This window comes from Pristiophorus japonicus, unplaced genomic scaffold (assembly GCF_044704955.1).
Source record: "Pristiophorus japonicus isolate sPriJap1 unplaced genomic scaffold, sPriJap1.hap1 HAP1_SCAFFOLD_42, whole genome shotgun sequence".
NCBI lineage: Eukaryota > Metazoa > Chordata > Chondrichthyes > Pristiophoridae > Pristiophorus > Pristiophorus japonicus.
The window spans coordinates 5,725,406-5,797,494 of NW_027254090.1; the positions used below are offsets into that span (position 1 = coordinate 5,725,406).

General features: G+C 46.7%; 4 non-coding genes across 4 annotated transcripts; 1 reads left to right on the plus strand and 3 right to left on the minus strand.

The window, feature by feature from the left end:
* Positions 1-15,480: 15,480 nt before the first annotated feature.
* Positions 15,481-15,553, minus strand: trnav-uac (transfer RNA valine (anticodon UAC)). Its single transcript has one exon. It is a non-coding gene; the product is annotated as a tRNA-Val (tRNA).
* Positions 15,554-33,924: 18,371 nt separating this feature from the next.
* On the plus strand, positions 33,925-33,997 carry trnak-cuu (transfer RNA lysine (anticodon CUU)). Its single transcript has one exon. It is a non-coding gene; the product is annotated as a tRNA-Lys (tRNA).
* A 439-nt stretch (positions 33,998-34,436) lies between these two features.
* Positions 34,437-34,519, minus strand: trnal-cag (transfer RNA leucine (anticodon CAG)). The gene has a single exon. It is a non-coding gene; the product is annotated as a tRNA-Leu (tRNA).
* A 23,168-nt stretch (positions 34,520-57,687) lies between these two features.
* Positions 57,688-57,761, minus strand: trnan-guu (transfer RNA asparagine (anticodon GUU)). The gene has a single exon. It is a non-coding gene; the product is annotated as a tRNA-Asn (tRNA).
* Positions 57,762-72,089: the final 14,328 nt, after the last annotated feature.

Consider the following 72,089-nt stretch of genomic DNA (forward strand, 5'->3'; position numbering starts at 1 on the left):
CTCTCCCTTTTTAGAATGTCCTGCACCCGCTCCGAGACATCCTTGACCCTTGCACCAGGGAGGCAACATACCATCCTGGAGTCTCGGTTGCGGCCGCAGAAACGCCTATCTATTCCCCTCACCATCGAATCCCCTATCACTATCGCTCTCCCACTCTTTTTCCTGCCCTCCTGTGCAACAGAGCCAGCCACGGTGCCATGAACTTGGCTGCTGCTGCCCTCCCCTGATGAGTCATCCCCCTCAACAGTACCCAAAGCAGTGTATCTGTTTTGCAGGGGGATGACCACAGTGGACTACTGCACTACCTTCCTTGTACTACTCTTCCTGCTGGTCTTCCATTCCCTAGCTGGCTGTGGACCCTTCTCCTGCGGTAAGACCAACTCGCTACACGTGATACTCACGTCATTCTCAGCATCGTGGATGCTCCAGAGCGAATCCACCCTCAGCTCCAACACCGCAACGTGGTCCGTCAGGAGCTTGAGGTGGATACACTTCCCACACACGTAATCGTCAGGGACACTGGAGTCGTCCCTGAGTTCCCACATGGTACAGGAGGAGCATAACACCCGACCGAGCTCTCCTGCCATGACTTAACCCTTAGATACACTTAAATTGGCAACAACAATGTTAAAAGTTACTCACTGATATAGAAGAGAAAAAAGAAAAGAGAAAAACTATTCACCAATCACTCACCCTCTTGGCTGTGACGTCACCTTTTGATTTCTTTCTACTTCTTTTTTGCCTTCTCTCCCCGCTGCAGCTGCACAGGTACGCCTCTCGGACTGCCGCCGCCTCTCGCTGCCGCTGGGCCTTTATAGGCCTCACCAACCATGCACTCCCGCCTCTCGGACTGCCGCCGCCTCTCGCTGCCGCTGGGCCTTTATAGGCCTCACCAACCACGCACTCCCGCCTCTCGGACTGCCGCCGCCTCTCGCTGCCCCTGGGTCTTTATAGGCCTCAGCAACCACGCAACCCGCCTCTCGGATTGCCGCCGCCTCTCGCTGCCGCTGGGCCTTTTATAGGCCTCACCAACCACGCACTCCCGCCTCTCGGACTGCCGCCGCCTCTCGCTGCCACTGGGCCTTTTATAGGCCTCACCAACCACGCACTCCCGCCTCTCGGTTTGGTTAGCCCAATGTCTATGCAGATTAAAGTTGCCCATGATAACTTCTGTACCTTTCCGCATCCATAATTTCTTGCTTGATGCTGTCCCCAAACTCACTACTACTGTTTGGTTGTCTGTGCACAACTCGCATGAGTGTTTTCTGCCCTATGGTATTCCGCAGCTCTATCCATACAGATTCCACACCATCCAAGCGAATGTCCTTCCTTACGATTGCGTTAATTTCCTCTTTAACCAGCAACGTTACCCGACCTCCCTTTCCTTTCTGTCTATCCTTCTTGAATGTTGAATACCTCTGGATGTTGAGTTCCCAGCCTTGGTGACCTGGAGCCATGTCTCTGTAATCCCAATTATATCATATTTGTTAATTGCTGTTGATGCAGTTAATTCGTCCCTCTTATTACGAATACTCCTCGCATTGAGGCACAGAGCCATCAGGCTTGTCTTTTTAACATCCTTTCTCCCTTAGAATTTTGCTGTAATGTGGTCCTTTTTGATTTTTGCCTTGTGTTTCTCTGCCCTCCACTTTTATTTTTCTTCTTTCTATCTTTTGCTTCCGCACCCATTTTACTTCCTTCTATCTCCCTGCATAGGTTCCCATCCCCCTGCCATATTAGTTTAACCCCTCCTTAACAGCACTAGCAAACACTCCCCGAGACATTGGTTCCGGTTCTGACCAGGTGCAGACCGTCCGTTTTGTACTGGTCCCACCTCCCCCAGAACCGGTTCCCATGTCCCAGGAATTTGAATCCCTCCCCCCTGCACTACTCATCAAGCCACATTGTTACCTGAGCTGTCCTGCAATTCCTACTCCGACTAGCACGTTGCACTGGTAGCAATCCTGAGATTACTACCTTTGAGAGCCTACTTTTTAATTTAACTCCTAGCTCCCTAAACTCAGTTTGTAGGACCTCATCCCGTTTTTTCCTATATCGTTGGTACCTATATGTACCACGACACCTGGCTGTTCACCCTTCCCCTCCAGAATACACTGCAACCGCTCCGAGACATCCTTGATTTTGCACCAGGGAGGCAACATACCATTCTGGAGTCTCGATTGCAGCCGCAGAAACATCTATCTTTTCCCCTTACAATAGAATCCCCTATCACTAGAGCTCTCCCACTCTTTTTCCTGCCCTCCTGTACAGCAGAGCCACCCATGGTGACATGGACTTGGCTGCTGCTGCCTTCCCCTGATGAGTCATCTCCTCCAACAGTACCCAAGATGGTGTATCTGTTTTGCAGGGGGATGACCGCAGGGGACTCCTGCACTACCTTCCATCCACTGCTCTTCCTGATGGTCACCCATTCCCTATCTGCCTGAGTAACCTTTACCCGCGGAGTGACCAACTCACTAAACGTGCTATTCACGACATCCTCAGCATCGCGGATGCTCCAGAGTGACACCATGCGCAGCTCCAGTGCCGCAATGCGGCCTGTTAGGTGCTGCAGCTGGATACACTTCCTGCACATGTAGTCATCAGGAACACTGGAAGCGCCCCTGACTTCCCACATAGCACAGGAGGAGCATGACATGTGTCCGAGCTCCCCTGCCATGACTTAACCATTAGATTACTTAATTTGGCAACATGCCAAAGGTTTCTTGCTGCTAAGAACAAGAAGAAAGACAAAGAAACAGAAAACTACTCAACACTCAACCAGCCAATCACTTACCCTCTTGGCTGTGACGTCACCCTTTGATTACTTGTGACTTCTTTCTTACTTTTGAGCCTGCACCAGCTGTAGCTCGCTGCTCGCTGCTCCTCCAGCCGCTGCTCCTCTGACTGCCGCCAATCCCCGGACTCCCGCTGGGCCTTTATAGGCCGCTGCTCACACCTCCTCCGGTCACTGCTCCTCCGACTTTTGGAAAAACATAATTCAGTCAGGCAGAGTCTGTATGGATTTATGAAAGGGAAGTCACGTTTGACAAATTTGCTGGAATTCTTTGAGGATGTAATGAACAGGGTGGATAAAGGGGAACCAGGGGATGTAGTGTATTTGGACTTCCAGAAGGCATTTTGAAAAGGTGCCACATAAAAGATTACTGCACAAGATAAAAGTTCACGGGGTTGGGGGTAATATATTAGCATGGATAGAGGATTGGCTAACTAACAGAAAACAGAAAGTCGGGATAAATGGTTCATTCTCTGGTTGGTAAACAGTAACTAGTGGGGTGCTGCAGGGATCAGTGCTGGGACCCCAACTCTATATAATCTATATTAACGACTGGAAAAAGGGACCGAGTGTAACGTAGTCAAAGATTGGAGGAAAAGCAATGTGTGAGGAGGACACAACAAATCTGCAAAACAACATAGCCAGGCTTAGTGAATGGGCAAAAATTTGGCAGATGGAGTATAATGTTGGAAAGTGCAAGGTTATGCACTTTGGCAGAAAAAATCAAAGACAAGTTATTATTTAAATGGAGAAAAATTGCACAGTGCTGCAGTAACAGCGGGACCTGCGGGTACTTGTGCATGAAACACAAAAGGTTAGTATGCAGGTACAGCAATTGATCAGAAGGCCAATGGAATCTTGGCCTTTATTGCAAAGGGGATAGAGTAAAAAAGCAGAGAAGTCTTGTTGCAGTTATAAAGGAGATTGGTAAGGCAAGACCTGGAATACTGCGTGCAGTTTTGGTTTCCATATTTAATACTGCTTTACTTGCTTTGGAGATGTAGAATTTACCAATATTTCGCAAAGATTCCTTGTATCTGTTCCCCTGCAGAGGAGAAGAATCCCTTTCTGGACTTTTAAAATGGAAGGACAAACTTCGGGACACAAATGAGTTTAAAGAGGAAGACGAGGCCTGCAGGGGATAAAAGGGGATGCATACATGGAGCCCCCACAGTGTTTTAACTCATAAGAAAGAGAATTTAATTTGTACCTAAATTAAAAGAAGCCTGAGATCCCCTAAACATCTCTGGGAAGCAGCATATCAATTTTAAGATTCTACAACATTTTGGCTGCGAAAAAAGTGTTACCGAATACATGACATGGGGCTAACCTCTGTGAAGCAAATTCGTGTATTAAGGATCCCAGACTGTCTGGGGGAACTATGCAACACCAATTCACCCCCTAATAGATAATCAAATTACCAACCATTATCGAAATGACACAACTCAATCAAATTACTGCTGAACAAGCCCGACAAATTCTGACAAAGAACAGAGCTCAAAACTAATGAGCAGCTCCCTTGAAACAAAGAGCTGGGCCAGATTTGGTGGGAGATAAGGAAGCCTTGTTGGGATATATCTATTCCCAGTTTTACAAGGAAAAGAACACAAGCAGCCGGAGGTGGGGAGTGAAGAAATGGAGTCGTGGAGAAAAGTGTAACAAATCATCAAGGACCGACCGAGCATGCAAAGAGCACGAGGCCCACGAAACGGAAGGTTGTCAGCAACCAAATTGACAATCCGGGCCACCACAACCAGCGAAACGACCAACCGAAACCAACTTAGCAAAAACCGAAGAATCAATATTCATTTCCACTCTACAATCTACTTCTAAACAACCAACGGGTGAGAAATTACCAAAAAGGACTAACTAAAACTATTCCTAACCAAAAAAGTGGGTACTTACTCCATACATCCAAAACGCAACTTGCTGCATCACCCCAACTGAAGACTACGCAGTCTGAAGTCCTCTCCTCCGTCCGGGATACGGCTCGCCTAGAAGGCCAAGTGCAGTGAACCCCGAAACCGCGATTCACCGGCAACTGTCAAAAGCGATTGGTGAGCATAGCTCCTGAACCCCCAGAGCTATAACTTAGTTAGTCAGGGGAATTGAGAGAGCGGGAGGCTGGGATAACTTGTGTAAATGTATCTGCATTCTCCTCTTTACCCCATTTAGAGTTTAAGCTGTATTCTTTTCCCATAGGTTGTATGTTGACAATTTATTCAACGTGTTGTACCCCTTAGTGTCTATTGCTATTACTATTCTGTGTGTGTTATTAAAGATATGCCTTTTACTTCCTTTTAAACACAATAAAGCCATACCTGCTTCCTATCTTGAAACCGATTGTTTGCCCAAGTCTGTCACAGCCCCTTTATAATTCAAGTGTCTAGAACCAAGGGTGTGGGAGCGATTCATTTAAGGGCAGAAGGTAAAGCTGACCCTCCGAAAACCACCCCTTACTTAATGGTGACCATCAAGGGCCTCTGGGGCAAGGGACGTGAAAAGAGAGAGAGTGGTTTCATGAAAAGAAGCAAAAAGGAAAAGGAAATTTCCTCTTATGTGTTTAAGAGGGTAAATGTGGCTAAGGAGTGGGTACTCGATCTATTGCATGCTGAGCGTCCAGAAGATGCTGCAGCTCAATGGACCGAGAGCAAGGACCATAAAAAGTCAATAGAGAAGGCGATTTGGCTAATTTGCCTTCAGCGACAGATCCGGCTTCTAGATGAGGAGAATGAGAAATTAAAGGGAGTATTGAGGCAGGCAGAAGAGAGGTCCAGTGCAAGGGACACAGTCGGGGAAAGGCTGTGGACTGAGGTGGGACAGTGAAAGGAAAGTAGAGAGCTCACTAAAGAAAGGCACAAAACCCAACTGGACCTTTTACAGTGTCAGATGATTGAAGCCAAGAATAGCGAACTTGCATTGCGGGAATAGAATTCCTGCATCGCCAAGCAAGTTAAAGATTATGGGGAGAGGGTGAAAGACATTCAGGTCGCCTATAAGGTAGCCAGTACCAGGGAATTTGAGGCTAGTTACCATGGCCCCCGCCAGCAGCTAATCCAAGGCTTGAACCTTGCTCTATCCCGGGCTAAAGACATGGTGTGCCTGATAAACCCGGGTTTAGCCCAGGAATACCTGGTAGAGCAAGGAGAAATCCCGCAGTCACCGCCTGCAGCTCCCGGGAACAGCCCAGAGCAGCGGGGGTGTCAAGCAGAGTGCAGGGCAGGAAACGATTGCGAACTACCAACACCGGCGACCCCGAGTTTTAAATCGGTTTGGTAGCAGGGGGAAGCAGGCGAGCCAATACAAGGAGGGCTGGAACCAGGGCCAATGCACTCAGTCCGGCAGCAGACGTTTGGCCCAGCTGGTGCAAATGGGGCAGCAGGTCCCCTAGTAAGCAATTTCATAGCCCCCATGACACCCAAAACCTGAGGGCTATGATAGGCCACCTAAGTAAGCTCACCCAACAGGGGGATCCCTCGGTACACTTCCTGGAAGTGGAACACACAGGGGATATTAACGGGTGCAATTATTCAGAGCAGGCTAAGCTGTTGCTCATCTCACGAGACACCAAGCTGTGCCATTCCCTCTCTGCAGACAGCAGAAAGGGGCGAAGCACGTACCCTCCGGTTAAGGAGGAGGTTCTGGAGGCCATGGGTATGAACGACGGGAGTCCTTTCTCCCGAGTGGAGGAGACAGTGCAGCTCCATGGGGAGACTCCACAGGCTTTCGCCGACAGGTTGTGGCCGGTCTACGAAAGGGCCTGTAGTGGTGTTCTTGACCGGGCCCACCTGGCCCCGAACGAGCTGGCTCACTGGCTCCGCAGCCTGGTGGCAAACAGCTTACCTGGAACAAAGGCAAAAGCCCAGGTCTGGTTCGATCCAAGAGATCCCAGAACCACCGAGAGAGAGTGGTCAGACAGTTGACCCTGGCTTACCGGAACGGGAAAGTCCATCAGATTAAACCCAGCCAAGGCAAGAGAGAGTGGCATCAGGAAGGTGGGAATCCTCCCCACAAAGGGGGTGAATGTTTTGGGTGTGGGAAAAGTGGGCACTGGAGGAAGGACTGTAGGAACCCATGGAAAGAGACTCAGGGAAAGGCCACTTCAGACCCAGCCCGTAAGGCCGGGGCAGGAACACCCGACTCATATGAGACACTCGTAGCCACCCTACAGACACTTATAAATGGACTGGGAGCAGTAGCTACCGCAACCGGTACAGTAGCCGGTACGGTAAATCCCTCTGCTCCAACCCACCCATGTGTATGACTTGAGCCAGCGCAGCCTGTGTACCTGTGTTCCCTGGAGTACGATGCCTGGAAGAGACCGTGCGTTACAATGGAGGTGGAGAATGTGAACGGGACCTACCTGCTAGATACTGGTGCTTCCTGCACCCTTGTACATGCAGATAACCCAGCTACCTCACCTCTATCGAACGGGGTCCCGTACAGTCTAGTGGGGTTCACAGGCAACGAGCAAACTGGTTCGTTTCCCATCCCGCTCACCATTCAGTTGGGGACACTCAAAACCAAATGGAAGTGTGTCCTGATGAAATGGGAGCAGGAGGGAAAATGTATCCTGGGGGCTGATTTTATCATTAGCCACTAGATCCTTTTGGATCTGAGGAACCACTGTCGATGGGGAGCCATAGAGACAGACAGGGAAGGTGAGCTGGCGGTGATCCCAGAAAAAGAGGCCAAGGGAACGTTGTGTACCGTGAAGCCAAAGGAGGGTTATGACTTGGAATTACTGGTCAGTAACACCCCAGTGGAGTACCAGGCATATGTACGGGCACACCTTGCAGCATTCGCCACCCACAAACATGACTGTGGCAGGGTAACGGGGTTGGAAGTTAGTATAGAAGGGGACCCCATGACCCAACCACAAAAGCAATATAACTTCCCCAGGGAGGCAGAGGTAGTCCTGACAACGGCGCTGGGATCACTGGTAGAGCAAGCGGTGTTAAGACCGATAGCAACCCATGTGAACTCTCCACTGTGGCCGGTTAAGAAATGAGACAACTCATGGAGGGCCACCGTGGACTATCGAGTGCTAAATAAGAATATCCCTGCCTGTGTACACATTGTAGCAGCCGTAGCGGACCTCAGAGGGAGTATTCCAGCATCCGCGACCACTTTCGCGGTGTTGGACATTTCAAATGGGTTCTGGTCCATTCCTTTAAAACGGGAGGACCAGTACAAGTTCGCCTTTACCTTTAAGGGCCAACAATACACGTGGAACTGTCTTCCCCAGGGCTTCCACAACAGCCCCAGCATTTTTCACCAATGCATGGCGAACTGTTTAAAGGGCTTTAGCAGACACCAGCAGTTGGTGCAGTATGTGGATGACCTGCTCCTGTTCACCGATCAGGGGGAGGAGCATGGCCCACTGCTGGCTGAGCTGCTGGAGCTGCTAAAAGAAGAAGGGTTTAAAGTAAACCCGAATAAGGCACAGATCGGCCAGAAGGAAGTCAAATTCCTGGGGCTGACTGTGCACGCTGGGGAACGGGCCACAGACAAGGCTAGAAGGGAGGCAGTACAGGAGTTACCAGCCCCAACACAGTGACAGGGGTAAGATCCTTTCTAGGGCTCACCGGGTACTGCAGAGACTTCATTGAGGATTATGTAGCCACCGCAGCCCCTCTGCTCAGGCTCCTACACAAGGGGGTAGAGTGGGACTGGGATGAGGGTTTGCGAGGCAGCATTTAATCAGCTCAAGAAGGACTTGCAGACCGCGCCAGCCTTAGGAGCGATAGATGTAGGAAAGGAGTTTTTCCTGGAGGTGGCAGCCAGCGGGGACAGTTTGAGCTCAGTGCTGCTTCAAGAGCGGCACGGCCAGCTGAGACCGGTGGTTTACTCCTCCTTGATCCTCACAGATGTGGAGAAGGGGTACTCCAACTGTGAGAGACACCTCCAAGCCACACATTGGGCAGTGAAAAGATCCTTGATCTTCACGGGAGGGTCTCCTCTTACACTCCTAACTCACCACACACCTACTCAGATGCTCCTAGATGGGATGATTAAGGACGGGACGATGAGCAGTGCCCGCATTGCTCGCTGGACCCTGCTCCTCTCCCAGATGGACCTCAGAGTAGAAGACCCCCCATGAGCCAAGGCTCGCAGCCAACCTAATCTACCCAGGGAAAGCCCACAGGTGCGCCGTAGAAGGGGTATGGGAGGTGAACATTTGCCTTCGGGCTGGGTTACACCCTACAGGCAAGGACATCTACGTGGACGGGTGCAGCATGGTATCTGCTGGCAAACGACTCACTGAGTGCGGAGCCTATGACCCAAGGTCAGGTATTGCCCTGGCAATCAATCTCCCCAGCACCATGAGCGCCCAGCATGCTGAACTGTCCGCCGTAATGTACGTGGTGACCCACCTCGAGGAATTCCCTACCCCGTACACGATTTGCTCGGAGAGTATGTTCACCTGCAATTCGTGTACAGAGTACCTGGCTATATGGTCCCGTCGCGGATTCACGTCCGCTGACGGGAGACCCCTGGCAATCAAGCCCCTGCTGGAGAAAATCATGACAGCGGTGGGGGAAGAAGGAAAGGTCTACATACATAAGGTGAAGGCCCATTCAAAAACCTAACCCCGTGCAGAGGGAAACCAACAGGCTGACAAACTGGCCAAAGGAGGTGCCCGCACGGGAAAGTTCTGGGATCCCTATGACACCGGCCGCATAGCAGCGGTCAAGAATAAGAACAGGGCAGCAGAGAGTACAGGGATAGCTTTGGCCCCGGACTTAAAAACAGTTCAGGCACAGGACCCGGTCCTGAAAGCTGTCCTGAACGCGCTAGCTAGAGGAGAGAGAGTAGAAGGTCCGTACGGCACAGCAGCCATTACCGTTAAGGAAGGCATGCTGTTTAAAGAGGGACAATGGGTCGTGCCACAGCAGCACCAGAGGGAATTCATAAAACTGGCCCATGAGGGTCCAGGAGCGGGCCACCCCGAGCCTGAGACCACCTGGCAACGGGTGGAACAGGCAGGATGGTGGCCGGGACTCAGGGTGGATGTCCGTGGGTTCTGTGCGAACTGCCTGGTGTGTCTGCGAACAGCCCTGACCCCCAGAAAAGGAAGGTGTCCCTAGGACACGTCAGGAGGGTAGAGGGACCATGGCAGTCAATCCAAATTGACTACATCGGGCCCCTACCCACCGCCCAGGGTGGCTACAAATACTGCCTAGTCCTGGTGGACGTGTTCTGAAAATGGGTTGAAGCCTTCAACTGCCGAACAGCCACCGCACTAGGGACAGCGAAGATTCTAGTGAGGGAAGTATTCTCCCGGTGGGGACTCCCACAGTATGTGGATTCGGACCAGTGGAGCCATTTCACCGGGCAGTTATTGCAGGCAACCCTTAACGTGCTCGGCATTGAGGGGAAATGGCACATTGCCCACAATCTACAGTCATCGGGTAATGTGGAGCTTTTAAAGTACACCATTAAAGAAAGGCTGCGCAAGGAGACAGGAGACTCACCCCAAAAGTGGGTGGAGGTCTTACAGTTGGTCCTAATGGGGATCAGAGCCAGCCAGTCAAAGAGCACGGGGTATTCCCCATGCGAGCTCATGACTGGCCAGATCATGCGGATCCCCACCCATGTCCTAGCCCCGGTGCTCACAGAAGGTCAGCTCAGAGAGGTGAACTGGGACTGGTTTGTCAAAAACCTGTTTGAACACCTCAAACAGATTCACTGGCAGGCTGCTAGTAACATGGGCAGACAGCATCAGAGTAACCGATTGCTGCTGGAACCCAGCAAACACCACGAATGGGAGATAGGAGGCCAGGTCATGGTGAGGAACCATGCTCGGGTCGGGGTTTGTGAAGCATTATATATGGGGCCATACAGCATTGTCGACAAGGCAAGCCCGATGGTCAATGCCATAAAGCTGCCCCGCTGTACTAAGTGGTTCCAATCAACCAGTGCAAGCTCTACAACCCAGGGTCAGCCAAGCACAGAGGGCAGCCGGGAGGGGTGAACCGTCCTCAGGACAGGGACCCTCCGTTGGCCGTCCCCGATTGTGGAGGGCCCACAGGGAATGTGGCAGGTTCAGAAACCGTGCCTATAGGGACGGTGAATTGCAGTACTGGAGGGGCTATCCCACCCATCGTTTCGGATTCGGACGCACCCCCAGTAACCCAAGTCCTGAGAAGGACCCTCCGTACACCACGGCCAAAGATACCGTGGTCACCGGCATCTGAGCCTCAGCGATTCTACCCTAGGAGAAGGGCAGCCTGACAGGAAAGGCCGAAGGTCAGAAGTACAGAGGCCACTCAGAGTAGGGACCCCCAGCCAGCCGCCTCCAGCGGTGAGGGTCTCACAGGAGCAGTAGCATCGAGCTGTCCCAGAGACAAGGGTCTCCAGCTCACCGGCTGCGGGGAAACCCTAGCATCCAGGCGGCTATCAGACCGCACCAGGCATGGGCCTGACAGGGACTAACCAGGCCACCCGGAGACGGGTGGCGGCTGTACATAGCTCTAATTTTTAGTCTAAGGTAGCTGACTGCACCATTTTACATTTTAAGGTTTAGTTTAGAATTGAGGGTAATGTTGCAGTAATGTTTAGGTGATTGTTTTGAGTTTGTCTTTTGTGTCAGCCAGCCTGAGAGCAGTTCTCAAGGGCAGGATCCAGACATTACCAGGTGATGGACAAACCTCAGGAGACCAATTGATGTTGTTTAATTTTAATCTATGTTCTTCCTTCTGTAATGTGGTTGTACGTTGACTACATGCTGGTGAATATAATGTCATTGAAATGAAATGTAACTGTGCTGAAATGCAATTGTAGGGATGGAACCCCCTCCAAGCTGGGAGGGTGTAAACGTCAAAAGTTTGTACATGTTAAGGGAAAAGTGTGTATCTGTGGTGATGTTGCATAAGTGTAATGCATATTTGGTATTAGTTTAGTTAATTTACGGGGAAGGTTCTTTCTTGGAAGCGAGGAACTTTGCTCACCTGTAAGATGATACCATAAATGACATGGTATCATAGGGGGGAATGTAGAATTTACCAATATCTCGCAAAGATTCCTGGTACCTTTCCCCTGCAGAGGAGAAGAATTCCTTTCTGGGCTTTTAAAATTAGTTTAATGGGGCAGACGACGCCTGCAGGGGATAAAAGGGAATGCATTCATCGAGACCCCCCCCCCGCCCCACAGTGTTTGGACTCATAGGAAAGAGAATTCAAAATGGACCTAAATTTCAGAAGCCTGAGATCCCCCAAACATCTATGGAAAGGAGCAGATCAATTTTAAGATTCTACAACATTTTGGCTGAGAAAAAGAGTTACCGAGTACAGAAGGTGGGGCTAAACTCTGTGAAGCAAATTCATGTATTAAGGATCCCAGACTGTCTGGGGGGAACTATTCACCCCATAAGAGATAATCGAATTACCCAATCAAGCACAATGGAAATCATGGTCAGGAAACTGGACAATCCTCAAACAATGCAAAACCAGTGATAGCACATTCTCACACCCTAATCGAGTTACTGCCGACAAAGGAGACATTTGAAAATCAATGGACAGAACAGTTTAAACAGAGCCCAAGAGATTTGATGGGAGATAACAAAGCCTTTTTTTGTGGATATATCTATCCCCCAGTTTTACAAGGAAAAACTAACAGAACACAGACTGGAACTCGCACTGACTCGAACAAGGACATAGACTGGAACACAGACACAGACACAAGCAGCCTGCTTCCTCTGCAGTGAAGAAATGGAAGAGCGAAGGAAACTACCAGAACTCATCAAGAACTGACCGAGCACGAGGCCCACGAAACAGAAGGTTGTCAGCAACCAAATTGACAATCACTCTACAATCTATTTCTGAACGACCCAACGGGGGAGAAATTACCAAAAGGGACTAACTAAAACTATCCTAACCAAAGAAAGTGGGTACTTACCCCATACATCCAAAACGCAACTTAGCATATCAACGGACGCACCCCAACCGAAGACTACGCAGTCCGAAGTCCTCTCCTCTGTCCGGGGTACGGCTCGCCGAGAAGGCCAAGTGCAGCGAACCCCGAAACCGCGAATCACCGGCAACTGTCTAAAGGGATTGGTGAGCATAGCTCCTGAACCCTCAGAGCTATAACTTAGTTAGTTAGGGGAATTGGGAGGTGGGAGGCTGGGATAACTTGTGTAAATGTATCTGCATTCTCCTCTTTACTCCATTTAGAGTTTAAGCTGTATTCTTTTCCCCACAGGCTGTAATTTCACAATTTATTCAATGTGTTGTACCCCTCAGTGTGTATTGGTCTGAGTGTGTTATTAAAGGTGTGCCTTTTACTTCTTTATAAACACAATAAAGCCATTCCTTCTTCCTACCTTGAAACCGATTGTCTGTCTTAGTCTGTCACAGTCCCTTCATTATTCCAGGGTCTACAACCAAGGGTCAGCGAGCGATTCGGAACCACTCATATAAGGTCAGAATGGAAAGCTGACCCCCTGAAAACCACCCCTTACACTGCCGGCCACAACTCCTTCATAAGCGATCTTATTCCTCTCACTACTTCTTTACCCATGGATTCCTCGTGAGGTTGTGGTGACCTGAAATTTCTAAAATCTTAATTTAAAACTAGAACTCTTCAACATTCTTAAACTCATATCGTGCTATTATATACATCTGCCACCCGTCTCCGACTGGCCAAGTTAATCCCTGTTCTTCTCCTTCCCTTAATCAGCCTCTGGTTTGCCTGTGTGGCCGGCGGTAAGGCGGTCTGTACCGCAGGACCCAGAGTGCTCTGACTGGAGGTGTGCCTGAGTCCCACATTATCGGGGGAATGGCCCCTCCGGGGCAACAACACACTTCCCCTTTAGGTGTGGCTGCTCAGTTCATTTCATTAACTGAGGGTTCTGCACAGCCGGGGACTGTAGGCTGGGGACTCTCAGTTAGTGGCTGGTCCACCACGACCTCTCCTGTGAGTCCCTCACCGCCGAAGGCTGCCGGCTGGGGATCCCTGACCGTAGACTGATCCCTGATCTTGGGTATTCTCTGACGGATGGCCTACCTCCCGGGGCGGACCCACTGAAACTGGGGCACTGGTGACCACATGGGCAATGAACTCAGCACTTTAGCGAAAGTGTTCAGGACAGAACTCGCCCCTGAGCATGTATGAGGAAAAAGCTCCAGAAAATATTCTCGGCCAGGGAGCTTTCGCTTGTGAGGCGAACGTGTTAAGCGCGACACTGCGGAAACATCTCCACTTTCAGCACCAGGTCAGACAGAAATGTGAAGCGAGCAGTTGGACTGCAGAATCCCACTTTTAAGGAGTTGGTCGTGGTGTCAAACAAAGAGTTTCACTAAATGATTAAAAATAAGAAATGTCAAAGTCGAACATGCATCTCCAGAGGAGACTGCGATCTGAACACAGCACTTTAAACCACTCCGCCACCCTAAGTATTCAATGCTCGATTTGGCCACCTGCAGATTGATTTTGAACTTTTGTGTCCTGACACATGAAATAAATGAGGGCAGCAGGCGTATCTCTGCCTGACACCGGGGAAACATTGAGATAGATCTTGGCGCAAGGGTCTGGTTATTGCCAAACAGCAAAGAAAATATTTTCTGGAAGAACAATGTTGAAAATAATTACAACCCCAACATGACTAGAACACACAACCTTTCGATTTGGAGGCAGGCATGCTACCATTGCCTGACAAGGTCCACACATGAAGTCTGAGATGTTCGGCGATATGAAGGTTTCACAATGCAAGGGGCTTTAAAATCCCCGCCCATTCCCACCAGGTATCAGAAGCAGCGCTCACCTACCAGTCACCGTATGTTTTTTTCATAAAATTTGTATTGTTTTCACGGGAAAGCATCATTAAAAAAACCCTCACCTTCTTTTGCACAATGAAAGAAATGCTAACTGAGGGAGAGTCGATACTTCAATCATTTGTCCTATGCTTTGGGGAATGGGCAGGGAAGTGGACCTGAGTCCATGATTGCATCGGCCATGATCGTATTAAATGTCGGAGCAGGATCCAGGGGCGTATGGTCGACTACTGCTCCTATTTCTTAACTTCTTATCTTCTTATGCAAGTTGACCCATTTTACTCACTGTATTTTAGGAGTCTGGTTCAAAATCTTCATTGCTGATGACACCAGGAATCTGGGGCAACTTTTGTCAAATTTAACAGCACCGGTTATTCCTACCATGCACAGAAAATAGAATCAGTAGTGAAGATAAAATCCTACGGTGCTCATTTTCAGATTCAATGCAGTAGGATTTCAAATAAAGTAAAAGAATTTTACAGTGAAAAGATTTAGAAGTGTTACTTGTATTTGTGTCTTTAATTAAACTTTGTGGCGTCTGATTCCCGTTCATGCCATTGCTGAAGAAGAAAGGAAGGTTTGACGTTGACCAGACTGCACTGCCCCTGATATTCGTGGGCTCATCCTTTATATTCAGTAGTTTCTCGCCCTTTGATGGGCTGCAGTGTAGCGGATATCACGTTGGCATCACACGCGAAAGGTCCCCAGTGGATCCGATTTCTCTCACTGAAAGTTATCTATTTATTGGTTAAATAAAGAGCAATTCATGAATAAGGGAACCCTTTTGCCAGGAGAATAAATAGCAAATAAAAACAGCAAATTCTGCAAATCTCAGGAAATCAGGCAGCATTTGCCAGGAGACTCAACTCGCCTCCGATTGTTCCCATTTGGCAAGTTTAAACAAAATGTTTCTGCCTGGGATCGAACCAGGGACCTTTTGCGTGTAAAGCAAACATGATAACCACTACACTACAGAAACCACTGGTACAGCAACCCCAACAGAGGGGAGCTGACCAATGAGCTCCCTCTGCGCTGATCGGGAATGAGGAGGCTCACCTGAAACAACTTCTGTCCCACACTGCAAGTTCTCAATCCTTCTCCTCCACTGCCCTTTACAGAAATGTCACGGATCACCCAGCCACCGTGTTCACTTCCACATCCTCACAGTGGGGCCACAGAGGCTCCTACCGTCTCCCCGCGATCAGCGAACTCGCCCTGTTTACTAAATTAAACCCAGAACACGTGCCCGGCAAAGGGCAGGAGAAGCCAGATAGTCTGTAAGCTCGGTCTATCGCAGAAAGTATTGGTATTCATGGTGATTACAGCAATTATTAATCGTCTCACAGACCTCAATTATTTTTATGCGATGAATTGATCGAGTATCGTTACCAGGTCAGTGCGGCAGATCTTAACCCCTCGACCACCAGGGAACAGTTATGATAGATGTTGATATATTTATATATATTTATATAAGAACCTGAATATCAACGGCTAGCTACCGTGACCTCATGGCGAACAGCAGTGCATCTAACTTTGAGTGAAGTAAATTGTTCCACAATGAAACCCATTTCATCTTTTGTTCCCTTTTAAACACTAGAAACTGAGACAGGGGGAACAAATAGAGAAATAAAAGCACAGGGATCGAGACAAGACGAAGAGAGAAGGGGAAAGATACTGCCCCCACCCAGAACTAATGCAGAAACCCCTCTGCTGCGCTCGGGGTGGCCACCCACAGCCTGGATACACTAACGGGAGAACACCAGCGGCAGGTCGGGGCCATAAAAGGAACGGCGAGCGGCCCTGGGAGCAGCTTGGAGGTCCCGGGAGACGACTCCTGGGATCAGCGTGAGCTGGTGCAGGAGGGCGGCGGCAGCGAAGAGTGATGTCATCAAGGTCCAGGTCAGTGATTGGAGCGTGGGCAGATACAGCAGGAGCGGCGAGATCGGGGCGAAGGAGCGGCGAGAGACTGTGGAGGGATGTGATCGGGGCCCAGAACAGGCATGAGTTCAGGGCCAGGGGCCCAGCGGCAGCACGGGCCAGCCCACACTGCGAGATGTTTGCACACTGGGTCCGTGCAGCAGAGCTGGTCTCCAGTCGTCTTGTTTAACCCTTGCCACTGGACGAATACCTCGCTCTGTCAAGCCCGTGTGATGGCTGGGGTGCAACGGCCATCGCACGTTTAAAAAATCCACGCACAGGCATCTTCCACCCTTCAACATACATTTCAGGACCTGGAATATTGAAACACCTGTGAACTCATCCTTTTTTGGCGAGGAAGCAAGTCATCCTTTTTGGAGGGACTGCCTATGATGATGATGAACTGGATTTGCTGCAGTCCGCGGGCAGCAGGTGATGAAAGCGGGCGTGAGAGGGTGAGTGACAGGTGGGCACTGCTTCTGATGCTGTCTGACCCACGGTGGGAGCGGCCGGGGATTTTAAAGCCCTTTCATTGCACCAATGCTGGGTAAATGAAACTGTGTTTCAGGAACCTTCATGTTTCCAAACATGGACAATTTGCACTGGAGACCTCGTGGTGCAACGGTAGTGTGTCTGACTCCTCATCAGAAGGCTGTGTATTCAAATCATGTCGGGATCATTGTTCTTCAAAAGTTGCAAACTTCTTTGCTGTTTGGCTATAACCTGCTCCAATGTTTGTCTCACTGTTTCCCTGGTGTCAGGCACAGATATGCCAGATGCCCTCATTTACTTCATGTAACAAGACACAAAAGTTCAAAATTTAAATGAACTTCCAGTCTGGATGGCCGAGCCGTCGAAGGTGCTGCGTTCAGTTTGCAGTCTGCTCTTAAAGCGCGGTTTCAAATCCCTTTTCTTATTTTTAGTCATTAAGCAAAACTCATTTGCTTGGCACCACGACCAGCTCCTTAAAAGTGGGATCAGCAGTTCACCTGCTCGCTTAACATTTCCGTCTGACCGGGTGCTGAAAGTGGAGATGTTTCCGCAGTGTAGCGGTTAACACGTTCGCCTCACATGCGAAAGCTCACCGGGTGGGATTACAAGTCTACCATAATAGAGTCTCCCGACAGGACCAATACCCGCTGCCCAGAGCAGAGGACCTATTTGCCACGTTGGCTGGAGGAAAACTTTTCTCGAAACTTGATCTTACATTTGCGTATATGACGCAAGAACTGACCGAAGAGTCTCAGCTACTCACCACCATCAACACACATCGAGGCCTTTTTACGTACAATCAATGCCCATTCGGCATCAGGTCGGCAGCTGCTATATTCCAGCGCAACATGGAGAGTCTGCTCAAGTCCATCCTGGGGACGGTTGTGTTTCAAGATGACATACTCATCACGGGCAGGGACACCGACTCCCATCTCCGCAATTTGCAGGAAGTACTAAGTCGATTGGATCGAGTAGGCCTAAGAGTTAAGAAATCCATGTGTCTGTTTCTCGCGCCTGAGGTTGAATTTTTGGGCAGAAGGATTGCCGCTGATGGAATCGGCCCAACAGAATCAAAAACCGAAGCAATTCGTCTGGCACCCAGGCCCTGGAATATCTCGGAACTGCCTGCCTTTCTCGGGCTATTCAATTACTTTGGGAACTTTATACAGAACTTGAGCACGCTGCTGGAGCCTCTCCACATGCTACTCAGAAAGGGGTGTGATTGGTTTTGGGGGGACGCCCAAGAACGCGCCTTCAATAACTCAATCTTCTATGTTACAACAGTGTTTTAGCCTTTTTTGACCCAGGTAAAAAGTTAGTTCTTACATGTGATGCGTCAGCGTACAGGATCGGGTGCGTTTTACAGCATGTCAATGATGCGGGTAAATTACAACCCATTGCTTGTGCCTCCACGTCACTTTCGCGGGCGGCGTGCGGGTATGATATGGTTGAGAAGGAGGAGCTCGCGTGCGTGTACGATGTCAAAAAGATGCACCAATACCTTTTCGTGGCCAAGTTCGGGTTAGAAACCAACCACAAACCCCTCACGTCCCTGCTATCTGAGTGCAAGGCAATAAAGATCAAAGCCTCGGCACGCATTCAGCGGTGGGCACTCATGCTGGTGTCTTACGACTATACAATAAGGCACAGACCAGGCACAGACAACTGTGCCGACGCGCTTAGCAGGCTACCCCTGGCGACGACAGAAGGTTCGGACGAACAGGACTGTGAGATGGTCATGGCAATCAGTTCCTTTGAATCCACAGGTTCGCCCATGATGTCGCACCAAATCAGAGCCTGGACGAAAGATGCGTTTTAACTGGTGACAGGCGATGACTGCCCCGAGGAGATCAAACCTTTCCATAGGCGCAGGCATGAACTATCACTACAGGCAGACCTCCTGATGTGGGGCAGCCGAGTAGTTATGCCCTTGCGAGGCTGCGAGGCGTTTATCCGGGAGCTCCACCGCGAGCACCCGGGGATCGTCATAATGAAGGTCATAGCCAGATCCCACGTCTGGTGGCCTAGCACTGACGCGGACTTGGAGCTCTGCATCCGTCGGTGCACCATTTGTGCCCAACTCAGTAATGCCCCCAGGGAGGCCCCCCTAAGCCTCTGGCCCTGGCTCACAAAAACCGTGGTCGCAGGTGCATGTAGACTATGCGGGCCCATTCATGGGCAAAATGTTCCTCGTAGCCGTTGATGCATTTTCAAAATGGATCGAGTTCACCATTATAAACTCGAGCACTACCTCCACCACTGTGGAGAGCCTGAGAACCATGTTTGCAATGCATGGAATTCCTGACATATTGGTCAGTGATAATGGTCCGTGCTTCACTAGCGCAGAATTTCAAGAATTTATAGTTGACCACGGCATAAATCACGTTAAGACGGCACCGTTAAAGCCGGCCTCCAATGGCCAGGCGGAGCAAGCAGTGCAGATCATTAAACAAGGCATGCTCAGAATCCAAGGTCCCACGCTGCAGAGCCGCCTGTCGCGACTGCTGCTGGCATACAGATCTCGTCCCGATTCGTTGACTGGGGTTCCCCCCGCGCAACTATTGACGAAATGAACCTTAAAGACCAGGCTCTCGTTAATCCTCCCAGACATGCATGATATTGTTGAGGCTAAGCGCCGGAAGCTAACTGAGTACCATGACCTAAATTTGAGGGGGAGGTGGAATGAGATAGGGGACAAAGTGCTTGTGCTAAACTATGGCAGGTGTCCCAAATGACGTACAGGGACAGTAACAGGCAAGGAAGGAAACAGGCTACTGGTTGTACAAATGGACAATCGCCAAACCTGTCGGAGGCATGTAGACCAAGTAAAAAGTAGATTCACCAACAATACTGCAGGACGAGAGGCAGACTACAGTATGGAACTCACACCACACCTGGTGGACAGACAGAGGGAACAACCTGAGGAAAGGGCAGTCTCAACAGACAGCCCAGGCGAGATACCAGCAATCACACTGAAAGAAAAACAGGCACCAAGGCAAACAACTGAACCACAACTAAGACGCTCCACGCGAGAGCGTAGACCACCTGAGAGTCTGAATCTATAAAGACAATAAGACCTTGGGGGAGTTTGATGTCATGTATCTCACACTACTGTATATAACTATATCTTACCATGCTATACATGACTGTAACTAGATATGACCTGTAACCACAAGCATACGTTACCACCAGGGGTGCACTTGCAGGAGACACTGCATACCTGTTCTACACAGGTATATAAAGGTAGGTCTCAGGCAAGTGTGGCACTTGAGAGCTGTGAAATAAAGGTGCAGGTCCAGAGTGACCTTGACTTCAGCATGTGCCTCGTCTGAGTCTGTACTGCAGGGTCAGGACTTAACACTTACAAGCGAAATCTCAGCGGGTGGTAATATTTTCTGGAGCTTTCTCCTCATGCATGCTCAGGGGCGAGTTTGTTCTCCTGTGAAAGGTTATAAGATCATAAACATGTAAGGATTCGGAGCCGGAGTAGGCCTTTCGGCCCCTCGAGTCTGGTCCACCTTTCAAGAGGATTCTGTCAGTTCCTCGACAGCAAGTTTAAACATCTGGGGCGGAGCCAACAGGCGCCTGGCTGCAATCAGCGACAAAAAGGTGCATTTGGCAGAAGCCCGGCTAGGTCAATCGGTCGAGCATGAGAATCTTAATCTTGGATTCAGGGGTGCGAGCCCCACGTTAATTGTTAAATCATGTCCCATTTTACACACTGTGCTTTAGGGTTCTGATTCAAAATGTTCATTGCTGGTAACATCAACAGGAGACTGGGGGAAAAGTGCGACTGACTTTAGAGCAAGGGTCTGGTTATTGTGAAACAGCAAATGAAATATCAATTCTGGAAGAATGACATCGAAAAGAAATGTGACCCCGACACCCAGAAAGAAGTGTTAAGGCAGAAGATTAAATGCTGCATTCCTCTGTGCAAAAAATTCCTTTCACAAACATTTCTCTGACCAAAACTGCACAAAACAAAAATGTTCCTTTCAAATTCATTAAACTCCCGAATTTCCACGCCCTCCGAATCTCCTGAATCAGATGCATCTTGTTTTGCCGACTCAATCCATGTCCCTTTGCAATGTTCTGCTTCCACCAACACTATGAAATGTGCCACTAACTTATAGAATCATGGAATGGTTACAGCACGGAAGGCCATTCGGCCCGTCGAGCCCGTGCCGACTCTCAGCGTGTCCCACTCCCCCGCTCTTTCCCCTGAGGCCTGCAATTGTTTTTCCTTCAGACACTTTTCCAACTCCTGTTTGAAAGATAAGATTAAGTCTGCCTCCAGTAAATTCCAGATCCTAACCACTCGCTGCTAAATAGCCAGCTCCTGTTCCTATTTGTAAAGTCTGGGAAACACTGGATCAATTCCTACCACACTCACAGCCTTCCTAAATATAGCACCGTCTTTCTATTCTCGTAAAACCAGCTCCTGAAGTATAGTCCAGCTGTGTAGGTTAAAGCTCTGATTATGTTCCTAACATTACTTCAAATGCAGTGTTTCCGTAGTGTAGTGGTTGTCACATTTGCCTCACACGCGAAAAGATCCTGGTTCAAAATTGGGTGGAAACATTTTGAAAACTTGCTCAATTAAATATTGGAAAAAATGGATTGATTCATATTCGTGGTTCAATATTAACAAAACACAATGTCCCACAACCTTGTAAAATTTTCTGATATCACTGTACAGTTCTGTATACACTCAAACTCTACACTTGAACTGAATGCTCATAAAAGTATTGGAGTGGGAACTCACTGGATAAGAGCACAGCTGGTAATGTTTGCGGAATATGTTTGTGCAGTCAAAACGCGCAATGACAAACTGGAACCGTGCAGCACCGAATCCTCAGGGAAAACACAGTTAAAAACTTCGCTTCTGGGTGGGCTTGAACAACCAACTTTTAGGTTAATCGCCCAACGCGCTAAACCATTGCGTCACAGAGACTGACGCAAGTGCTCACTGCACGACATCCAAAACCAGGTTGTCAGTCAGTTAAACCTTCAGATTGCTCCGACCAGGATGGAACTTGTCCACTCTCAGTTGTACTTTTCCCAAATAAAGGGTGGACATTCAGTGTGGATGTATGGAAGCAGTCTGGTCCCGCACACTGCAGACACTTCCATGTCACTGCCAACCAGCTCTCTCACAACCGGTGTAATCTACCTTCCAGCCTTCCGGTGCCTTGTCTGTGACGAAGTATTCTGATTGTCCCGAAGACGGTATTCGGTTTTAATTCCTTTTCTGCTCCCGACTGCAGATATTCCTGTGAATAAACGCGAACAAAGTGCTTACAGGGTCAGTTCGATTGACCGTTTCTTTGCTTGGTGAAATTTCAAAGATTGAAAGCGACGCACATCAACCCCAGAAAATGCTGGAAACACTCAGCAGGTCGGGCAGTATCTGTGGAGGTGGGGAAGTGGGAATAATCGATTGGTTTGTTTGCGGCTTTGATCTGCTGCTGGGAAGTGAGGCAGCGCTGCAGGATGCTTTTTTTCGAGTTGTAAGCATAGGTTTCCGTCGTGTAACGGTTATCACGTTCGCCACACATGTGAAATATCCTCGGTTTGAGCACGGACAGAAACATTGTTTTGGAGAATATTTTTCTGTGGAATACATTTTTTAAAAGTAGCCCCAGGTTCCTTGTATCATGAGCGATCGGCATTTTAACTCACTCTCCTAAAATACAGTGTGTGTAAAATCAGATAGGGGATAAAACTTCATCAATGATTAAAGTTCCTTAACTCATTAAAGTTCAGTTCTTGAAGTTTCCATCAATTCATTTCATAAACATAATTGAAATGTGTGAGAGAATTAATAATGGGCTTTAATCGTTAAGGACCCCATTACTTTATGTTATAGACCCAGGTTACACACTCTCTTGCTTCTGAAAGAGTTGAGGTCCATATGGGGGTGATTTGGGCACATCTTTCCCCACATTACAAGTGTGTCAGGAAATCAACCACACAAAGCCCTTTCATTAACCACAGGGGTTCCCGCAATTGTCTGGTCTCAAAGCGGTTTTAGTCCTTGTCAATATCTCTTGTCCATTTCCCGATGTTTCCCGATTCTGTCGGACTCCCTGGCTCTCTTCAATCTGTGTGTGGCCACCTACAGATTGGATTTCAATGAATACCTGTGTTTGTGTTTTCAATAACAACAGAAAATGTTTCTTATATATTTCTTATGTTCTCTCCAAATCCTCGATATCCTTCCTAAATTGTGGTGCCCAGAACTGTAAACAGGATCCAACTGAGGCCTAAGCAGGGATTTATAAAGCTTTGGTGTAAGTACACCGGTGTAATCTATTTCACGTTATAACGCCAAGGGTCCTGTATTCTTTATTAGTAACCTTATCAACTTGTCTACCCACCGTCAAATATTGCTGTGTGTAAATCTCTCGGTCACTCTGTTTCTGCATCCCCTTTAAAACAACACCATTTAGTTGAAGTTTCCAAAGATGACCACCGTGTGTTTCCCAGACCTTACACAGAGGGACATAGGAACAGGAGGAGGCCATTTAGCCCCTCGAGCCTGTTGCACTATTCAGTGAGATCATGGCTGATCTGATCTTGGCCTCAGCTCCACTTCCCTACCATCTCCGCCGAACCCTTGACTCCCATATCGTTCAAAAATCTGTCTACCTCCACCTTAAATATATTCAATGACCGAGCCTTCACAGCTCTCAGGGGTAGAAATACAAAGATTCACGCCCCTCTGAGGGAAGAAATTCCTCCTCATCCCCATTTTAAATGGGCAACCCCTTATTCTGAAACTATGTCCCCTCGTTCTAGATTCCCCCACGAGGGGAACATCCTCTCTGCATCTACCCTGTCTAGCCCCTCAGAATCTTACACCTTTCAAAGATATCATCTCTCACTCTGCTAATCTCCAATAGGTAGATCCCAACCTGTTCAACCATTCTTCATAAGACAACCTTGTGAACCTTCTGTGAAATGCCCCCAATGTAAGTTTATCCCTCCTGAAATGAGGAGAGCAAAACTGTACGCAGTACTCCAGGTGTGGTTTCACCTGTGCTCTGTACAGTTGTAGCAGGTCTTCCGTACTTTTATATTCCATCCCCCTTGAAATAAAGGCCAACTTTCCATTTGCCTTCCTAATTACTACTGTATCTGCATGCTAACTTTTTGTGATCAGGAAGGCCAATGGTATCTTGGCCTTTATTGCAAAGGGGATGGAGTATAAAAGCAGGGAAGTCCTGCGACAGCTGTATTACGTATTGGTGAGGCCACACCTGGAATACTGCATGCAGTTTTGTTTTCCATATTTACGAAAGGCTATACTTGCTTTGGAGGCAGTTCAGAGAAGGTTCACTAGTTTGATTCTGGAGATGAGGGGGTTGACTTATAAGGAAAGGTTGAGTAGGTTGGGCCTCTACTCATTGGAATTCAGAAGAATGAGAGGTGATCTTATCGAAATGTGTAAGATTATGAGGGGGCTTGAGAAGGTGGATGCAGAGAGGATGTTTCCACTGATGGGGAGACTTGAACTAGAGGGCATGATCTTAGAATAAGGGGCCACCCATTTAAAATGAGATGAGAAGAAATTTCTTCTCTCAGAGGGTTGTAAAACTGTGGAATTCCCTGCCTCAGTGAGCTGTGGAAGCTGGGACATTGAATAAATTTAAGAGAGAAATTGACAGCTTTTTAAATGATAAGGGGATAAGGGGTTATGGGGAGCGGGCAGGGAAGTGGAGCTGAGTCCATGATCGGATAAGCCATGATCTTATTGAATGGCGGAGCAGGCTCGAGGGGCCGTATGGCCTACTCCTGCTCCTATTTCTTATGTTCTTCTGTAAAAGGACTCCCAGATCCCTCTGCTCCACAGCATTTTGTAATCTCTCCCCATTTAAGTAATTATTAGCTTTTTTTGTTTTACCGACCAAAGTGAATAACCTCATATTTCCCACATTATACTGCAGCTGCCAATTTTTTCCTCACTCACTGACCCTATCTATATCGCTTTGCAGATTGTTTGCGTACTCCTCACAACTCGCTTTCACACCATATCTTTGTATCAGCAGCAAATTTGTCCACATTACAAACATGCAGAGCCCAGAAGAAATTATTTTGCACCCTGGCGATGTTTTCCCATTGCCTTTGAAGGCGTATATCGCAGATTACCCAGAATGAAACCGTACATTTAAGATTTATACTATGAGGGAAAATTGCATCTTATTTTATTAGTTCGAGGTGTTTCATTAATTGATTTGAAATGCTGTATTTGTTTGAGGTGCTGTGGAAAAATGGATCCTAACTCATTGCTGACTCTAAGTTAGAACAAATGAGTGTTCGACAGTAAAATGAGCACTGCACTTTAATTGAGAATTACATATCCAGAGTTATAGTAGGCAGCCGCATACCGCAGTGAAGTAGAGCAGACCCTAGAGACTCAGCTAACATTTGGAAAGTAATCACTGAAGAGTGCAAAACATTCATCAGAACAATGTACAATGTGTACAATGCGTCTGATTGTGTTTGAAGGAACACGGCCATTGGAGAGAGAGCATCGTTTCCAATTACATTATAAAATAAGTCTGATCAACATTTTCCAGTTTTGGGACGTTTAGCTTCAATTTCGGAATTTTGCATGTAAACATATTCTATATCATGAGGGACTCAAATCAGCGGCCGTAATGTGTTTGTTCAAACAACTGAAACTAATTTCAACTCTGTTGCATCTTGACTGTCCCAGTGGGGAGCACACAGGATATAATTGAAAGGCTCCGGGAATATTTCAGAGTTTAATTCAGAGAGATTGCCTAAAGCACGAAGAGGCAGCATCGCTTAACACAGAAAATGCCTGATACGTCCTTACTACACAGTATAAATACACACGAGGCCCATGCTTGAGAGAAGGTCAGTCTGTGACCTGTCCTTTATTCCTTCACACTCAAGTGATGAAGGTGGGTGGAGCTTCCCCTTTTATACCTGAAGGTACAGGTTAGGAGTATCTCCCACCTAGTGGTCAGTGTTCTCACGGTGTACAACTTCGGTCAGTTTATACATGGGTTACAATGCTGGTTGAATACATGACATCACCTCCTACCCCAAAGTCTTATTGGGATCACAGGTTGAGTCTCTCTGGTGGTTTACGCTCCCTTGTAGAGCGCCTGAGTTGGGGCTCCAGTTGTTGGGCGCTGGCCTGATTGTCTGCTGTTTGCAGTGCTCAGGCCTGTCCGGACTGCCCACAGTGACTGGGCTCTCCTCCCTTTGGTTCCGGTGTTCGGTCACCTGTGGTGGAGTGAACTCTATATCGTTCTCTTCCTCTGCTTCTTCTATGGGGTTGGTGAACCTCCTTTTTGTTTGATCCACATGTTTGCGGCAGATTTGTCCATTGGTAAGTTCAACTACCAGAAACCAATTTCCCTCTTTGGAAACCACAGTGCCTGCGAGCCATTTGGGCCCTGCAGCCAAGTTGAGGACAAAAACAGGATCATTTACATCAATACATCATGCCCTCGCATTCCTGTCATGGTAGTAATATTGTGACTGGCGCCTGCTCTCGACAATTTCTTTAATGGTGGGGTGTATAAGGGATAATCGGGTTTTGAGCATCCTTTTCATTAGTAGCTCTGCGGGTGGAACCCCTGTGAGCGAGTGTGGTCGGGATCTATCGGCCAACAGGAGGCGTGATAAGCAGGTTTGTAGGGAACCCCCTTGGAATCTGAGCATCCCCTGTTTGATTATCTGAACTGCTCGTTCTGCCTGGCTGTTTGAGGACGGCTTGAACGGTGCCGTTCAAACACGGTAAATTCGATTGCCTGCCATGAAGTGCTGGAATTCAGTGCTTGTGAAGCACAGGCCATTGTCACTGACCAAGATGTCCGCTAGACTGTGGGCGGCGAACATTGCCTGTAGACTTTCTACCGTGGCAGAGGATGTGCTTGAATTTAAAATGTCACACTCGATCCATTTGTAGTAGGCGTCCACTACAACCAAAAGCATTTTCCCCATGAAAGGACCTGCGTAGTCCACATGGATGCGTGACCAAGGCTTGGCCAGGGGCTAAGGGGGGCTTCCCTGGGCGCATGGCCCAGCTGGGCACATGTGTTGCACCTGCGAACACAAAGTTCCAGATCTGCGTCTATTCCTGGCCACCAAACGTGTGACCTGGCAATTGCCTTCATCGTGACAATGCCCCGGTTCCCATTGTGGAGTTCTCTGATGAACACCTCTCTGCCCATCTGGGGCATGACTACGCGGTTTCCCCACAGTAGGCAATCGGCTTGAATCGAGAGTTCATCCCTGCCCCTGTGAAATGGTTTAAATTCCTCAGGGCATGCCCTGTACGTGGCTGCCAAGTCCCCATTCAGGACACATTTCTTGACTAGAGACAATAGCGGGTCTCTATTTGTCCAGACTTTAAACGACGGGCTGTCACTGGTGAGCCTTCGCTTCCGAAAGCTTCAACAGCCATGACCATCTCAGCACCATGCTCGGTAGCCCCCTCAGTGGTGGCTAGTGGGAGCCTGCTGAGTGCATTGGCGCAGTTTTCAGTGCCCGGTCTTTGCCAAATTGTGTAGTCATAGGCAGCTAACGTTGGTGCCCACCTCTGTATGCGGGCCGATGCGTTTGCATTTATGGCCTTGTTGTCGGCCAAAAGGGACGTTAGGGGTTTGTGATCTGTCTCCAGCTCAAATTTTCTGCCAAACAGGTACTGGTGCATTTTATTTACCACATATACACATGCGAGCGCCTCCTTTTCTACCATCCCGTAGCCCCTTTCTGCCTGGGACAGACTTCTGGAGGCACAAGCTACCGGCTGTAACTGACCCTTGGCATTGACATGCTTCAACACACACCCGACACCATAGGACGACAGATCGCACGTTAACACAAGTTTCTTACATGGGTCATATGGCGTTAACAGATTGTTGGAACATAACAAATTGCGTGCTCTATTAAAAGCCCTTTCCTGGCTGTCCCCCCAGACCCATTCACGACCTTTGCATAGGAGCACGTGCAGCGGCTCCAGCAGCGTGCTCAATTTGGGAAGAAATTTGCCAAAATAATTCAGGAGCCCCAGGAACGAACGCAGTTCCGTCGTGTTACGGGGTCTGGGTGCTCTCTGGATCGCTTCCGTCTTGGATGCAGTTGGGCTGATCCCGTCTGCTGCTACCCTCATCCCCAGGAATTCTACCTCTGGAGCTAGGAAGACGCACTTCGCAGTTTTAAGGCGCAGACCTACTCGGTCCAGTCTGCGTAGCACCTCCTCCTGGTTGTGGAGGTGTTCTTCAGTATTGTAACCCGTAATGAGGATGTCGTCCTGAAAAACCATCGTCCCTGGAATCGACTTGAGGAGGATTTCCATATTTCGTTGGAAGATCGCTGCGGCCGAGCAAATCCCGAACTGACATCTGTTGTGCTCAAACAGCCCCTTGTGTGTCGTGATGGTGGTCAGCTTCTTCAACTCACTCGCCAGCTCCTGGGTCATGTAAGCTGAGGTCAGGTCCAATTTTGAAAAATGTTTGCCACCGGATAGCGTCGCAAAGAGGTCCTCCGCTCTCGGTAGTGGGCACTGGTCTTGGAGTGACACCCGATTGATGGTGGCCTTGTAATCGCCACATATCCTGACCGACCCATCCGCCTTCTGCACCGGCACAATCGGGCTCGCCCAGTCACTGAATTCGACTGGCGAGATGATGCCTTCCCTCAGGAGGCAGTCCAATTCGCCTTCTATCCTTTTCCGCATCACGTACGGCACCGCTCTGGCCTTGTGGTGTACTGGTCTGGCGTCCAGGTTTATGTCAATCACTACCTTGGCCCCCATGAAAGTGCCAATGCCGGGTTGAAATAATGAGTCAAATTTGTCCAGGAACTGTGAGCATGATACTCGCTCCACAGAGGAAATTGCATTGACATCGCCCCATTTCCAGTTCATGACAGCAAGCCAACTCCTCCCCAGTAGTCCGGGACCGTCCCCCGGGACAATCCAGAGTGGCAACCTGTTCTCTGAATCTTTGTGGCTCACGACTTCCGTGGCGCTGCCTTGCACCGGAATGATCTCCTTGGTGTAAGTCCGTAGCTGTGCGTCAATCGGCGATAATTTTGGCCTCCTGGCCTTGGATGCCCACAACTTTTTGAACTGTTTGATACCCATCAGGGACTGGCTGGCACTCGTGTCTAACTCCATTGATACTGGGATGCCATTGAGGAGCACTTTCATCAATATTGGTGGCGTCCTGGTGTATGAATTGTATACGTGCTCCACATGAACTCGCTGAACTTCAGCTTCCAGCGATTTCCTCCAGTGTCCATTTCTGCAATTTCTGTAGGCATTTTGCTCATCTCTGCAAACTCCGGCTGAATGTATGCCTCCACGCCTCCAGCATGAGTTTCGGTTTGAAACAAAAGGTCCCTTGCCAGTCGATCGTCCCTGACTGCCCCTGTTATTGTTCTTGAGTGCACCATTAACAGGTGTTGATGGCCCCATTACTGGCCGTATTGTCCCTTGCAATGGCGTGAATCACTGTTTAGCTTGCCATTGTCTCTGTCGAACTCCCCCTCTGGTATCGACTACATGTTGGGGCATGCCTGACTGCCCTTGTCTGCCTGGAGAACTGTGTGCTGCTTTAACAATGTTGAATCTCTGTCCCAACCATTCCTTAACACAGTACCTCTCGTCTGTTCTGCTAGTGGCCATGCTCGCGTGGTTTAAATCCCAGTTTCTTGTCGCCATTGATAGGTCCTTACTTCACAGTATAAATGCACACAAGGCCTATGCTTGAGAGAAGGTCAGTCTGTGACCTGTCCTTTATTCCATAGCACTCAAGTGATGAAGGTGGGTGGAGCTTCCCCTTTTATACCTGAAGGTCTAGGTTAGGAGTGTCTCCCACCTAGTGGTCAGTGTTCTCACGGTGTGCAAATTAGGTCAGTTTATACATGGGTTACAATGCTGGTTGAATACATGACAATGCCTGCGACATTTTCCATCATTGATAAAATATTCTAAGTGATCCTTGCAGTCACTGCTCTTCCTGGTCAGTAATTATAGTCATTGACGTTGTGTAACTCTGTGTGTGATCCATATTTGGCCTTGTTCTGTATCTGACAATGTAGTGATGACCATTAAATGATAGGGGCAGTGACATAATTTCAATAAATCGGAAGTCCACATTAGCCAAATTCCCACTGCTCATTTATGCCGTTCCTTTAACAGAAACCGTAACTCTGTACTCTGCAGACACGCAAATGATGAAGTTATTGCTGTTGTTGGAACACTTTGTATACTTGCACCTGCCCTCGGCACTAAAAGCTCTCTAAAGTTTGTTCCTTACTGGGATTCGCTGTCACAATAGAGTTGTGAGAACTGAGAGGCACTGGGCAGACTGCAATATCTGACCGGACTGAATCTGTATTACTGGGACTATCTGTCATTGTACAACTGTATTGAGTGTCGTTCATTGACTGGGGTCGAATATCTGACCATAGAGGCCATGTAATTACTGGAATTCTTTGAGGATACAACGAGCATGGTGGATAGAGGTGTACCGATGGATGTGGTGTATTTAGATTTCCAAAAGGCATTCGATAACGTGCCACACAAAAGGTTACTGCAGAAGATAAAGGTACGCGGAGTCAGAGGAAATGTATTAGCATGATAGAGAATTGGCTGGCGAACAGAAAGCAGAGAGTCAGGATAAATGGGTCCTTTTCCGGTTGGAAATCAGTGGTTAGTGGTGTGCCACAGGGATCAGTGCTGGGACCACAACTGTTTACAATATAAATAGATGACCTGGAAGAGGGGACAGAGTGTAGTGCAACAAAATATGCAGATGACACTAAGATTAGTGGGAAAGCGGGTTGTGTAGAGGACTCAGAGAGGCTGCAACGAGATTTGGACAGGTTAAGCGAATGGGCTAAGTTTTGGCAGATGGAATACAAAGTTGGAAAGTGTGAGGTCATCCACCTTGGGGAAAAAAAACAGTAAAAGGGAATATTATTTGAATGGGGAGAAATTACAACATGCTGTGGTGCAGAGGGACCTGGGGGTCCTTGTGCATGAATCCCAAAAGGTTAGTTTGCAGGTGCAGCAGGTAATCAGGAAGGCGAATGGAATGTTGGCCTTCATTGCGAGAGGGATGGAGTACAAAAGCAGGGAGGTCTTGCTGCAACTGTATAAGGTATTAGTAAGGCCGCACCTGGAGCACTGCGTGCAGTTTTGGTCACCTTACTTAAGGAAGGATATACTAGCTTTGGAGGGGGTACAGAGACGATTCACTAGGCTGATTCCAGAAATGAGGGGGTTACCTTATGATGATAGATTGAGTAGACTGGGTCTTTACTCCTTGGAGTTCAGAAGGATGAGGGGTTATCTTATAGAAACATTTAAAATCATGAAAGGGATAGACAAGATAGAGGCAGAGAGGTTGTTTCCATTGGTGGGGGAGACTAGAACGAGGGGGCACGGCCTCAAAATAAGGAGGAGCCAATTTAAAACCAAGTTGAGAAAGAATTTCTTCTCCCAGAGGGTTGTGAATCTGTGGAATTCTCTGCCCAAGGAAGCAGTTGAGGCTGGCTCATTGAATGATTTCAAGTCAAAGATAGATAGATTTTTAACCAATAAGGGAATTAAGGGTTACGGGGAGAGGGCGGGTAAGTGGAGCTGAGTCCACGACCAGATCAGCCATGATCTTATTGAATGGCGGAGCAGGCTCGAGGGACTAGATGGCCTACTCCTGTTCCTAATTCTTATGTTCTTATGTTCTTATGTTCTTATAACACGGCAATGAGAATTGTACAGTGTACTGCAAGTGTGGTCCAAATAAAAATTTGATACCAGTTCAACAGAACTTCAATACTTTTCAACACTATCCGTCTTGAATTAACCCTTGGTGCTCCATTTTCTTTTTATGGATGTATAACCCGCATCACGACCTTTACTGTTTATTTGTATTTCTACTCTGAGATCCCTTTGCTTCTTGACCTCACTTAGATTCTTATTCTCACGTAGTATTTGACCTTATCTTTCTTACCAAAGTACATGACCTCACTCTGTCTGTGTTGGATTGAATTTGCCAATTCAATGTCCAGTCTACAAGGTTATTAATGTCTTGTTGTAGTTTGTTGCAGTCCTCCTCAATAATGTCTATCAGCCCCACCCCAATTTGGCCTCATCTGAAAGTGTAGAAATTGTTTTTTTGATTCCAAAGTCTAAATGGACAATTTAAATTGTGAACAGCATTGGTCCCACACTGATCCTCATGGGAGCCCACTTTACACCTTCTGCACTCAGAATAACAGTCCTTTACTTCTGCTTTCTGTCTTGGGGTCAGCTCGCTATACATTCCACGACTTGTCTCCTAACACCGCAAGCTCTGACCTTATTCATTATTCTAATATGTGGTACCTCATCAAAGACTTTTTGGAAATTTAAGTATATTATATCGACCACATTACCCTGGTCTACTCTCCCTGTTACTTCTTCAATGAAATCAAAGAAGTTGGTCAAGCAAGACTTTTGCTTTTGAATCCACGCTGATTATACATAATTATATTTTTGGTTTATAGATATTCTTCTATTCTCTACTTTAGAAGGGATTCCATTATTTTCCTACCACCGAAGTTCCACTGACTGGTCTATAGTTCCCCGGACATGTTCTATCTTCCATCTCAAATATAAGTATTACGTTAGCTATCCGCCATTCCTCTGACACTACACATTTTTCAAACAAATCATTAAATATTTGTAATAGTTCTCCTGCTATCTCTTCGCTGAATTATTTTAAAGTGTATGGATGTAATCCATCCAGACCAGGGGTTTAATCCTCCTTTCATTTGGTTTTTCATTTAATATTTCTCCTCTTTACTTATTGCAGTTATATAATTTCCCATACATTATTCCACCATCATGTCCATCTGCCCTGTGTCCCTGGTAAATACAGAGGCAAAGTAATTATTTCATATTTTATGTCATTTTTCCATCGCTTCATGTGATTTAATATTGTCCATCGATATGTGGCCCTATTCCCATCCGACATTCTTTTTTAAATGAATGTGCCTGTAGAAAGTTAGATGAGCGATTATGTTATCGGCCACCTAATAGTGGGAAGGATAAAGAGGTGTAAATTTAGATAAAATGCAGAAAGATTCAAGGTCTGTCGTGATAATGTGGGACTTCAACGTAAACTGGGAAAATAACCATGCAAAGGGAAAATGCAGGGGAGGATTTCCTGAAATCTGTATTAGAACTTTCTCCATCAGTATGTTTCCAGCACGATGGGGAAGAAAGCAGTTCTGGATCTCGGAAATGGATTAAGTAGAGCATGTTTCTGTGGAGGAGCATTGAGGAAACAGTGATCACAATATCATTAGGTTTAGAGTAGTTATAGAAAAGGAGAAGGTATAATCATGTGTTAAAATACCCAACTGTAGGAGGACTAATTTTTTGAGTTGAAAGGGATCCGGCCCAGGTAGATTGAAACCAAAGATTTCTCGGTAAAACAGTAAATGCACATTGGGAGACTTTCAAAAAGGAGATAGATCGGGTAACGACTCGACACGTTCTCATGCAGGGTGCAGAAATAGCATGATAGCTAGCTGCAGCTCGGTGGATGAATGAAGACCAACTAAAACACAAAAACGGAAGCTTGTGATAAACTTCAGGCTCATATTTCAGCAGAGAACCAAGCAGAATACAGGATGTACAGAGAATGACTATCAAAGGAGGAGGAAGTAGAATCAGCAGAAAAACAGGATATTCGCCCATAGTACTTATCTGAGGAAGGACACACTTGCCTTGCAGGTGGTGCAACAGAGGTTCAACAGATTGATTCCTGGGATGAGAGGGCTGTCCTATGATGAGAGATTGTGTAGAATATGTCGATTCTCTCTTGCGTTTCGAAGAATCGGAGGTGATCTCGTTGAAACGGACAATATTCTGAAGCGGATTGACAGGACAGATGTTGAGAAGCCTGGCTAGCTCAGTCGGTAGAGCATGAGACTCTTAATCTCAGGGTCGTGGGTTTGAGCCCCATGTTCGTCAATTGCAGTTCCTTAAAATTTATGTTGCTTTCACGGGAAAACATCATTAATTAACACATTATCTTCTTTTGCACAATGAAAGAAATACGAACTGAGGGAGAGTTGATAATTTAATCATCTGTTCTGTGCTCTGCATAAGAACACAAGAACCAGGAGCAGGAGTCGGCCATTTGGCCCATCGAGCCTGCCTTCTTTTGCACTGAAACAAATTATAACCGTGAGTTTAAATTAGCAGTGCGAGATATTTACAGGGCACCTTTCAATGCTTCACAAACCCATTCCTTTCGCTACAGCCACCCGGGATCGTTTCCCGGTTTGGGAAGGATATTTGATATCACCGCTTGCAATTGAAGTGGAGTAATTTTATTACGTCAGATGGATGTCCCAAAGCACTTCAGAGTGGTGTCAAAACAAATGAGTTTGCAATTTAAAACACTGAATATCAGGAGTGGGATTTGAACCCACGCCTCCAGAGGAGACTGCGACCTGAACGCAGCGCCTTAGACAGCTCGGCCATCCTGACTGTGTGATGCTTTATTTACAAGTTATTACTCAGGAGAGTTTCGGACCGGGCGCTTGTTCAGTGTTGCTGGAAGGCCCAGTGATCGGGATATCCTCTCCCCCGGGGTTTTCCTGAGCCTCTGATCGGTGCACGGGGAGGTTTGGCATGGGGAGGTTTGGCCCGGGTTGGAGGTAGCTTACATCCCAGGGATGGACAATAACACTCTGAGCTCTGGAACTGGGGAAGAGCGAATTATTCATGAGCTGTTTGTGAGTTTCAAATGCAACTTAGATCTGATGGTATTAACCGATAGTGTTGTTTCACAGAATGAAAGAAATGCGAACAGGGACAATCGAAATTTCAATAACTGAACTTTAATAATGAGTGAAACTTTAACCCTTGATGAAGTTTTATCCCCGATCTGATTTTACACATTCTGTATTTGAGTAGATTAGTTTTAAAATGTTAATTGCTCATGCGACAATGTACCCTGGACTGCTTTTGTTCAATTTTATTGCAGACAAGTTTTTGCTTCACAAATAATGTTTCCGCCCAGGCTCGCAACAGAGACCTTTCGCGTGTGAGGCAAACATGATAACCGCTACACTACGGAAACTGCTGCTTAGCTCAGTGCCCAGATTGCAGTGTTCAGCAACAAGCTGAAATGCTCAATCCCTCTCTCTGCAAAAAGTTCCTTTCACAAACATTTCTCTGACCGGAACTGCACCAAACAACAATGTTCTCCTTTCAAAGTCATTAAACTCCCCAATTTCCACATCTGCAATGTTAAGGACAAGGACTGAAAGCGCTTTGCGATCAGAAAATTGCCGGAAACCCCTGTGGCCAATGACAGGACTTTTGATGGTTGATTTCCGTACACACCTTGTGTTATGTATTTAACCTTTGGCCACCTGTATCACACCACCACCAGAGGGCCTACCTGTTGGAGTCCCAAGGATTCCCAGCATCCATTTGTATATATAAGCACACTGGAGTCTTATTAAAGGAGCTAATGTCATACTTACTCATTGTTCACAGTACTCAGATTCATTCTTTATTATGAGCATATCAATTGGCGACGAGACAACGAACAACCACTCAAAAATGCAAGTAACAGTTGGTATAACTTGATAACAGCACAGCTGGCAATGGTTGCGGAATATATTCGTGCAGCCAAAACGCACACTGACAACTTGGAACTGTACGGCACCGAATCCTCAGGGAAAAACAATTAAAGGCTTTGTTCCTGAATGGGCTACGATCCACCAACATTGCAGTTAATAGCTGAACGCCCTAATCCATTGCACCACAGAGACTGATATAGCATATATTGCAAGACATCCCTGTGATATCTTCACAGAGCACAGCACACACAGCTTCCGAACATGCAGGCTGCTCTCTCGGAACTCTCCGGAAAGAGCCTGTTCTGTTTCATGGATTAACTATACAGTTGCAGTACACAATACGTCCACATCCACAGTGTGGAGCTACAAGCATTACATGCTGACAGACATTACAATCCCAAATTAGGGTGTCAGTCAGTTAAAGCTTCAGATTGCTCTGACCGGGATGGAACTTGTCCACTCTCAGTTGTACTTTTCCCAAATAAAGGGTGGGACATTCATTGTGGCTGTGTGGAAGCAGTCTGGTCCCGCACACTGCAGACACTTCCATGTCACCGCCAACCAGCTCTCCCAGAACCGGTGTGATCTACCTTCCAGCCTTCCGGTGCCTTGTCTGTGACGAAGTATTCTGACTGTCCCGAAGCCGGTATCCTTTGTCATCAATAAGGTTTTCAGTTGATTCGGTAATTTTTACCTGCTGGACAGTCGAGGCACAAATTGTAGAGTGGAACACTTGCGTGGACCCCGGTTTTCTCGTGGTTGATTTTCCTGGTTAGGTCCGTCGGTCGCGGTGGTCCGGTTGATGCCTGTTACCAAGTCAGTTGGTATTGATGTTCCACTGATTGGTTTTTTGAAGTTCTTTTCTCCGATGTCGTGATGTATCTTCCTGTGTTTTCTTGCCGTGTGCTCTCGATCTTGATCTAGTTGTTCCAAAGTAATCGTCAGAAAAATAGGTTGCTCTTGGTACGATAGGCCCCTAGTTATACTCTGAGAGGCTGCTTAATCTTCGTGCCAAATATAACGTTTCTTTTGTTTAAGTTTTGCTGCCCATTGATTTAAGTGTTCTTCTTTGTATAAGTTTTGGCGGACTAGCTAACTGAGACTTGATTAAATGTTTTAATCTGGTGTTGATAGACTTTGGGAGGGCGATACTCCTTCTTTATGAACTGATGAACTCTTGTCCATTGAAATAGCACTGCTTTGGCTTCGGGAAGTCTGGGATGAGCCAGATATTTCTATACATGTTGAAAAGGTGTTGGAATAAGGATGTGATATTTGGGTCCTGTGGGTAAGGTGGATATTGTTTCTTCCGTGGTCGATTGTTTAAATGCTAATGTTTTCTTGGAGCCTGACTATGGTTAAAGAGCTCCCCCAGACAAAATGATTAGCTACAATATCCAAACTCTAAATCCCACCCCTCTGTCACTGCAGCATTTCCCCACAGGCCCAAACGTGCCTTTTAAAATCCCAAACTTGGTTAAGACTTGTAGATTTCTTCCATATGCTTTTTAGGATCCCAAACTTTATGTTTACTCATCCCAAATCGAATTTCCTTTTCACTTGGGGGTTTCCACGAATTTTGGAATCTACATAGGCAGTCCCTCGGAATCGAGGAAGACTTGCTTCCACTCCGAAAATAAGTTCTTTGGTGGCTGAACAGTCCAATACTAGAGCCACAGACCCAATCACAGGTGGGACAGATAGTCCTTGAGGGAAGGGATGGGTGGGACAGGTTTGCCGAACGCTCTTTCTGCTGTCGACACTTGATTTCTGCATGCACTCGGCGATAAGACTCGAGGTGCTCAGCGCCCTCTCGGATGCACTTCCTTCACTTCGGGTGGTCTTGGGTCAGGGACTCCTGAGTGTCAGTGGGGATGTTGCACTTTTTCAGGGAGGCTTTGATTGTGTCCTTGTAGAGTTTCTGCTGCCCACCTTTGGCTCGTTTGCCATGACGGAGCTCCGAGTAGAGCACTTGCTTTGGTAGTCTCTTGTCTGGCATGAGGACAATGTGGCCTGCCCAGTGGAGCTGATCGAGTGTGGTCAGTGCTTCAAAGCTGGGGATGTTAGCCTGAATAAGGTCGTAGATGTTGGTGCGTCTGTCCTCCCAGGGGATTTGTTGCATCTTCGGAGACATCGTTGGTGATATTTCTTCAGCAACTTGATGTGTCAACTGTACATGGTCCATGTCTCTGAGCCTTACAGGAGGGCCGGTATTACTACAGCCCTGCAGACCATGAGCCTGGTGGCAGTTTTGAGGGCCTGGTCTTCAAACACTCTTTTCCTCAAGCGGCCGAAGGCTGCACTGGCGCATGGAGGCCGTGTTGAATCTCGTCGTCTATGCCTGCTCTTGTTGATAGGAGGCTCCCGAGATATGGGAAGTGGTCCATGGTGTCCAGGGCCGCGCCGTGGATCTTGATGACTGGGGGGTAGTGCTGTGCGGTGAGGACAGGCTGGTGGAGGACCTTTGTCTTACGGATGTTTAACGTAAGGCCCATGCTTTCATAGGCCTCAGTAAATACATCGACAAAGTCCTGGAGTTCAGCCTCTAATGTGCGCGGACGCAGGCCTTGGTGAGGCCACACCTGGAATATTGTGTACAGTTTTGGTCTCCTAATCTGAGGAAGAACGTTCTTGCTATTGAGGGAGTGCAGCGAAGGTTCACCAGACTGATTCCCGGGAGGGCAGGACTGACATGTATAGAAAGACTGGATCAACTAGACTTATATTCACTGGAATTTAGAAGAATGAGAGGGGATTACATGGAAACATAAAATTCTGACGCGATTGGACAGGTTAGATGCAGGAAGTATGTTCCCGATGTTGGGGAAGTCCAGAACCAGGGGTCACAGTCTAAGGAAAAGGGGTAAGCCATTTAGGACCGAGATGAGGAGAAACTTCTTCACTCAGAGAATTCTGAACCTGTGGAATTCTCTACCACAGAAAGTTGTTGAGGCCAGTTCGTTCGATATATTCAAAAGGGAGTTAAATGTGGCAATTACGGCTAAATGTATCAAAGGTATGGAGAGAAAGCAGGAAAGGGGTACTGAGGTGCATGATCAACCATGATCATATTGAATGGTGGTGCAGGCTCGAAGGGCCGAATGGCCTATTGCTGCACCTGTTTTCGATGTTTCTATGTTTCTATGTTTCTATGCAAAGCACAGAAAAAAATGGTTGAAGTATCGACTCTGCTTCAGTTCGCATTTCTTTCATTGTGCAAAAGAAGGTGACTGATTAATTAATGATGCAATCCCGTGAAAGCAACACAAAAGTTTAACAAAAAAACATATGGTGGCTGGCAGGTGAGCGCTGCTTCTGACGCCCGGTGGGAATGGGCGGGGATTTTAAAGCCCCTTGCATTGTGAAACCTTCAGATAGTCAAACATTTCCGATGTGCTGTATCGACCTCGTGGCGCAACGGTAGCGCGTCTGACCCCAGAACACGTCGAGGTCACTGTTCTTCAGGGTAATTCGGGAATTAATATTTTCTTTGCTGTTTGGCAATAACCAGACCCTTGCTCCAAGGTTTGCATCACTGTTTCCCCGGTGTCAGGCAGAGATACGCATGCTGCCCTCATTTATTTCATGTGGCAGGACACAAAAGTTCAAAATCAACCTGCAGATGGCCACATACAGCATTAAATAGTCAGGATGGCCGAGCGGTCTCAGGTGCTGTGATCAGTTTGTAGTTTTTTTTCTGGAAGCGTGGGTTCAAATCCCACTTCTTCATTCTCGTCATTGAGCAAAACTCATTGTTTGACACCACGACCAACTCCTGAAAAGTGGGATTCAGCAGTTCACCTGCTCGCTTCACATTTCTGTCTGACCAGGTGCTGAAAGTGGAGATGATTCCGCAGTATAGCGGTTAACACGTTCGCCTCACACGCGAAAGCTCACCGGGTGGGAATATTTTCTGGAACTTTCTCCTTGTGCTCAGAGGCGAGTTTGTTCTCCTCTGAAAGGTCATAAGATCATAAACATGTAAGGATTAGGGGCCGGAGTAGGCCATTCAGCCCCTCTAGTCTGGTCCACCATTCAAGAAGATCCTGGCAGTTCCTCGACAGCAAGTTTAAACATCTGGGGCGGAGCCAACAGGCACCTGGCTGTAATCACCGACAAAAAGGTGTATTTTGCAGAAGCCCAGCAAACTCAGTCAGGAGATCATGAGATTCTAAAACGAGCGCCACATTGGGTGATTATTTTTCATAGAATTATATAATCAGAAGTTTACAGCACGGAAGGAGGCCATTTCGGCCCATTGTTACCGTGCCGGCCAATAACAGGCTCTCCAGCCTAATCCCACTTTCCAGCTCTCGGTCCATAACCCTGCAGGTTACGGCACTTCAGGTGCACATCCAAGCACTTTTTAAATGTGGTGAGCGTTTCTGCCTCTACCACCCTTTCAAGCAGTGAGTTCCAGACCCCCACAACCCTCTGCATGAAGAATTTTCCCCTCAAATCCCCCCTACACCTACTACCAAGACTTTAAATTTATGCCCCATGGTTGTTGACCCCTCTGCGAAGGGAAATGGGCAAATTCTATCCAATATATCACGGCCCCTCATAATTGTACACATTTCAATGATGCCTCCCCTCAGCCCACTTTGTTCCAAGAAAAACAACTCCAGCCTATCCAAAATGTCCTCATAGCTAAGATTCTCCACTCCCGATAACATCCTCGAAATCTCCTCTGTAAGTCTCCAGTGCAATCACAGTCTTCTTCCTGTAAAGTGGTGACGAGAACTGCACGCAGTACTCCAGCTGTGGCCAAACCAGTGTTTCATATTCAAGCATAATCCACCTGCTCTCTTATTCTAGGCCTCGGCTAATAAAGGCCAGCATTCTCTATGTCTTCTTAACCAGCTAATCCACCTTGCCTGCTACCTTTAGGGATCTGTGGACATGCACTCCCAGGTCGCTTTGTTCCTCTACAATTCTCAATGTCCTAACCTTTAATGTTTAATCTCTTTCTATTGTGTCTGTAAGCACTCAAGTAATGACTCCATGAGGCAAGGTATTGTACTTGAACTGTGGTGACCTTAGTCCATTTATTGCAGCTCCTGAGTGAGGGTACAGGATGGTGAGCTCCGTTTTATACCTGGTTACCTGTCGTGTACCGGTGACCCCGAGATCTCCACCAGTTGCACCCTCTGGTGGTACAGGCATAGTGTATACAGTGTGAAGGTACATCCAGCAGTCTTATATAACTGTACATTGAGTGTACAGGGAGTATACTTATATTATACAGACACAACATCACTCTCCCCTTAGTCTTGTGCCACTGGCCTTTGCATTGTGTGCTCTGGCCCGAGACTAGAGTGCCCAAAACCCTTGCACCTTGTCTATGCTTTGGCTTGGTTCTCTCCCTGTAAACCCCCAAGTCCTTATTACCACGACATTGGGAAATGTTCAGCAGTGGATTGTTGGAGGTTGCAGTGGGGGTTGTGTGGGTTCTGGGTGTGATCCATGTGTGTCCATGGCTACATACATCCATTCCCCCCCCCGTCACCCCCCCCCCATATATAGACCATGTGTGTGGCTCAACACCTGCATGTGCAGACCTGTACAGACAGAAAGAACAAAAAAACATCGGATTAGTTACATCACTGTTTGGGTTCTGCAGTAGTGGAACAAGTACATTTTACAGGTAAGCTACATACGTTGTGTCACAGTCTTGCCCCTGGGTTGTGTAGGTGCAGGTGGGTGAGGACACCAGTTCCAGAGTAACCAGACTGTGTCCAGGTTGTCTGATGGCGGCGCTGTGTCCCCTGCCAGCTGGGTGGGCTCAGATCGCTCACCTGGCTGAGTCTCAGAGCCTTTGCCGTTGCCTCGTGGTCGGCAGAGTGTGTGGCCTCTCTGTCCACCTTTGAAGGCTGCGGTGTCTCCCTGCTGCTCTTCAGCGATAGTGGGAGCCTGGTCATCCCAGGTCCCGTTGGGAGGGCAGGAGGATGCTATCCGCTCGCTCCCAGTACTGGCCCTGGTGGCCAGAGAGGTGGAGCCGATCGGGGGCAGGGTACCGGTAGTGGTGCCTTTGCCGTCCGCTGACCACTGGCCCTGCAGCTGGTATGCTCCCTCTATGTGTGGCCACACTCCCTGGGGTATCACATTGGGCCCGGAGGGGCAGGCTACATGATCGCGGGACCTGGGTGCTGACGGGAGGTTGCCCTTGGTTTTGTCGGCAGACATGTAAATCGCAGCATCGCACGTCATCACTTCGTTTACCCTCACAATACATTGGTTCTGATCGCAAGTGCCCGACTTATCATGATTAGTTACATTTACCAACTTGAAATTGTCAGTTACATCTTTTACATTTGTATCACCATCATCGCTGTATAAACATAGAAACATAGAAACATAGAAAATAGGTGCAGGAGTAGGCCATTCGGCCCTTCTAGCCTGGAACGCCATTCAATGAGTTCATGGCTGAACTTGCAAATTCAGTACCCCCTTCCTGCTTTTTCGCCATACCCCTTGATCCCCCTAGTAGTAAGGACTTCATCTTCTCCGTTTTGAATATATTTAGTGAATTGGCCTCAACTACCTTCTGTGGTAGAGAATTCCACAGGTTCACCACTCTCTGGGTGAAGAAGTATCTCCTCATCTCGGTCCTAAATGGCTTACCCCTTATCCTTAGACTGTGACCCCTGATTCTGGACTTCCCCAACATTGGGAACATTCTTCCTGCATCCAACTTGTCTAAACCCATCAGAATTTTAAACGTTTCTATGAGGTCCCCTCTCATTCTTCTGAACTCCAGTGAATACAAGCCCAGTTGATCCAGTCTTTCTTGATAGGTCAGTCCCACCATCCCGGGAATCAGTCTGGTGAACCTTCGCTGCACTCCCTCAATAGCAAGAATGTCCTTCCTCAAGTTAGGAGACCAAAACTGTACACAATACTCCAGGTGTGGCCTCACCAAGGCCCTGTACAACTGTAGCAACACCTCCCTGCCCCTGTACTCAAATACCCTCGCTCTGAAGGCCAACATGCCATTTGCTTTCGTAACCGCCTGCTGTACCTGCATGCCAACCTTCAATGACTGATGTACCATGACACCCAGGTCTCGTTGCACCGCCCCTTTTCCTAATCTGTCACTATTCAGATAATAGTCTGTCTCGCTGTTTTTACCACCAAAGTGGATAACCTCACATTTATCCACATTATACTTCATCCGCCATGCATTTGCCCACTCAAGAGTGGAACTGTCCCTTTAATTGTGATGGGTTGCCGGTCTCCTTTTAGAAGGTCTTGCAAACTTTACCCCAATCCGGTTCGCCGCTCGGCGTCACGTGATGCTCCCTTTTGGTCTGGCTGCCGCCATCTTGACTTCAGGCGCTTCACCTCGTGGTTTGGACGCCATCTTCTTTCTCTACATGGGGTAGGCTGCGGTGATCCTTTTCTCCCCAGGTTCTGCCACGGAAGCCGGGAAGTTACCTTCTGCGTGCATTTTCTTCTCTGGAGTCCTGCCACTGGAGCCTGGAAGGTGAGGTCTGGTTGTTTGGGCTGGATCATCTCGCCGTTGGGTTGAGCGGTCTGTGTCGTCGCCTCACAGTCGAGTTGGGCGGTTGGTTTTTCAGGTGTTGTGCTGGATCCAACTTCGGGGCCGCGGAGGACGTCGATCGCTGGAGGTTGGAGCTTTTCCCAGCTCCAAGTGATCTTTTTCATCCACCTTCTTCCTAATAGCTTTGGACCATCACCAGCAATGATCCACAAAGGTAACCTGTACATCGCGCCGCCATGGGACACCTGGACATCCACGGTGCCAACGACTGGGATGTATCGTTTGTGTAGGTGAGCAGCTTCACTTCGATCGGGATCATTTGACGTCGTTCGATTGGATTGTCACCGAATTTCTCAAAGGCCACCTGATTCATCAGTGACTGGCTCGCCCCTGTGTCCACCTCCATCGTGACTGGAACATTATTGATTTCAACTTCCATTTTCACCGGGGAACTCTCGGTGGTGCAGGTAAACACTCCGTACACCTCATTGTCGCTGGACTCCGGATGATCAGCCAACTCTTCATCGACTCGGTGAGTACGATTTCTCTTGCATATTCGCTGGAGGTGGCCCTTCATGTTACAGCCTTTGCAAGTATAGTCTTTATAGCGGCACTGGTGGGCCCTGTGATTTCCTCCACAGCGCCAGAATGGGGTTGGCCGGTTGGCCCCATGTGGTGGACTCAGGATTGCGGGACTCAGCGTTCTCTTCTCTCTTCCCTGAGAGAGACTGCTAGCAGCAGCCATGCTTCTAAAAGGCACCAGTCGGTTCACAGTACTTGCCGGGTTAGAGTCCTGGGGGTGAGACATCCACTTGGAGATGCAGGCCGAGATCATGAATACCTGGCTCACGTTAATTGCCTTCTGTAGGGTGACCGTGGTGTCCGCAGAGAGCAGCCTGTGGAGAAGGTCTTCGTGGCCGATTCCAGTAACAAAGATGTACCTTAGTGCTTTGGTGAGGTGATCGCTAAAAGCACATGGTGCAGCCAATCGTTTCAGGTTTTCAGCATATTTTGCTATTTCTTGGCCTTCGGGCCACCGGTGGGGAGAGAACCGGTGTCTGGCTGTGAGGATGATCTCTTTAGGTTTGAGCTGTTCCTGTATCAGCGTTATGAGCTCCACATATGTTGTTGTCTTCTCTGGGACTAGCAAATCCCTGAAAAGGCCACAGACGGTGGGCCCACAACTGCTGAGCAGGATAGCTCAGCACTTATCAGCCAGCGAGGTCGGGTCGTCTCCCGCCAGGTCGTTCGCAATAAAGAAGTGTTCGAGCCTTTCCACAAAGGCTTCCCAATCTTCCCCATCGGCGAATTGTTCAAACGTGCCAAGGTTAGCCATTGTCGTGTGGAAATTCGTATTCTCGTCACCAGTTATTGTGTCTGGAATCACTCTAGTAATGAATCCACGAGGTAAGGTATTGTACTTGAACTGTTGTGACCTTAGTCCATTAGTCAGGGAAAGCATTTTTACAGAGCAAGTTGTCCAAAATAATTCAAGTCTGTGAGAGATTGTGACAATAATTGTTTCAATCATCATTAATCCACCCACATGTGTTGCACACTGAAGGAAATACAAATATGTTTGCTGAGCGACGGCCGAATTTTAATAACTTTTTATACAGCCATAGTATCAGCAGAAAAACAGGTTATTCGGCCCATAGTACCTAATATATAGCCCATATTACAAGAGTAAGGAAATCTTGCTACAATTCTACAGGGCCTTGGTGAGACCACACCTGGAGTACTGCGCACAGTTTTGGTCTCCTTATCTGAGGAAGGATATACTTGCCTTGGAGGTGGTAGAACAGAGGTTCACCAGATTGATTCCTGGGATGAGAGGACTGTCCTATGGTGAGAGATTGAGTAGAATATGCCGATATTCTCTGGAGTTGAGAAGAATGAGAGGTGATCTCATTGAAACGGATAATATTTTGAAGGGGATTTACAGGGTAGATAATGAGCAGCCCGGCGAGCTCAGTCGGTAGAGCATGAGATTCATAATCTCAGGGTCGTGGGTTCGAGATGGGCGAATTATTTTCCTTAAACTTTATGTTGCTTTCACTGGAAAACATCTTTAATGAACCCATGATCTTCTTTGCACAATAAAAGGAATGCGAACTGAGGGAGAGTTGATAATTTAATCATTTGTTCTGTGATCTGCATAAGAACACAAGAACTAGGAGCAGGATTCTACCATTTGGCCCTTCGAGCCTGCCATCTTTTGCACCGAAACAAATTATAACCGTGTTTTTAAATTAGCAGTGCGAGATATTTAGAGGGCACCTTCACAAACCAGGATTCGATCCCAGGTGGCTGTCGTGAAAGGAACGTGCTACAGCCACCTGGGTCGATTCCTGGTTTGTGAAGTAAATTTGATATCACCGTTTGTAATTGAAGTGGAGTAATTTTATGAAGTTAGATGGATGTCCCAAAGCACTTCAGAGTGTTGTCAAAACAAATGATTTTGAAATTAAACACAATGAATGTTCGGAGTGGGATTTAAACCCATGCCTCCAGAGAAGACTGTGACCTGAGCAGTGCCTTCGACCGCTCGGCCATCCTAACTGTTGGATGTATTTGTTACAAATTATTACTCTGGAAAGTTTCAGACCGGGCACTTGTTCAGTGCAGCTGGAAGTCCCAGTGACCGGGATATCCTCTTTCCTGGGGTTTTCCTCAGCCTGTGCTCGGTGTACAGGGAGCTTTGGCCCAGGCCTGAGGTAGTTTGCATCATGCGTCAATGTACCCTGGAATGCTTTTGTTCAATTTTATTGCAGACATGTTTTTGTTTCAACAACAATATTTCTGTCCGTGATCGAGCTGCGGACTTTTCACCTGTGAGGCGAACGTGATCAGCACTGCACTTCGAAAGCTGCTGCTCAGCTCAGTGCCCAGAGAGAAGTGTTCAGCAACAAGCTGAAATGCTCAATCCCTCTCTCTGCAAAAAGTTCCTTTCACAAACATTTCTCTGACCGGAGCTGCACAAAACAACAATGTTCTCCTTTCAAAGTCAAAAACTCCCGAATTTCCACGTCTGCAATTTTCTGGACAAGGACAAGGACTGAAAGCGCTTTGTGATCAGAAAATTGCCGGAACCCCTGAGGTTAATGACAGGGCATTTGATGATTGATTTCCGTACACACCTTGGAATTCAGGAGAACCGATTTCGTGGTTTGAAGTTCGAGGTAAACCCACGGGGCGGAGCCAACAGTCGCCTGTCAGCAATCAGCGACAGGAACATACAACTTAAGCAGGCTCGGCTATCAACGGCATTATCATCGCCGAATCCCCCACCATCAACATCCTGGGGGTCACCATTGACCAGAAACTTAACTGGACCAGTCACATAAATACTGTGGCAACAAGAGCAGGTCAGAGGCTGGGTATTCTGCGGTGAGTGTCTCAACTCCTGACTCCCCAAAACCTTTCCACCAAATACAAGGCACAAGTCAGGAGTCTGATGAAATACTCTCCACTTGCCTGGATGAGTGCGGTTCCAACAAGACTCGAGAAGCTCGACACCATCCAGGAAAAAGCAGCCCACTTATTGGGCACCCCATCCACCACCTCCAACATTCACTCCCTCCACCACCGGTGCACCGTGGCTGCAGTGTGTTCCATCTACAAGATGCACTGCAGCAACTCACCAAGGCTTCTTTGGCAGCTACTCCCAAATCCGCGACCTCTACCGCCTAGAAGGACAAGGGCAGCAAGCGCATGGGAACACCATCACCTCCATTCTCGGGGAGTGGGTGAACAGCCAGAGATCGTGGTCCATATCAGGACCAATGACATGGGTAGCAAGAGAGATGAGGTCCTGCAGGCAGAGTTTAGGGAGCTAGGGGAGAGATTAAAAAGCAGGACCTCAAAGGTAGTAATCTCCGGATTTCACTCGGTGCCACGAGCTAGTGAGTACAGAAATAGGAGGATAGAGCAGGTGAATACGTGGCTGGAGAGATGGTGCAGGCAGGAGGGCTTTAGTTTCCTGAGGCATCGGGACCACTTCTGGGCGAGGTTGGACCTGTACAAGCCGGACAGTTTGCACCTAAACAGAGCCGGGACCAATATCCTCGCGGGGGGGTTTGCTCGTGCTGTTGGGGAGGGTTTAAACTAGTTTGGCAGCGGGATGGGAACCTGAGAATAGATTCAGTAGGGAGGGAAGTAATGCTGGAATTAGAAAGAAAAAATAAAGAAAGTGAGTTTGAAAGAGAGAGGAAACAAGCAGGTAAAAAGGGTAAATAAACAAATTGAAAGACACTGTTGTAGGAAGGCAAAGGCACCTGCTGAATATATAAATGTATGTATGTTTAAAATGTTCGCCAAATATAAAATGGCTGCAAGGGGGCTTAGCAAAGCATGATGGGGACTCGGTAAGCCAAGTTAGCTAAAACTGCTGACTGAGCGCTGACCCTGCAGAGTCTGGTACCAGGAATGTGTTGAATCAACAACTTGAGGCAAGATAGTATACAGAACACTGCGGTACCTAGTACGGAATGTCCTCAAGTCAGTGACCCCCAGATGGGGTGCCTAGCAACCACGGAGATAATGAGTTAGGCACCGGTGGAACAAATGATTAACGGAGATAAGGGAGGTCTGGAAAACATCACACGGATATGAATCAGCCCCGAACTGTCATGAACTGATCATGAAGCCCCCTGATGTACCAGGGTTAATTCTATTGGCCCATTTAAACCTATATGTAATATATAATCATTATGATTGGATTATGTCCAGCCAAAGTGGGCTGAGTAACTGTAATGAACGATTGTAAAACATATAAATATCGATGAATTTTTTTGTTCGGCGGAGTAGAGTGATTGCAGTTGGACCAGAGGCTCTCTCCTTGCCGGCATAATTAAGGCCATTTTTGCATTGGAACCGACCCCGAGTGTCGAGTGATTCTTCCATGAAAACATTTCCGCTTGCAGTGGCGTCATGAACAGGATTTCGTGGAGTCGCTGGAAGTCCTTGGAAGAACCTGGGTGAGTATCAACAAATTTTAATTATAAAGGGTGCAGAAGGTGGAGGCCGGTTGACCGACACGAGGAGATGGTCTAATATCTCAAACGACTAGCCTGAGCCTGATTTAAGAGGACTTTTGTCCCACGTGACGGCCAGGAACTAAGTAGGCGTAGGGCACACACTTAGACCGTGGGATCGTGATACCGAGCGACATCTCCTGGACCCAGTAGTGTGATTTGAAAATATACCCCGGAGACCAGGCGGTGCACAGCGACCAAAGGAAACCAAACCTGTGAACAGGGTCGGACCGACAGACAAAACGGTGGTAGGTAGTCGTTAAGGAGGCGTGGGGCACTGCGGGAATTGCTTAAACGCGTTTTAAGAATTGTATAAGTTTGTGTAATTGCAGAACTTGTGACCTGACAGTAGCCAGGAGACGGTCTGCTACAAGTTACACAAGGAAGAAAGTGGATCTCTGAGAGTCCATTCTTAACGGTTCTAGTCCTACCCGGGAATGGCCAATAAATCAAGTAATCTCGAGTGGGGACTAGAAGGGTCCCTTACCTGCCACCTGGCGGAAAAACAAAATAAACTAATTGAGAAGATGATTAAGTCAGGATGGAACCCCCAGGACCCGCCAGCAAATCAACGGGAATGGTGGGAGAAGGAAAGGAAAGATAAAGATGAGAAAGCCGTGGTCTTAATTCTTCAAGCCCACATAAAATTAACAGAGGAGGTTCATCAATATGTATGAAATAAAAAAACCTGATAGTGATGATCTTAAGTGAAGTATGGATCCAAGAATAGAGCCAGCCAAACAATAAACTTTGCTGAATGAAAAGAGACTTTTTTGAATGTCTGTCTAGGAATGAGATAAAGAATGGAGAAGGGAAGCTGTAATGTCTTAAAAAAAAGCCTGTGTCTCTGGAGGCTGCAGGCTGGGGAAGTACGCTCCCATTTTTCCTTTGTGTAAAACCTTGAAGCGAAAGCTTTTAGCTCAGGAAAGAGATTTTTAAATTACAGATTGGCAGTACAATACTTGAATTGTGATTTTGAGATATTTCAGCTGATTCTCATTGATAAACATTTTGGTTGTATAGGAAAATCTTGGGTTTGGAAGCATTTTTAATAAAAGTACACATACTGCGTCAGGAACTGAAGCTTAAAAAAGATGTAATTTATGAGATATAGTACCACAAAATTGAAGTTACATAGCAAAAGATTAGAGTTTTTGATCAGCTTCTAAAACGGAAATTAGGCAAAAAAATCCAGTAATACCATATTTGACATTCTGTAATTCAACAATAAATACAAATTCTACAAAAGGGGAGCAGAAATTAGGATGGGAACAGTGAAGAGTTAATTTTGTTGTGAAGGTTTCAAGTACCACTGTTTAAGAAAAGGCACAACAAAATGCGATACATTTAAAACAAAAAGTTAAATCTGATCTCTTTTAAAAAATAAAACTAAAAGGTTTGGAAAAAAAGACGTAACATACTAAATAAGTGCTGAAAAAAAAGTGTTTGCGATGGAAAAAGAAATAAAAGGGTTCAGAGGGTCTAGTAAGGAGGAGGAACTGAGGGAAATCCTTATTAGTCGGGAAATTGTGTTGGGGAAATTGATGGGATTGAAGGCCCATAAATCCCCAGGGCCTGATGGACTGCATCCCAGAGTACATAAGGAGGTGGCCTTGAAAATAGTGGATGCATTGACAGTCATTTTCCAACATTCCATTGACTCTGGATCAATTCCTATCGAGTGGAGTGTCGCCAATGTAACCCCACTTTTTAAAAAAGGAGGGGGAGAATAAACAGGGAATTATAGACCGGTCAGCCTGACCACAGTAGTGGGTAAAATGATGGAATCAATTATTAAGGATGTCATAGCAGCGCATTTGGAAAGAGGTGACATGATAGGTCCAAGTCAGCATGGATTTGTGAAAGGGAAATCATGCTTGACAAATCTTCTGGAATTTTTTGAGGATGTTTCCAGTAGAGTGGACAAGGGAGAACCAGTTAATGTGATATATTTGGAATTTCAGAAGGCTTTCGACAAGGTCCCACACAAGAGATTAATGTGCAAAGTTAAAGCACATGGGATTGGGTGTAGTGTGCTGACATGAATTGAGAACTGGTTGTCAGACAGGAAGCAAAGAGTAGGAGTAAATGGGCACTTTTCAGAATGGCAGGCAGTGACTAGTGGGGTACCTCAAGGTTCTGTGCTGGGGCCCCAGCTGTTTACACTATACATTAATGATTTAGACGAGGGGATTAAATGCAGTATCTCCAAATTTGCGGATGACACTAAGTTGGGTGGCAGTGTGAGCTGCGAGGAGGATGCTATGAGGCTGCAGAGTGACTTGGATAGGTTAGGTGAGTGGGCAAATGCATGGAAGATGAAGTATAATGTGGATAAATGTGAGGTTATCCACTTTGGTGGTAAAAACAGAGACAGACTATTATCTGAATGGTGACAGATTAGGAAAAGGAGAGGTGCAACGAGATCTGGGTGTCATGGTACATCAGTCATTGAAGGTTGGCATGCAGGTACAGCAGATGGTTAAGAAAGCAAACGGAATGTTGGCTTTCATAGCGAGGGGATTTGAGTACGGGGCAGGGAGGTGTTGCTGCAGTTGTACAGGGCCTTGGTGAGGCCACACCTGGAGTATTGTGTACAGTTTTGGTCTCCTAACTTGAGGAAGGACATTCTTGCTATTGAGGGAGTGCAGCGAAGGTTCACCAGACTGATTCCCGGGATGGCGGGACTGACCTATCAAGAAAGACTGGATCAACTGGACTTGTATTCACTGGAGTTCAGAAGAATGAGAGGGGACCTCATAGAAACGTTTAAAATTCTGACGGGTTTAGACAGGTTAGATGCAGGAAGAATGTTCCCAATGTTGGGGAAGTCCAGAACCAGGTGTAACAGTCTAAGGATAAGGGGTAAGCCATTTAGGACCGAGATGAGGAGAAACTTCTTCACCCAGAGAGTGGTGAACCTGTGGAATTCTCTACCACAGAAAGTTGTTGAGGCGATTTCACTAAATATATTCAAAAAGGAGTTAGATGAAGTCCTTACTACCACGGAGTTCAAGGGGTATGGCGAGAAAGCAGGAAGGGGTTACTGAAGTTACATGTTCAGCCATGAACTCATTGAATGGCGGTGCAGACTAGAAGGGCCGAATGGCCTACTCCTGCACCTATTCTTCTATGTTTCTATGTTTCTATAACTTACTATATACTAGTTGATATTGGCTGTGAAAAAGATATTGGTTTAATTGGGAAAAGGAAAAAAAAATTGGAGGAGGTAAAAGACACTCTCCATTGATAATGATTTTAAATTACGAGAAAGTTTCACTGCAGTTTGAAAAGATTTCCAGAATAGACGTTATTAATCAAGAAAAGTCCCGAACAGTCTAAACAAGCAGAAGGGTTTTGAAAATAACGAGGAGAAAAGATCTAAGCTATGCGAACTCAGCAGAGAGAGAAATAAAACACAAGATTTGCCCATTGAACGGGACTGTTAAAAAAAACCCGAAATGATGGCATGTTAACAGCTTGTGTGAACATTGGATTTCAGTAAACAAAATAGCTATTAAAAATGTGTGTTCTTATTTCAACAAAAAACTTTGGCAAGTACTTGAATTCGATGTTAAGCAAAAAAATTGGAGTTTTATCTAAAATGCTGTCTTTACCGATGAGACGATTTTTATTGGGACCACTTTACGAATGATTTCTGCTATTTTAACGGATTCCTAATTTCTAAGCAAGTTTTGAAGGCAGAAAGATTTGGATGATTACGCGAAGTCACGTAATGACATCAGGCGTTCTTACAAACCTGTAAAGGAGTTAATCCTTTCCATTGACAGCTGTTTTACACTGGACCTTACTCATTTGAATTTCTTACTAAAATAAAGAAGACTCACCTGACAGACAGTGGAAATGGTGGGATAGTCAGAATAAAAATAAAACAGAACTAGCTGGTCAAGAGTTAAAAGCGAAGATAAATAAGCTGGAAGAGATTTAAAACAACAGGACCAGACGGATAGTGCAGTGTGCAGCCAAAGCACCATCACCTGTGGCAATCGAGCCAATGTATCCCACGGTGGGTCGGTGTAGTCCACAAACCCAACCTAACAGTAAAGCAGACTGGGATGTTTGGAGGAATAGTGGTGGCATTGGTGTTGATTAGAGTTTGGATAATATTTAGATGGTTCATCGTGCAGGCTCGAGCACAGCAGGCTCAAATACAAAACCGACTGCAGCCCAGACAGGGACATGAAGTGATCGAGATGGCACGACTATAAAGAATATGGATAACCTAACCCTTACCTCCGGTTCCACAGAGTGACCGCGACACAAGTAGACCAGAACCTAACATCTGGTGACGACCAGGCTATCTGTTTAAAATTTGCAGATAAAACCATCACCGAGATGGGACTGCAGTGGTGACTTCGACTCTGGGACTCATGATACTGGGAACCTTGAGGCCCACACAAGCACTGCATAATACAGACGGACTACGAGAGATGCAGCACACGCAAGAAAGACACAACTGTATCAACTATAGGGTTTTGTTTACTTTGACTGACGAAATATGCATTCCAGCAATCAAGGACTGGAGCAAGAACAGAACTGATTTTAACACGTGGCTGCAAATAAATCCGGATAAGAATAGAGTATGTGTGCGATGCTCTACGGGTACAAGAAGCAGTTGCATTAGACGAAGGGAGGCCGGGGGGGCCCGATGAATGTACCTTTGGAATAATTTGCGCGCCTCCTGCCCAGCCACAACCGTTAGTCACCCACAAAGAGGGGGTGGGGCTGTGTGGATACTATGAAGAGGTAGAGGCTGCCGCAATATCGTTGTATGTATGCTTCTCAGCCCCTCCGACACCACGCCCCATAAGAACCACCACACTGCCCATGGAATTGTCATGTCCAACAATTACAAGGGGACCAGAACATGGGATTGTGCTGTCCAACGAGGGTGAACTATTGTATAATAATGTTAAGCATGAATTTGTGCCTGTCCTGATCAATATCTCAGGTACACAGATGCCGGAATATTGTACAGAACAGGCAAGAAATATGTATAATGTATGAAGTAAAGTTGTAATGCAGCAGGCTGCCGATGGCCATGGGTGCCAGTAGATTCCGAGGACAGGAGCCAGTTCATAGGACTAAGAGGGAAATAGTTAATGATGTTGCGACCGGTTTTAATGCTGGAACATCCATAGTAAACTCACTGGACATACAAAGACTAAATGAAAGGGTGGAGCAGCTTAAAGGGGTGATGAAGGGATTATTAGAACGGGCAGAGCGGACTCAGGAAGGTCAATCCGAACTCGGAAGAGAGGGTGCTGAAATCCAATTGGATGGCCTCTCGGTCCTGGAAGCTCAGGCAAAAACAATCAATCACCTTATCAACAGAGAGAGAGAAGATACCGCAAAACTTAGACAGGGACAACTCTGTCACGCTTATGGCCTATGGATGGTGGGACAGATACGACACAACCACGATCATATCCAAAGGGGGGAGTTTCCAGACTGGATAGACAGCCCACATCTGGCTCAGTTGGCCAAACTGAAGGGGACACTGGGTAATTGCACTCTGAAGGGACTAACCAGAGTATGCCCAGTGATCCCAAACTGCCGAATGAGCAAAGCTGCCGGAGTGGAAATAGCCCTGATGATACCTATAGTCACACAAGACTCAGGACCATTTCCCCTTTATCAACTGTAGAATATCGGGATCATACGGGAAAACACCTCCCTCCATTACTATCTGACCGCAGCCCCTGCTGTCCGCAGAGACAACACACTCTACGGGATCTCCCTGACGGGATGCAAGCAGACGGGTGACATTATGGTGTGCCCTCACCCGGTGGAACAGCAAGAACTAGTCGAATGTGGATTTAATCCAACCGATGGATGTGTATTGGAAATAGTACCTGCCCCCACTCATTTTGCCAGAACAGGTTACGGGGGCAAAGGGAAAAACTGTGTCTCTACCACGGCACAATCATATCGGTACAATGGCTTACAATGCCAGATCGCGCAAACAAACTTTTGCCTCACAGCCCTACGACCTCACAATAGGACAAGCCCGCATTATCCAGGTTAGACACCGAGGCCCAAAATCATTAACGCCATCGATCAGCTCCACGATCACCTGCAGGATTATGACGAGCAGAGCAGGCCCCTATCCCACATTTAGTTGCAGTATTAAGGGAACTAAGACTCAGAGTAGGCCAGTGTGTCAGACTCTACCACCAACTACAGACAAAGATTAAAATATTGGAGAAGGATACTGACCAAGAGTTACAAAACCAGAGTTGGTGGAGGAGGGTCTGGGACTGGGGCATGAACGTAAACATCCACCCCTGGATTGGAATAATATCGCACATACTGGTAGGGATACAGCTGGTCTTAGCACTAACATGGAGAATCATGGCCTGTCGATCCTGCAGGCATTATGCACGACAAAGGAGTATCAGAACAAGGGCTCAAGTAAATAAAGTGACTTGTCCAGCAGAGGGACAGGGGAATCTGAACTATATCAATTTGATCTAAGCAACTGGGACTTCTGACACCACATGACTGGCCAGCACGGTGTGACAGGAAGTACCGGGTGGTACATAAAATTATAAGTCGAGTAACAAATAATGTTGTCGGTTAAAGGAGACTAGGATTAGTCCATTACCGAAAGGGGGGATTGTTGTAGGGCAAAGGCAAAGGCACCTGCTGAATATATGTATGCATATATGTATGTGTAAAATGGTAGCCAGATGCAAAATGGCTGCCAGGGATTCTGCAAAGCACTAGGGGAATTCAGCTAACAGTTAGCTTGAATACATTTTTGGGTAGCTGATGACACTGCAGTTCCGTGTACAGGAACACTGGAAAGAGCGAGCTCAGCAGAATGTCCTCAATCAACAAACCACAGAAAGATGTCCTATCAGAATACTGAACAAAGAAATTCCTGTGACTGTATAAGGATAAGGTGGTTAGGTGCAGACAGAACCAAGGACAGTAGAGATAAGGGGATCTGGAGAATATCACGAGGCCATTAATAAGCCTCAGCTAAAACATGAGGTGATCACGCAGTCCCCTGGTGCCTGGGGGCCAATTCCATTGGCCCAGTGGAATCGATTTGTAATTTATAGTCGTTATGATTGGATTGTGTCCAGCCAACATGGGCTAAGTAATTATAATGAACTGTTGTAAAACATATAAATATCGATGAATTTCTTTGTTCGGTGGAGTGGAATGCCTGGTGTTGGACCAGAGACTCTCTCCCCGCCGGTGTAATAAAGGCCATTTAGGGATTGGAACCGACCCCGAATGTCGAGTGATTCTTCCAGAAAAAGATTTGTGCTTACATAACCCGTGCTGTACCAGCCGTGGGAGAGATTGATGGGACAGTGTAGAGGGAGCTTCACTCTGTAGCTAACCCCGTGCTGTACCTGCCCTGGGAGAGTTTGATGGGACAGTGTAGAGGGAGCTTCACTCTGTATCTAACCCCGTGCTGTACCTGCACTGACGGGTTTGATGGGACAGTATAGTGGGAGTTTTGCTCTGTATCTATCCTGTGCTGTGCCTGCCCTGGGAGGATTTGATGGTACAGTGGAGAGGGAGATTTATTCTGTATCTAATCCATGCTGTACTTGCCCTGGGAAGGTTTGATGGGACAGACGAGAGGAAGCTTTGCTATATATCTTAGATGGGCTATATCTGCTCTGTGAGTCTTTGATGGGACAATATCGGGGGAGCTTTAATCTGTATATGACACATACTGTAACTGCCCTGGGAGGGTTTGATGTGACAGTGTCGAGGAAGCTTTAGTCTGTACCTGCCCTCTGAGTCTTTGATGAGACAATGTAGAGGGGGCTTTGATCAGTATCTAATCCGTACTGTACATGCCCTGACGGGTTTGATGGGACAGTATAGTGGGAGCTTTGCTCTGTATCTATCCTGTGCTGTGCCTGCCCTGGGAGGGTTTGATGGGACAGTGTAGAGGGAGATTTAAACACGTGCTGCACTGTAATGTATATATGCCCGGGTTTACCTGCCACCAGGGGGACCGACCGTCGAAGGTCATTGGGCCACAGACACACACATGCAACTCTTGTATATAAAGAAAGCCTCCATGTTTAATCCTTTGTTCGAGAGCTAGAAAAGTAGGGTCAGGATGCACCTGATTGAGTTCACGGTCGTACACCTGCTGAGTTATTGCATATGCAACATGCACCTGCCCCTGGAAGAGTTTGATGGGACTGTGTCGCGGGAGATTTATGTTGTAACTAATTTGTGCTGTACATGCCCTGAGAGTTTGAAGGGACAATGTAGAGGGAGCTTTCCTCTGTATCTAACCCCGTGGTGCATCTGCCCTAGGAGCGTTTGATGGGACAGTTTAGAAGAATCTTTACTCTGTATTTAACGCATGCTGTACCTGCCCTTGGAGAGTTTCATGGGACAGTGTTGAGGTAGCTTTACTGTGTATCTAACCCGTTCTGTACCAGCCCTGGGAGTGTTGATGGGTCAGTGCAGAGGGAGCATTACTCTGTATCTAACACATACTGTACCTGCCCTGGGTGAGCATGATGGGACAGTGTAGAGGGAGTTTTACTCTGTATCTAACACGTGCTGTATCTGTCCTGGGAGAGTTTGATGGGATAGTGCAGAGGGAGCATTACTCTGTATCTAACACGTGCTGTACCTGTCCTGGGAGAGTTTGATGGGACAATGTAGAGGAAGCTTTACGCTGTGTCTAACGCGTACTGTACCTGCCCTGGGAGGCTTTGATGTGACTGTGTAGTGGTAGCTTTACTCTTTATTTAACATTATTGTCCTTTTTAATCCACTTGTTTCACACCGAAACAAATCGTAACCGTGATGTGAATTTAACGCCACGTGATTCTTTGAAATCATCTTTAAATGATTGGGGAAAACCACTTCTTATGCCACCGAAAAACAGCTTTGATTCCAGGTCTTGGCGATAAATTTTGTAACACCATTTTTAAATTCAAAACCTAATAAAATTGACGACATGCAGCCAACGTGCAAAAGTAAGAATTCTTTTAATCACCGTTAATTAGCCGATAACCTTCTTCAGAATGAAATAAATAATAATATAATTACTGAGGAACAGTAGTATCTTCAATCATTCATTTTCTCTTTACATGTGATGAAGTTTTATCCCTATCTCATTTACACGCTGTATGAGAATGGTTTAAAATTGTAAGTGTTTATGACCCAGTTGTAAAACCATTGATTGTGTGTGTGCCGATTCTTGATAGGAGGAGCACTTGAGACCGAAGTTCCAGTTCTATTTCTGTATCAATAGAATCAATTTCCACCAGTTTCTTTAAACCCAATAACATAATTTATTTCGAGTGGGCTGGTTGGAGGAACATGATCCATGTAAAAAATTGTTATCGTTTTACTTGAACTGAATGCTTATAAAATATTGGAGTGGGAACTAACTGGATAACAGCACTGCTGGCAACATTTGCAGAAAAGATTCGTGCAGCCAAAACGCACGATGACAACCTGGGACTGTGCGGCACCGCATACTCGGGGAAAAACAGTTAAACACTTCGTCCCTGGGTGGCCTCGAACCACCAACCTTTCGGTTAACAGCCGAACGCGCTAACTCATTGCGCCACAGAGACTTATGGAAGTAGAAGGTTCAAGGCATCCCAAACCAGGGTGTCAGACAGTCAAAGCTTCAGATTGCTCTGACCGGGATGGAACTTGTCCACTCTCAGTGGTACTTTTCACAAATAAAGGGTGGGACATTCATTGTGGATGTGTGGAAGCAGTCTGGTCCCGCACACTGCAGACACTGCCATGTCACCGCCAACCAGCTCTCCCACAACCGGTGTGATCTACCTTCCTGACTTCCAGTGCCTTGTCTGTGACAAAGTATTCTGATTGTCCCGAAGCCGGTGTTAGGTTTGAATTCCTTTTCAGCTCCTGACTGCGGATATTCCTGTGATTAAACAGGAACTAAATGCTAACAGGGACAGTTGGATTCACCGTTTCTTTGCTTGGTGAAATTTCAAAGATTGAAAGCGACACACATCAACCCCAAACCTCCCGTGAGATGGAAGCCCAGTTGCTGTTTCAAGCTTGAATGCGGGAACAAGCAGAACTTGTTCAAAGAAAGTCCAAGTCCCTGAGATGCCTGATTATTTGCACCAAACTCCTTTGCAAAGATTTGAGGTTCATGTTTGGTGATCTGGGCACAACTTTTGCCAAACTACAACATTTCAAACATAACTCAACGGCCTTAAAGCGCTTTGGGGTGACAAAGGCACTGCAGAAATGGAAGTCCTTCTTTGCAAAAGTTCGATGCAATTTCAAAATTTGCGAGCAATATCAGGGCTCCTCTGGGACCCCTCGTAAATTTCAATGAACAATTCCAAAGGGAGAATCATAGCCCGAGACCAACGAGCCAACTGTTTGACAAACGTGAAGATAAGATGTAACCATGATCAAAGCAGTTTTGTGTGCGTCGCTATTCAGAACATAAGAACTTAAGAACTAGGAGCAGGAGTAGGCCATATGGCCCCTCGAGCCTGCTCCGCCATTTAATATGATCATGGGTGATCCGATCATGGACTCAAGTCCACATCCCTGCCCGTTCCCCATAAGCCTTATTCCCTTATCAGTTAAGAAGCTATCTCTGTCTTAAATTTATTCAATGTCATGGCTTTCTCAGCTCTCTGAGGCAGTGAGTTCGGCAGATTTACAACCCTCTGAGAGAAGAAATTTCTCCTCATCACAGATTTAAATGAGTGGCCCTTTATTCTGAGATTATGCCCCCTAGTTCGAGTCTCCCCTATCAGTGGAACCATCCTCTCTGCATCCAACTTATCAAGCTCCCTCATTACCTTATACGTTTCGATAAGATCACCTCTCATTCTTCTGAATTCCAATTAGTAGAGGCCCCAGCTACTCAACCTTTTCTCATAAGTCAACCACTCATCTCCGGAGTCAACCCAGTGAACCTTCTCTGAACTGCCTGCAAAGCAAGTTTATCCTTTCGTAAATATTGTAAGTGTTTGTGATCCACGCTCAATTGCCAGACGGACGGTTTGAATCGCCCCCACCATACAAAAGTTCTAGATCCGGGAATTATTATTCAGAGTGTAAATTAAATTAGTCACGGAAAGGGATGCTTCGGTGATAAATCATAGTATATTTATTTGGTTTAACATACACTGTCTAAAACACGCACTGCTAAACGAAATGTCTCTGTGGAGAATAAAATCCCGGTTACAAACAACATACATACAGTACAGTAATGAACCTAGTAATACGCAGTAATTCCCTGGTGGATTCTAACCCCACCCCTACCAATGAATTACCCTCCCCAGAATAGCCCTGAAAAGCTTCACTTCTGAGAAAACCCTGAGCCCTTATCCAGCTGGCCTGGGATATCTGGTTACTGGCTTGGGACACTCGCGACCATGTTCACGACCACACGCAGCCGGTTTCCTTGCTCAGCACAGCTGTGGGAAGTCACTGCCTGGTCTTCAGTCTTGGTGGCTTCTTCTGCAGTACTGCGGCCCCTTCCTCTGGTACATCGATCGGTGGAGTGAGAGCAAGAGGGAGAGGGGGCTCTCTCTAGACACAAGTTGCAAGCTGCAAGCTCCAAGCTTCACACCAAGCTCCAAGCTAAAAATAAAGTGGTAAGGACCCTGTCTTTCTGGGAGTCTTGCTACCCCTATCTTTCCCGCCAATCTTTAAAACCCATTTGTTTCTAAGCACGGGTACTTAGTCAGTGATGGGCCATCCCACCCATGCATTGGGCTGATGGCCCTAAGTCTGGGCATCTCTCTGAGCCTTTGTGTTGGGAAAGACCCAGCTCCTCCTTGGCTGGCCAGGCTGGTGGGTTCATTGTTCTGTATCTCCTTCTGAGATGGAGGTGAGAAGTGCTTTTACAAATTAGAGTGGCTTTGTCAGTGGCCCCCCTTCCTGGCCGACAGCTCTTTTGTCAATGGATGTCTGACAGCTCTTTTGTCCCAGCTCACTGCCATGCGGTCTCTGGTGTTTTAACAAAACCAGCTTTTTCACATATCTGCGCAGGGTGTCCCCAGCACAGGGAAAATAGCCTCAGAAAAATAAAATCCACAAAATATTCTCGACTGAGTCCATTCTTTAAACAGAAACTTTGCGATCTCTTCATTCTGCTCTGCTAATTATCGAACTTGCCACGTAAAAAGTGCGTTGGCATTGCAATGCATTAATGTAAAATTAATGAAAAGAAAATGCAACGTTTTGTCGAGTGCAAAACATGCAGTGTCTGCATTTCAAAAAGCATTGCTTTTATTCATCCTGCGGAATGCATATTGCACAGATAATCTTAGCAAACATTGTGCAGGCAAAGACAGCATTAGACAACAAAGTATTTGTTCTCCGATGATTTGTAGCAGATAACTGACGGTTGAGCACACAATTTGACAACTAGACTTGTCGATCAAGCATCAATGAAAAAGGCAACAAAACTGCCCACCAGCACCAGGTGTCTTTCACTTGTTTGTCCCAAATTTTCAGCAGCTGGGACAACAAGAATTTAGGTTTTACTGAGATTTGAACTCAGATCACGAGATTTAAAATCAAGAGGGCTCACCATTACACCATGGAACCAACTATGCCAAAACTTTTGAAACATACTTCGTCACAGACAAGGCATTGGAAGGCTGGAAAGTAGATCACACCGGTTGTGGGAGAGCTGGTTGGTGGTGACATGGAAGTGTTTACAGTGTGTGGGACCAGACTGCTTCCACACATCCACAATGAATGTCCCACCCTTTACTTGGGAAAAGTACAACTGAGAGTGGATAAGTTCCATCCCGGCCGGAGCAATCTGAAGCTTTAACTGACTGACACCCTGGTTTTGCATTTCTTGCAGTGTGTATCTGTGGTGCAATGGTTTAGCGCATTCGGCTGGTAACTGAAAGGTGGGTAATCCAAACCCATCTCCGGGCGAAGCCTTTTAATGTTTTTGCCCGAGGATTCGGTGCCGCACAGTTCCGGATTGTCATTGTGCATTTTGGCTGCACGAATATATTCCGCAAACATTGCAAGCTGTGCTGTTATCCAGTGAGTTCCCACTCCAATACGTTTATGAGCATTCAGCACAAGTAAAATGATAACAATTTTTTTACATGGATCATGTTCCTCCATCCAGTCCAATCAAAATAAATTATGTTATTGAGTTTAAAGGAACTGGTGAACATTGATTCTATTGATACATATATCGAACTGGAACTTCGGTCTCAAGTGCTCCTCCTATCAAGAATCGACACACACACAATCAATGGTTTTACAACTGAGTCATAAACACTTCCAATTTATCATACAGCATGTAAATGAGATAGGGATAACAATTCATCACATGTAAAGAGAAAATGAATGATTAAAGATACTACTGTCCCTCAGTAACTATATTATTATTTATTTCATCCTGAAAAAGGTTATCGGTTATTTAACAGTGATTAAATGAATTCTTATTTTTTGAATTGAAAAAAGCTGTTACAAAAGTTACCGCCCTGACCTGGAATCGAAGCTGTTTTTCGGTGGTATAAGGAGTGGTTTTACCCAATCATTTAAAGGTGATTTCAAAGAATCACGTGGCGTTAAATTCAGCTCACGTTTACAATGTGTTTCGGTGTGAAACAAGTGGATTAAAAAGGACAATAATGACACCAAGCATTACGATGCAGCGATGCAGCAATGCAGCGTTCCCTGGTGGTCCAGTGATTCGGATTCGGCGCTCTCACCACCGCGGCCCTGGGTCGATTTCCGGCCAGGGAAATTGCACTTCCATCAAAATTAAAACCTTATAAGAAAGAGTTGCATGCATCTAATGTGGTAAAAAAAGATTCATTGATTTAAACATCATTAATTAATCCATTGTAAAACTTCAATCATTTATTTTGCCCTGAGTACGTGAGGAACTTTTATCCCGACCTCATTGTATTTTAGTAGCATTGTCCAGCCCCGGTATCTCCACCTGTGAAAGTAGGAAACTGCTGGAAATACACAACAGGACGGGTAGCCTTTGACAAACAATTAAACCCAGGTTACAGACTCTCTTCCTTCCCCTGCCCTTTGCGGGACACTTGTTCCCCTTTAATTTTACAGACTGACTGAGTTCACTAACCGCGGGGAGAGAGTAGGTGTCTCCGCGGCCCCACTGTGCTAACATGGAAGATAACACGATGGGGATGTGGGGTGGTGGGTGGGGATCAGTGACATGTTTGTGTAAAGGGCAGCGGAGGAGAAGGATTGACAGCTGTCAGTGAGGGACAGAAGTTGTTTAAGGTGAGCCAACACATTCCCGATCAGCACAGAAGGCATTCACTGGTCAGCTGCCCTCTGCTGTACTTCTGGTCAGAGCGGTTTCCACAGTGGAGCCGTTATCACATTTGCTTTCCACGCAAAATGATCCCGTGCAGGAAGATTATGTTTAAACTTGCTGTGGATGAACAGCCATAGGCGAGTTTATTCTCCTGTCAAAAGGGCCACAGTGGCTTCTCCCTTATTCTTTAATTGCTCTTTATTTCACTTCACTAAATAGATATATTTGAGTGAGAGAAATTGTTCCAGAGTGTCGCACACTTCATCTTTTCTTCCCCATTAAACACGTAAAATGAGGCCGGGGAATAAATACAGAAAACAAAGCAGAGGGATACAGACAAGAGGAAGAGAGAAGGGGAAATACTGTCCCCACCCAGAACTAATACAGAAACCCCTCTGCTGCGCTCGGGGTGGCCATCCGCAGCCTGGATACACTAACGTCCCAACAGCTCATTGACTGTCGGAGTGGGACTGTGCGGCGCTTCAGAAGACAGGACGAAAAAGCAAAGTCACTGATTCAGTCCCATGTGCTTCTCTGACTGACACCGGGGAAACGGTGAGACAGATTTTGGAGCATAGGTCTGGTTATTGTGAAACAGCAAAGAAAATATTACGTCTGAAATTAAATTATTTAATGCGTATCCTGCTCGTTTAGTGGTTAGGCATTCACAGAGGGAGCCCGAGTTCGGAAAGTAACTTTTTAATTCAAACTTTTTTCAAATAATTACATGCAATTAATTAAACTCTGTGGGAGGCGGGGTGATTAAAACATCACCGATCGGAAAGGAATTGTCCGCGGGAAGCCTCCAACCGGAATTTTTGGGCCAATATTCCCACCCGGATTGTTTTGCAGACTTACAGTCAATACTTCAATAACTGAACTGTAATAATTTCAGGAGCTTTCATCATAGATGATATTTTACACCCTATCTGACTTAACACACTGTGAATTTTTGAAATTGGTTTAAAATGTTCATTGCTCAGAAGACAAGGAACCTGGGGTACTTTTTTCAATTTATTTCACAGCAATTATATTCTAAAATAATCTTTTTATCCCGGCTCGAACCTGGGACTTTTCGTGTCTGAGACAAACGCAATGACCGCTACAGTACAGAAACCACTGCTAAACTTAGTGCCCAGAGAGAAATGTTAAGCCAGAAGGTGTAATTCTGAGTCCCTTTCTGTGAAAAAATCTTTTCACAAATATTTCTCTGACCGAAGCTGCACAAGTCAAAAATGTTCTTTTCAAAGTCGTCAAACTCCCAAATTAACGCAACCCCGAATCTTCTGGATCAGAAAGCTCTCGTTGTGCCGACTCAATCCATAAATCTGACATTACTCACCCTGTATTTTAGGAGATTGGTTTAAAATGTTCATTGCTCGTAAGACACGGAACCTGGGGCTACTTTTGTTCAATGTATTTCACAGCAAACATATTCTAAAACAAAGCACGCGCCCAGGCTCAAACCAGGAACATTTCATGGGGAGGTGAACATGATAACGGCTACACTACGTAAACCTTTCCTGAACCCAGCCCCCGGTTCGTCATTTGTACCACAATTAAACCCAATGAGACCGGAATAAAAGTTCCTCACATGCTCATGGCAAAATAAATGGTAAAAGATTTACAAAATAATTTATGTATTAATTAATGATGTTCAAGTCAATGATTCTTATTTTTTATACATGATTTGCATATAGATCTGTAAAATAAATGAACTCTTTTTTTTTATAAGGTTTTGAACTAAAAGTAGAACTTCCGAGGGTGGGAATTGAACCCAGCACACAACGTTGAGAGCATGGACTCCTGACGACTCGACAACCAGGGACCGAAATACTGTTTTATTGCTGCATCGTTATAGTTCATGACATTATTGTCATTTTCAGTTCACTTGATTCACACCGAAACAGATTATAACTGTTGTGTATGCATGCCTGTTTACTGTGTGACGTCTGCAACACTGCTATGCAACACTGAATGTACTCTTACACTGTACACACCTGACCTACGCCAGAGGATGCTGCTGCTTGAGACCGAAAGGTTACCTGCAACCCAGTATATAAAGGAGCGCACAGCTTGGTGTCCTCACACGAGGAGCTTCAAATAAAGGACTACACGTCTACACAGTTTAAGTATCATACCCTGCCTGGTGGAGTCATTATTAAAGGTGCCAACAGTAAACGTGATCTGAAATTCACGCCACTTGAGATCACATTCAAATGATTCACTGAATCCACCCCTTGTACCACCGCAACACAGGTTCGATTCTTGGTCAGGGAGATAATATTTGCAATACAGTTTTCAAACTAATAGCCCTATATAAATGTCAACATGCAGCAAATGTGAAAAAATGAATTCATTTATTCATGTTCAATTAACCGATAACTTTCTTTTGCAGAATTAAAGATATGATAATATGATTACTGAGGGATAGGGGTACATAAGAACATAAGAACAGAAGAATTAGGAACAGGAGTCGGCCATCTAGCCCCTCGAGCCTGCTCCGCCATTCAACAAGATCATGGCTGATCTGGCCGTGGACTCAGCTCCACTTATCCGCCCGCTCCTCATAACCCTTCATTCCCTTATTGGTTAAAAATCTATCTATCTGTGACTTGAATACATTCAATGCGCTAGCCTCAACTGCTTCCTTGGTCAGAGAATTCCACAGATTCGCAACCCTCTGGGAGAACGAATTCTTTCTCAACTCGGTTTTAAATTGGCTCCCCCGTATTTTGAGTCTGTGCCCCCTAGTTCTAGTCTCCCCGACCAGTGGAAACAATCTCTCTGCATCTATCTTGTTATCCCTTTCAATATTATAAATGTTTCTACAAGATCCTTCTGAACTCCAACGAGTAAAGACCCAGTCTACTCAATCTATCATCATAAGGTAACCCCCTCATCTCCGGAATCAGCCGAGTGAATTGTCTCGGTAACCCCTCCAAAGCTAGTATATCCTTCCTTAAGTAAGGTGACCAAAACTGCATGCAGTACTCCAGGTGCGGCCTCATCAATAGCCTATACAGTTGCAGCAGGACCTCCCTGCTTTTGTACTCCATGCCTCTTGCAATGAATGCCAACATTCCATTCGCCATCCTGATTACCTGTTGCACCTCCAAACTAACTTTTTGGGATACATACACAAGGACCGCCAGGTCCCTCTGTACCGCAGCATGTTGCAATTTCTCCCCATTCAAATAATATTCGCTTTTACTGTTTTTTTTCCCAAGGTGGATGACCTCACACTTTCCGACATTGTATTCCATCTGCCAAATCTTAGCCCATTCATTTAACCTATCTAAATCTCTTTGCAGCCTCTCTGTGTCCTCTACACAACCTGCTTTCCCACTAATCTTTGGGTCATCTGCAAATTTTGTTGCACTGCACTCTGTCCCCTCTTCCAGGTCATCTATGTATGTTGTAAACAGTTGTGGTCACAGCACCGATCCCTGTGGCACACCACTAACCACTGATTTCCAACCTGAAAAGGGCCCATTTATCCCATCTCTCTGCTTTCTGTTAGCCAGCCAATTCTCTATCTATGCTAATATATTTCCACTGACTCCGCGTACCTTTATCTTCTGCAGTAACCTTATCGAATGCCTTTTGAAAATCTAAATACACCACATCCATCGGTACACCTCTATCCACCATGCTCGTTATATCCTCAAAGAATTCCAGTAAATTAGTTAAACATGATTTCCCCTTCATGAATCCATGCTGCGTCTGCTTGATTGCACTATTCCTATCTTGATGTCCCGCTATTTCTTCCTTCATGATAGTTTCAATCATTTTCCCTACTGCAGATGTTAAACTAACCAGCCTATCGTTACCTGCCTTTTGTCTGCCGCCTTTTGTAAACAGAGGCGTTACATTAGCTGCTTTCCAATCCGCTGGTACCTCCCCAGAGTCCAGAGAATTTTGGTGGATTATAACGAATGCATCTGCTATAACTTCTGCCATCTCTTTTACTACCCTGGCATTTCATCAGGACCAGGGGACTTTTCTACCTTGAGTCCCATTAGCCTGTCCAGCACTACCCCCCTAGTGATAGTGATTGTTTCAAGGTCCTTTCTTCCCACATTCCTGTGACCAGCAATTTCTGGCATGGTTTCTGTGTCTTCCATTGTGAGGACCGAAGCAAAATAATTGTTTAAGGTCTCAGCCATTTCCACATTTCCCATTATTAAATCCCCCTTCTCATCTTCTAAGGGACCAACATTTACTTTAGTCACTCTTTTCCGTTTTATATATCAGTAAAAGCTTTAACTATTGCTTTTTATGCTTTGCACAAGTTTACCTTCGTAATCTATCTTTCCTTTCTTTATTGCTTGCTTTGTCATTCTTTGCTGTCGTTTAAAATTTTCCCATTCTTCTATTTTCCCACTAACCTTGGCCACCTTATACGCATTGGTTTTTAATTTGATACTCTCCTTTATTTCCTTGGTTATCCACGGCTGGTTATCCCTTCTCTTACCGCCCTTCTTTTTCACTTGAAGATATTTTTGTTGAGCACTGTGAAAGAGCTCCTTAAAAGTCCTCCACTGTTCCTCAATTGTGCCACCGTTTAGTCTGTGTTTCCAGTCTACTTCAGCCAACTCTGCCCTCATCCCACTGTAGTCCCCTTTGTTTAAGCATAGTATGCTCGTTTGAGACACTACTTCCTCACCCTCAATCTGTATTACAAATTCAAGCATATTGTGATCACTCATTCCGAGAGGATCTTTTACGAGCTTCAATCATTCATTTTCTCTTTTATCCCTATCTCGTTTACACAATGTATTTTAGGAGAATGGTTTAAAATTTTAAGTGCTTATTGTCATGTATTCATCCAACATTGTAACCCATATATAATCTGACCTCAGTTGTACACTGTGAGAAAAATGACCACTAGGAGGTGAACTTGTGGGAGATACTCCTAACCTGGAGCTTCAGGTATAAAAGGGGAAGCTACACCCACTTTCATCACTTGAGTGCAAAGGAACAAAGGACAGGCCACAGACTGACCTTCTATCAAGCATGGGCCTCGTGTGCATTTATACTGTAGAGTAAGGATGTATCAATGACGATAAGAAATTGGGATTTTAACCACGTGAGCATGGCCGCCAGCAGAATAGACGAGAGATACTGTGTTAAGGAATGGTTGGGACAGAGAATCAACATTGTTGAAGCAGAACACAGTTCTCCAGGCAGACAAGGGCAATCCGGCATGCCCCAACATGTAGTCGAACCCAGAGGGGGAGTTCGACAGAGATAATGGCAAGCTGAACGGCGATTCACACCATTGCAAGGGACAATGTGGCCAGTAATGGGGCCATCAACACCTGTCAATGGCACACTCAAGGACAGTCACAGGGGTTGTCAGGGACGATTGACTAGCAAGGGATCTTTTGTTTCCAACAACAGCTCATGTTGGAGGCATGGAGGCACAAAATCAGCCGGAGTTTGCAGAGATGAGCAAAATGCCGACAGAAATTGCAGAAATGAACTCTGGGGGAAATCGCTGGAAGCTGAAGTTCAGTGAGTTCATGTGGAGCACGTATACAGTTCATACACCAGGACGCCAGCGATAATGATGAAAGTGCTCCTCAGTGGCATCCCAGTATCAATGGAGCAAGACACGGGGGCTAGCCAGTCCCTGATGGGTATCAAATAGTTTGAAAAGTTGTGGGCGTCCAAAGCCAGTAGGGCCAAAATTATCACCGATTGACGCACAACTATGGACATACACCAAGGAGATCATTCCGGTGTTTGGCAGCACCACGGTAATCGTGACCCACAAAGATTCGGAGAACAGGTTGCCACTCTGGGTTGTCCCGGGGGATGGTCCCGCACTACTGGGGAGGAGTTGGCTTGCTGTCATGAACTGGAAATGGGGCAATGCCAATGCTATTTCCTCTGTGGAGCGAGTATCATGCTCACAGATCCTGCACAAATTTGACTCATTATTTCAACCCGGCATTGGCACTTTCATGGGGGCCAAGGTAGTGATTCACATAAACCCGGAAGCCAGGCCAGGACACCACAAGGCCAGAGCGGTGCCATACGTGATGTGAGAAAAGATAGAAGGTGAATTGAACCGCCTGCTGAGGGAAGGTATCATTTTGCCAGTCGAATTCAGTGACTGGGCGAGCCCGATTGTACCGGTGTTCAAGGCGGATGGGTCGGTCAGGATATATGGTGATTACAAGGCCACCATCAATCGGGTGTCACTCCAAGACCAGTACCCGCTACCGAGAGTGGAGGACCTCTTTGCGATGCTATCCGGTGGCAAACATTTTTCAAAATTGGACGTGACCTCAGCTTACATGACCCAGGAGCTGGCGAGAGAGTTGAAGAAGCTGACCACCATCACGACACACAAGGGTTTGTTTGAGTACAACAGATGTCCGTTCGGGATTCGCTCGGCCGCCGCGATCTTCCAACGAAATATGGAAAGCCTCCTCAAGTCGATTCCAGGGACGGTGGTTTTTCAGGACGACATCCTCATCCCGGGTTACGATACTGAAGAACACCTCCACAACCTGGAGGAGGTGCTACGCAGACTGGACCGGGTAGGGCTGCGACTGAAAAAGGCGAAGTGCATCTTCCTAGCTCCAGAGGTAGAATTCCTGGGGATGAGGGTAGGAGTAGACGGGATGAGCCCTACTGCACCCAAGACGGAAGCGATCCAGAGAGCACCCAGACCCCGTAACACGACGGAGCTGCGTTTGTTCCTTGGGCTCCCGAATTATTTGGTAACTTTCTTCCCAAATTGAGCACGCTGATAGAGCCGCTACACGTGCTCCTACACAAAGGTCGCGAAGGGGTCTGCGGGGACAGCCAGGAAAGGGCTTTTAATAGAGCACACAATTTGTTATTTTCCAACAATCTGTTAACGCGATATGACCCATGTAAGAAACTTGTGTTAACGTGCGATGCGTCGTCCTATGGTGTCGGGTGTGTGTTGCAGCATGTCAATGCAAAGGGTCAGTTACAGCCGGTAGCTTTTGCCTCCAGAAGTCTGTCCCAGGCAGAGAGGGGCTACGGGATGATCGAAAAGGAGGCGCTCGCATATGTATATTCGGTAAAGAAAATGCACCAATACCTGTTTGGCAGGAAATTTGAGCTGGAGACAGATCACAAACCCCTAATGTCACTTTTGGCCAACAACAAGGCCATAAATGCAAACGCATCGGTCCGCATACAGAGGTGGGCACTCACGTTAGCCACCTATGACTATACAATTCGGCACAGACCGGGCACTGAAAACTGTGTCGATGCACTCAGCAGGCTCCCACTAGCCACCACTGAGGGGGCTACCGAGCATGCTGCTGAGATGGTCATGGCTGTTGAAGCTTTCGGAAGCGAAGGGTCACCTGTGACAGCCCGTCAGATTAAAGTCTGGACAAATAGAGACCCGCTATTGTCTCTCGTCAAGAAATGTGTCCTGAATGGGGACTGGGCAGCCACGTACAGGGCATGCCCTGAGGAATTTAAACCATTTCACAGGGGCAGAGATGAACTCTCAATTCAGGCTGATTGCCTACTGTGGGGAAACCACGTAGTCATGCCCCTGATGGGCAGAGGGATGTTCATCAGAGAACTCCACAATGAGCATCCGGACATTGTCATGATGAACGCAATTGCCAGGTCACATGTTTGGTGGCCAGGGATAGATGCAGATCTGGAACTTGGTTTTCGCAGGTGCAACACGTGTGCCCAGCTGGGCAATGCGCCCACGGAAGCCCCCATTAGCCCCTGGCCATGGCCCGCCAAGCCTTGGTCACGCATCCATGATGACTACGCAGGTCCTTTCATCGGAAAAATATTTTTGGTTGTAGTAGACGCCCACTCCAGATGGATTGAGTGTGATATTTTAAATTCAACCACATCCTCTGCCACGGTAGACAGTCTACGGGCAATGTTCGCCGCCCACGGTCTACCAGACATCTTGGTCAGCGACAATGGTCCAGGACTTCATGGCAGGCAATGGAATTAACCATGTCAGAAAGGCACCGTTCAAGCCAGCCTCAAACGGCCAGGCAGAACGAAAAGTGCAGATAATCAAACAGGGGATGCTCAGAATCCAAGGGGGTTCCCTACAAAGCCAATTATCACGCCTCCTGTCGGCCAATAGATCCCGACCACACTCGCTCACACGGGTTCCACCCGTAGGGCTGCTAATGATAAGGACGCTCAAAACCCGTTATCCCTTATCCACCCCACCATGAAAGAAATTGTTGAGAGCAGGCGCCAATCACAATATAACTACCATGACAGGAATGTGAGGGCACGATATATTGGTGTAAACGACCCTGTTGTTGTCCACAACTACACTGCAGGGCCTAAATGACTCGCAGGCACTGTGATTGCCAAAGAGGGCAATAGGATTCTGGTCGTTAAACTTACCAATGGACAAATCTGCCGCAAACACGTGGATCAAAAAAAAAGGAGGTTCAGCAACCCAATAGAAGAAGCAGAGGAAGAACACGATATAGAGTTCACTCCAGCACAGGGGACCGAACACCGGAACCGAAGGGAGGAGAACCCAGTCACTGTGGGCGGTCCGGATAGGCCTGAGGCACTGCAAACAGCAGACACACAGGCCAGCGCCCAACAACCGGAGCCCCAACTTAGGCGCTCTACAAGCGAGCGTAAACCACCAGAAAGACTCAACTTGTGATCCCAAAAAGACTTTGCTGTAGGAGGTGATGTCATGTATTCAACCAGCATTGTAACCCATGTATAAACTGACAAGTTGTACATTGTGAGAACAATGACCACTAGGTGGTGAACTTGTGGGAGGCACTGCTAACCTGGACCTTCAGGTATAAAAGGGGAAGCTCCACCCACTTTCATCACTTGAATGCAAAGGAATAAAGGACAGGTCACAGACTGACCTTCTCTCAAGCATGGGCCTCGTGTGCATTCATACTGTATAGTAAGGGCGTATCACTTATGACTTCAGGAACCCGGTGCAACTTTTGTTAAAATTAACAGGACCGGCTATTTCACAGAAAACATCTTCTCTGAAATCATGTTTTTAGATCATGCACTGTTCGATCATTCTTCGGTGCAAAGTGGATGAACTGACCCTTCCCCACATTGAACCCCAGTAATCACAGTTAAGGGGATATTTAATAGAGGTTTTCAGAATTATGGGGAAACTGCTTCCACGGGCAGGAGTGTCGGTAACCAGAGGACAAAGGCATAAGATAATTGGTAAAAGGAAAAATCCGGGGCGGGGGATGTGGGGTGAGGAGATGTATTTTTACCTGCTCCTGATCCTTACATGTTTCTGATCTTATGACTTTTCACAAGAGAACAAACTCATCCCTGAGCATGTATGAGGAGAAAGCTCCAGAAAATATTCAATATTCCCACCCGGTGAGCTTTCGCGTGTGAGGCGAACGTGTTAACCGCTACACTGCGGAAACATCTCTACTTTCAGCACCAGGTCAGACGGAAATGTTAAGCGAGCAGGTGAACTGCTGAATCCCACTTTTAAGGAGTTGGTCGTGGTGCTAAGCAAATGGGTTTTGCTTAATGACGATAATAAAGAAGTGGGACTCGAACCCATACTTCCAGAAATAACTGCAAACTGCACACAGCACCTGAGACCGCTTGGCCATCCTGACTATTTAAT